This window comes from Hyaena hyaena, unplaced genomic scaffold (assembly GCF_003009895.1).
Source record: "Hyaena hyaena isolate Hyena2069 unplaced genomic scaffold, ASM300989v1 scaffold_1082, whole genome shotgun sequence".
Lineage (NCBI taxonomy): Eukaryota > Metazoa > Chordata > Mammalia > Carnivora > Hyaenidae > Hyaena > Hyaena hyaena.
The window spans coordinates 227693-299781 of NW_024081710.1; positions in this window are offsets into that span (position 1 = coordinate 227693).

Here is a 72089-nt window from a genome sequence, read left to right on the forward strand (position 1 = left end):
TTCTAAACAAACAGAAAAATGTTTATATCCCAATCATCATAGCCCTCCAGTGATTTCCCATTGCAACAGAACAAAATTCAAATTCATTTCCATGCCTTAGGTCATTACAGATCCTGACTCTAGTCTATCTTGTCCCCTCTGATCATTGTTGGCCATCCTCACTCCAGTCTACCCACACTGGCTTACTTTTGTCTCACTACCCTGAATTACTCTCCATTGGATCAATGAATACTTTCTGGTATTTTAATGTTAGTTGTCTCTTTTTGTTTTATTGTTTGACTTCCACAATTGAAAAACAAAAAGAAAGCGTATTTAAACATCATAAACTATGATGATTGCAAGAATGTAGTTGTCTCCAGACAGAAATTTGTCTTATGCTTACTATGTTCTTGCTGCCTAAAACCCCACCAGACATACAGAAGGAGCTCTATAAATATCTTCTAAATATATGAATAAATATTGATGACAATGATAATTATTTTAAAAGAAATCAAGCAGAAGATTATAATCAGCCTACCATTTTCCCCAAGATAATAGATAAAAGTGAAACCTTAAAACCCTAATCCAGAGGGACCTAATATTTATTGGTATATACTTTAAATTATTTATTTCTGTCAGCTATAGCTAATCATTATTGAAAGCTTCCAGTAAGTTCTGTAAACACTGCAATTTTTGCTATTGGCTTTCCTATATGGAAGTTTTTCATATAGGAATGAGCAATGGGGAAAAATGAACATTGGGGAAAAATAGATACTTAAACGTTTTCACTGCTATTATCATTTAAATCAATTAAAATGCTTAGAAAGGACAGTATCATAATTGTAAAGTATTATGATTGTGAATTGTCAAGAAGCCTTTATAAATTTAACAAGCAGCTTTTTATAATTAACTTGCAAATTCATCTACCATTTCTATGTTTTATTTTACAAATGAGTTAGAAATATAAAATACACTGTCTCATGTACATTGCTCTTAGAGTAGTCAAATTTATAACTTACCCATTGGAATGCATGAGTATAATAACAAGAAAAAATAATGGTTAACAAACAAATTTCTTAAGTAGAGCACACAGAAATATTGTTACAAGAAACCACATGCGGCAACTTGTTCTGGAAGGTTTCAGTATTAGTTCACATGTATTTACATTAAGTTTTAGCAGAGACAGAAGCACCACATAGCATGCCATTTCACCAATATAGAAGATGGTTCTTCAAGTATTATTATAGATGATGATTCTTGAAGTTTCATTATTTATTCTGTCTGAGAAGCTCCAAGTCTAGAAACTAGTATTATTGATCCATAATTAAGTGTCCCATCTTCTGGACGAGGTCTAAATACTAAATTTATTTACTGTAATTATAATTTTTATGAAATACCTGGTGCCCTTTCAGTTTAGATAGATTGATAAAGATATACAATAAGACAGCCATCTCTTTAGACTCTACCCCTTGGGATTAGAGGTGGGAGACTAAAAATGTAATTACATTAAATAATTAAGCTGCCATTATTTATTTTTCATTTAAATTAATGACCTCTTTAGCATCATCTTTGAGTTTTCCTTGTGTCTTACCCTTAAAAAATACATAGTGCTTAGTAATTAAAAGGAGTATATGCCAGTGGATTCTTAATAAATACTTGGATTAAATATAAAAGATAATATTGTAAGTTTTAAAATTCTCAGAACACTAAAATGGTGAATAATTTTTGGTCAGCAACTTAAAGGATACTCAAAGTCAGTTACCACATTTGGTCTAGGTTAGACTCTGAGGAAACTAGTAAAGGCAGATGACCTTTAAAGAGATAAAGCGAAATCAACAACAATAAACTCCTTTAAGTCGCAGCTGAACAGAATACTAGATTTCAATTACATAAATTCATATAAATTAAGGGTACCTCAGAAGGGAGGTTTTTAGTATCTCATGTGTAATTACCTTCAGTTCCATAATAGTTTTACATTTATTTTGTTTGTTTTATAGCTAGCCATCACTTCAGTTCAGAAATAATGCTACCAGTACTATGGTGTGTTCTCTTGCTCAGTTTTGTTTTGTTTTGTTTTGTTTTTTAATTTTTAATGCTTTATTTATTTCTGAGAGAGAAGGAGAGAAAGAGAGGCAGCGTGAGCAGGGGAGGGTCAGAGAGGGAGTTACAGAATCTGAAGCAGGCTTCAGGCTCTGAGCCAGCTGTCAGCACAGAGCCTGACGCGAGGCTCAAACCCACCAACCATGAGATCCTGACCCAAGCCAAAGTCGAACGCTTAAGCAACTGAGCCACTCAGGCGCCACTATTGTGGTATTTTTAAGAGTTATTTCTGAATAGTTAGGCTAGAGTTTATGTTTTACTTTTTAATTTATGCATATTGTTTGAAATTTTAACAGAACAGACCTGCATTGTATTTGTAAAATATAATGATTTCTTATCCAAAGCAAATTCTAAAACTAGTCATAAAGTCTACTCATAGTACTCATTTAACATTTAAGGCTTCTTAGGAAGTTATCCTTTGAAATCTTATGAAATCATGATCATTTATATTTAAAGATAATGTTTTAAAAATATAACTTATTTGTAGGAAATTTGAAAATGATAGAGCTATTGTGCTTTCTAGTAAAAATATTATGTGAGTCCACAAACATCATTTAAATTGGTTAATATTCACTTTAAAAGAACAAATAAACAGGTAAACTTATTTTTTAATGTATTCCATTTAACCCAGCATATGCCAAATATTATCATTTTAATATGTGTAAATATAATATTATTAACAAGAGATTTTATGCTTTATACAAAGTCTTCAAAATCTAGTGCATATTTCATACTTGAGAGACATCTTAGTTCACACCATCCACATAGCAACTGGTTAATAGCCACATGTGGCCAATGGCTACCTGTTGAACAACAGAGAACTAAGAAAGAGAATTAAGCTTTTGTGACAAGTACTTGTGTACTCCTACCAGTGCAGGTAGTGTTATTGACATAAAAATTTAAGAGTATTTTTTTTTTTAGTTTCAAAATTCTCAGGTAGAATTTTTCAAAATTATAATCTACTTTTTAAAATTAAAAAAAAATCTAGCCATGGATATAATGTTTTAATTAGCATTTAACTTTACTATAAAATAAAATAATTATTTAAAAGAAAATTATTAAGGAAGAGTTGCCTGCAAAGAATACTGGCCTAGATAATTTGAAGGACTTTCCTATGACAATAGGAACGTATACTAGACAAGTTACAAGAAATATATTTGCTGAAAATTATGAAGGACAATCTTCAAGGAAAGCAGAGAATAAATACGGAATCACAACCATACTGGGGGCAAAGGCCATACCAGTCATTGCTAGGAGACCCAACTAACCTTGGCACTACCTCAGTTTAAAAAATGGAATCCTGAGATTTATTGTTAAGCCAAGACCTTCAAAATACATCATTGTGGTCCTGATTCAGTAATATCCCTTGGCTCCCAGCAAAAGCAAACACTATGTCTCTTTAGAAAAAAAAGAATCCTCCATATAGGTTCTTAGGTTACCCATAGATAAAGCTTAACCAAATACAAGCTCAAAATGAAAAGGGGCAAATAACAAACACCATGATTTCATGACAGTTACAAAGATAAATAATTAATTTTAGTCCCAGGGACTTTAGATGATGGAATTATTAAATATACAACATAAGAAACATCAAGGAAAAAAAGCAGATAGTTTTTAAATAAACAAAGAATAAGAAAACACTACCCCCCCATAAAAAGAGCATAAGTATTCAATGTAAATTTCAAACAGCAGAGAGAGTTAATGGACTGAAAGGCATATCTGAAGAAATGATTCTATGCATAACAGAGAGAAATAAGGAGAAACATACTGTGGCTTAGGTTACTAGTTCTTTAGTACCATGCCAGGATCTGGCCCATGATAGAAACTTATCAAATATTTATTTAACCATTTACATAATAAAACTAATTGTTTTACATTCAGTATATTTAGGTAGTACATATTTAATATTCAAAAAATTCTCTTTCTCATAATAAACACTATGTGTCATTATTAAAACATGTTCTCAGCCATCTGGATTTTTTCCACCATGATATCTAGTGACTGCATTCTTCAAAACATTTGATTAATGAAATATTTCCTATACAATAGAATACCTTCTATTATGTAAATATCACCTCATGTTTTCAATAACTAAATAAAAATAAATATAATAATTTTTGTATAAACATTTGCAAAATCTCTGGAATTAAGCAATAAATATGTTAATGTACAAAAAAATTAAAGAAAATTCGTATAGACTTTTACTGTAAGAAGGGTAGCATCCAGCTTTTATCTTGCAGAGACAACCAGATGGTAGAAAAGAAACATGCCACCATTTGAGATTTAGATCTCTGCCTTTAAAGCAAATGCCAGAGTCAGAATTTTACTTTGCTGGTAAACTTTGTTGCAGCACATATTTAAATAAAATTGGACACTTTCTCAACATTGACACATTTAGTACTCAAGAGAAGAAAAATATGAAATTTCCAAGTTCTGAGGACAATCTTTTGAGTAACATTTTTACTTTTAAAAATATTGATAACAGAAAAGTCCAACCTGGCATCAGTCTCTTACCTCCCTGTGTTTTAATGTGTTTTTTTTTTATTTTTACTATTGAAATAGTGCATATTTGTAAAATGATAGGATCATTCTTCAGTACAGTGCTTACAGTAATATATAATTAACTACATATTTTTTAGATTCCCTAATGTTCAGATGGCTTACCAAAAGCCTGGATAGAGCTAGAATTAAACCCATTTGGGAGAACCTAGAAGAGGAGGGGATAAACACAAACAAAGAGCTCTAAAAAAATTCAGCCCTGGAGTTCTGCCTTTGCTTTGAAGCAAAGGTCTCTCAGAGTCAGTGAAATTGAAATCCTATGGTATGATCTGAAGCCCTATGCTCTTGTCTTGTGGCAAGTGTGAGTGTGAATTCATTCTGAGACTGCACCTCCAGAAGTGTGAAAAGCCCCAGAAATGGAAGCCAGGGCATTTGTATACAGAGTGCAGATTCAATTGTCTGAGTGAAAGCTGCTCTTGCTTCACTTCAGTCCTTGTAAGGATCAGTCCAGCCAACTGTTTACATGCTCTCTGTTATGTTGGTGTTGGCTAGGGAAGGGCTGTCACAGAGAGATTTTCTTTCAGTGTACACTCTAGGGAACTGTGGGTGTTCATCAGCTTGACTGACAGACTAGCCTGCTTTCTCTTTCCAAGAAATAAGATACATATGACAGTAAACAAGGACATGTAGCCTGAACACCTTCTCATGAAGTTCAACTCTCAAGTGAGGGAGAGAGCAAAGCAAAATAGCACAGGAGAAGAGAACAAAGTCAAGGCCATGGTATTTGATGGTGCAGTGCTGCCATTATTCCTTTGTAGATCCATGGGACCTCACTGATTACTCCAAAAACCTATCTAGACTCATTATCTTGTTATTAAAATCCACTTTTCTGACCTGTTGGGAGTGGGAATATCTGTAATTTTAAAAGCCAGAGGTCAGCAGCTTTAGAATATAACATGCTATGATTTCTATTGCCTAAAATATTAGCTTGAGTCGACAGCACTGTTGTCAGAGTCCAAAGATAGGACCTCCGGTTAACTCAACTGTTTATAACACAGATTTTTTTTTTATATTTTTACAATAATTTTCCCATTCTTATTATTTAAATCTTGTTCTATAAATAAAGATTTGTGTTTTTTCATACTATGCATATTTCTCATGGAAACTTTCCCCTTTTTTTTTTTTTTTACAAATAGTTTATTGTCAAATTAGTTTCCACATAACACTCAGTGCTCATCCCCACAAGTGTCCTCCTCCATGCCCATCCCCCCCTCGCCCCCACATCCATCAGTCCTCAGTTTTTGTCAGCATTCAAGAGTCTCTCATGGTTTGCCTCTCTCCCTTTCCCCCACCATTTCCGCCCTTCTTCTCCCCCTTGTTCCTCCGTCAAGTTCCTCCTAATCCTCCTATACATGCAAACACAGATTTTATATATCAGGATAAATCTCATTCTTCAAAATGCAAAAAAGATGTGCATGTAGCAACCATGAGGCTCTTCCTCTATTCCATGTATGTGGAATTTATTTGATTCTTTTTAAGGCTTGAGTTTGATACGGCCTGGCAGGAGGAAGGACCAACTGATAGCATAAATCAATCTCAGTAGGCCTAGGTATAATTAGCACTAATAATGAGTTTGATAGTACCACACCATGAAGTCTTAAGCTGTTTTGTGTGGTCTCATTTGAGGTCCTGCCTCCTCTCCCTGCCATCTAACCAGAGTTTCACAGTTTATAAACAAATAACTATTCTTAATTGGAAGGATTTTGTTAAAAAGAAAAAGTAAAAAACAGGAATTTGTTTTTTAGTTTGTGTAACTTACTTTCATGTTTTCTAGTTATAAAATTGGAAGTCAAGAGAAAACAGAAATGCAGAATAATTAAATCCATCAAATGTAAAAATAATTAAAACATTAAAATCAAGGACTGGGGGTGGGCACATTGACTTACAGAGTGTGTAAGAGGGTTCTAGGGTTCTGCTAATGATCTCTTTATATTGTGCTGGTTATCTGGTTGTCTAACTTTGTATTTAATTAATCGAGTCACACACATTTTTGCACTATTCTGTTACATATACTTCAATTAAATTATTTATAAAAATCAAACTCTACTCCATAAATATCCTTTTCTCTCCCCCAGAATCACCCATGTGGATTTCCATTATGAACATTATCATATAGGCTCAATATCTTCCCCTTTTCTCTTTCTGGAAATCATATCAAAGAGACAAGAAACAAAAATAAGCAAACAAAATTTCTACCACAACCTCCCTTCTAGTAACACTGTGAGACTGGCAGCTTGAATATTGTCAAAAATCAGACCTAAGGAAATACAAGCAAAAAGACATTGGAAGCTGAGGTGTTCACCCTAAAGTGTGAAAGTACATCCCTTTTTTTTTTTTTTTAAAGAAGGTTAGTAAGATCTTGGCATACAGGACTGATTTCTGGCTGAGAATGCACAGAGGGACATAGAAAGAGGAGTAGTGTAGTCTTAACAGTACCCAGGAGGGACAAAATTCAAATAGTGCCAGGAAATATATATGTCCTAAATAAATTGTCATGGTCTGGTGTGTTTGAGAAGCAACTGAGGCAAGACTACATACACATCCACTGGAACTTACAATCCCTGGTTCAGGAAAGTCAATCTCATGTGATTATGATTAATAAGCATATCACCAGCAGAGCATTCATGCAAGGTATATGAAAAAAAAATAGTGGAAAAGAAAAGCAATAAACAGATAAAGAATGCTTTCCAGAAAACAATGATGCCACAAATCAGAGAAAACCAGTTACTAAATGTTCTATCATAAATTGAAAAGTAATATAATGCAGTAGTCACCTCTCTGATGGAAGAGAACAAAGTATAAATGTGAGAAATCAGAAAAAAAGATGATAAGACACAGTAGACTATATCACCTAAGCTGGCAGATTTCAGGAAAAATAGAAGAAAACTATCACAGAAATAAGGATAAAATTGGAAAAAAGAAAAGGTGTATGGGCAATACAGAAAAGAGAGAAAGTCACATAGAATATTGAAATGAGAAAATAAAGCAAAATAAAATGGAAACAAGGAAAGAATTAAAAAGAATTGGTATAAAACAGTATATAGAAGCTTAGCTATAGACAATTAAGATAATATAGAAGATAAGCAAAAGAGATACAACATACTTTCCCTTAATGTTTCAGAGAAAGAGAGAGAAGAAAAGAAAAAGAAAGAAAAAATGGAAGAGTGGAAGAAATAAATATTTTAAAGTACAATTTAAGAAAACTTAATCTAAATGTAAGGATGGAACCTGTACCATATCCTGTAAATTTTATCCCCAAAATCAGTACTGAGGCACAAACTCGTAAACATATTGGACATTAAAAGTAGAGAACAAATCCTTTGGACAAGAAGGTAAAGAGATAGAGTATTTATGTGTGAGAATAATAAGGCTGCCCATAGTCTTTGCCACAATAACATTCACTGAAGAAGACAGAGGAGCAAAGCATCTACGAGATGCTCGTGGGAAGGAGACACAAAATTTGTATCTAATCAAACCCTCATCCCAGTACAAAGACTATTTTGAACATGCAATATCAGAGTAAATATTCCTGTGAATATTATGAAAGACACTTCTAAAGAATGAACTTCAGTCAAACAAAGCATTACTGGAAACACTGTGGCAGAAGAATTGGTCTCTTAAAAAAGAAATTCAGGAATGTTAAAATAATTGTTTTTTAAATGATAGGTAAATGTGTATCAATAAATGCAAATATACAAACAGAAAAATGTAGAGCTTGCAATCTGAATATCGGGCCAAAGTGTAATTCATAAGGATAATGGGAACAATTCTTATTGGAGACCTATGGTTCTGTATATTTATGTATCAAATATCAGTAGCAGAATCCATGAAACAGAAATTACAGAGCAGGAGACATAGAAACTATCAGGAGAAAATGTTGATTCACTACTCCAGCCCATCACAGCTTGAGTAAACAATAGATAGATACTGAAGACATTTAACATATTTCATGAAGTGACTTTCTAACATCTCTGGATCTATCCATTTATGTGAATCTCCATCTACACACCTCACAAACTCTACTAAGAAAATAGGTAACTCTCCTTACAGTAAAAATGGAACCTGTAAATGACCTTTAGAGCATTTATAAAAGTTCCCAAATATTAGTCCATTAAGTAACCAGCTGGAACTTTAAAAAATATACAAATAGGGGCGCCTGGGTGGCTTAGTCGGTTAAGCGTCCGACTTTCGCTTAGGTCATGATCTCGCGGTTCGTGGGTTTGAGCCCCGCGTCAGGCTCTGTGCTGACTGCCAGCTCAGAGCCTGGAGCCTGTTTCAGTCTGTGACTCCCTCTCTCTCTGACCCTTCCCTGCTCACGCTGTCTCTCTCTCTCTCTCTCTCCTAGAAATAAATAAAACATTAAAAATATATATACAAATATATGAAAAATTCAATTCAAAATATATACAATTTGTTTAAGGCCATAGGAGATCTCCTGTCTTCCTCTCTGCCCAACACCCTTCTGCCTTCCTCTCCAACCTACCCAGGCCACCAACATTCTGTCTATTCCTGATTACATCCGGTATGTTCTGCCTCAGGATTTACGTCTTATTCTTTTCTTGGAATGCCCTACCCCAGGGAACCATGTGACTTACTTAAACAATTCATTCTGATTTTTATCAAATGCCATTTCAGTGAAGTCTGTCTTGGCCATTCTATCTAAAATTTGAAAATTTCAAATTATGCCTTGATACTTGTTACCCTCCTCTGTTAATTTTTCTTTAGAAGTTCTTTTTATCTAGCACACTTAGGTACTAACATACATGTGTTATAAATATAGATTATTTTCTATATCCCCCACACAAACTTCATAGAAGTCAGAGATTGTCATCGACTCCATTCACTTTTGTATCCTTGCTTCCTAGAATAGTGATTAGAAATTAGCCAATGTTTAATGAGTATTTCTGAAATGAATTTCTCAAAGACAACCACTTGGAAGAAATGATCAACTAAAGATCACATTTAATATATCAAGAAAAAAGATAAAAATCTAGGAATAAACCAAATAAGCAATGGCAAGATCTACATTAGGTAAAAACATAGACAATAAAACTTGAAATGTTTACTGAAGAACACAAAGGAAGATTTGAACAGGTACTTTTGAGAAGCAAAATCACCTCTGTAACTATGCTAGTTCTCTGAAGGCAAAGTGATACCCTTCATCCATTTCACAATAAAAAGTACTAATAGTTTCATTTTTAAGACAATATCATTCTAGAGTTTATATAGAAAAAAGTAACATATCCAGGTATAATATGAAAAAGAAGAGTAATAAATACTGATAGCAATACCAGATGTTAAAATACAAAACATCAGTTATTTAAAAAGAGAAGTTCTGTACAAACTTTATTTGCCATTTAATTCTGCTTATGTATTAGCAATTACTTTGAATATATCTCTGTGACTTTTTGTGCTTGATTTGAGAAGAATTTGATCCGAATTTATTAGTTTTCCTCTAACATTTTGAGATTTTGTTTCTTACATCGGGAAATTTATTTCTTCTGGAATTTAGCATAAAGTACAAAAATAAGATATATGATTATTTTTTTCTCCAAAGTCTTCCCAATTTGTCTGCCACCATTTATCAGTTTACATACTGACTTATGCTCTTTTGTTGCACATAACCTATATTATATATAATTACAGACAGAGTTATATCTATAATATCTATCATCTATCGATCTATCTGTAATCTATCTATCATCTATATTTCATTATAAAGCCTACACATATCTTATTAAGCTTATCCTTAAGTGTTTTATGTTTTCGTTCCTACTGTAAGCTTGCAAAGTCTTTGTTTCAAATATATCATAATTATTTATTTTGCCACCAGGGTTTTAAGATATTTGGGCTTGTATCAAAATTATCAATGCTGATTTAATTCATTTTTAAACTTCACAACTGTTATTCTTCAAATTTCTGTTTTATACTTTATTTTAATGACCAAGAGACTTCAAAAAAATTTAAATAATGATGATGTAACTTTTCCTCTCCTGTCCTTAAATTTAAAGGAAATGTTGATGTTTCCATGTAGTTTGAAAGATATTTTTATATAAAATAAAAGTATTATAATCCTGTTACCAATCTGATCATTTTTTTTTAAATTAGGATTGGGGTTTAAATTTTATCATTAGCTTTTCTATAATCTATTCCTATGGAATGTGGTTTGCTTACTTGACTAACTGGTATTGACTGGAAATAATATTACAGTTTATGATACTATATTATCTTTGCATTCTTATGTAAACCTAGTTGAATGTGATAATTTTTAAATAGGACATTAATTTTAATCAAACACCCAATAAATATATATTTTTTAATATTTATTTAATCATTCAATAATTATTAACACTTATTTGGGATTTCACATATATCCATTAGTAAAATGGCTCTATAAAATGTTATTATGAAATGGTCTTGGTATAAAAATATTTCTAGTTTCATATTATAGAGAACTTTAAATTCTATTTTAGATTTTAATTTTAGAATTTAATATACTTTAAATTTCAGAATTTAAAGAGAGAGAGAGAGAGAGAGAAAACATTATGCAGGGAAAGGGCAGAGGAAGGAAAAAGAGAATTTCAAGCAGGCTCCTTGCTCAGCACAGAGCCTGATCCAAGGCTTGATCACACAGCTCATGTCATGACCTGAGCTGAAATCAAGAATCAGATGCTCAACCAACTGAGCCACCTAGGTGCCCCAACTATCTTTAAATTCTAAATGTAATAGACAAACAGTGCTCCATACATTTAGAACTTGAGAACAAACTATTACATAAAATAATCTATGACCACATCTCCTAGTGAAGACTATTCAATATCAAATGTCCATATCTTAAATGTTTTATCTTAGTATATCATTGATAATTAATGTTATGAAATAATAAAATAAAAAATAAAATGTCATGGCTACTATTTTTGTGATGTTTTATCCCATGTTTAAACAATGAAGCTTGCAACAATCTTTTAGAGTTCTACCGAAATCCTTACATATATATATAAGACTTCTGGAAGTCACTTTATCTTTCAATGAATACAGTTGACACATGACTTTCCCTGATAAAGAATACCTGAATCTATGAAAAGAATACAGAAAAACAAACAATATTTCAAATAGATTTTGGACCTCAGGCCAAATGATGATAAATTGAAATAAAACTGAGGGTATATTATATATTTTTCTTAATGAAAAATAAGATGAAATGAAAATTGTAACTCTTCACCTTCCCCTTTATACTGTCTGCTAAAAAGCTGTATTTAGCTGTTTATTGACACACATCTGATTTATGTTCCGTGAGAAAAAGCTATGGTGAATGAAGGTGTGGTAGATTATCTAGAATAGAGCAAACTCACTTAGTAGCCTACATGTGCATTAACAGTTATTATTCTGGGAAAGTTGCCAAATGTGGCATTTTGTGTAGTGAGTCTAGAGAAAGTGATTTTTTGTGTGTATAAATGGGCAAAATATAGGACTTCCTAAAGTAATAAAAGACAGAAAGGTAGGATTTTTATTTCACTGTTTAAAGAAACATATAAAGGGAGATATTCTCCCTTTAGTAGAATATCTTTATGCTCTAAATAAAACTTAAGTTTTTCACACCAACGGGACCACTAAATAAAAACAACTATATGCCTTTTATTTTGTTTGGTTTTCATTGAGTAAGATGTGAACACCTTCACGATAAAATTAAAAACAATTATTTCCACTGTGAAATGACTTCAATTTTTATTTGACATAATTTATAAAATGCTAGTGCATGCATTTTCTACTTCTGGAAACCATCAGTTTGTTCTTTGTGTTTATGGGTACGTTTCTGTTTTCTGTTAGTTTTGTTTTTTAGGTTCTACATAGAAGAGAAATCATATGGTATTTTTCTTTCTTTCTTTGACTTATTTCATTTAGCACAATACCCTCAGGGCCATCCATGTTGTCACAAATGGAAAGATCTCATTCTTCTTTATGACTGAGTAATATTCCACTGGTATTTTTGTGTTTGTGTGTGCGTGTGTGTGTGTCTATACACAAAAAGTGAAATATATATAATATATGGGATATATAAAATCATATATTCTTTAATCTGACTTATCTATTCATCTATCTATGGAAACTTGGGTTGCTTCCATGTCTTGGCTATTGTAAATAATGCTGCAATAAATATAGAGATGCATATATCTTTTTTAAATTAATGTTTTCATTTCTTTGGGTAAATACCCAATTGTGTAATTGCTGTATAATCTGGTAATTCTATTTTTAATTTTTTGAGGAAACTCCTTATTGTTTTCCACAGTGGATTCACCAATTAGCATTCCCATCAAGATGGCATGAGGGTTCTTTTTGTACATATTCTTGCTAATACTTGTTTATTCTTGTCTTTTTGATACTAGCTATTCTGAAAGGTAAAAGACGATTTCTTATTGTGGCTTTGGTTTGCATTTGCCTATGATAAGTGATGCTTAGCATCTTTTCATATCTCTTCTTTGGAAAAATATCTTTTCAGGTCCTCTACTGATTTTTTAATTGAATAATTTGGGATTTTTGTTCCTTTTTGTTATTGCGTTTTATGAGTTCCTTATATATAGTGGATACTAATCATTTATCTGATATATCATTTGTAAATATCTTCTCCCATTCAGTAGGTTACTTTTTCATTTTGTTAATAATCTTCACTATGTAAAAGTGTTTTATTTTGATGTAGTTTTAATAGGGTTTTTTTTTTTTTTTTGGCTTTTGTTTCCTTTACCTAAGAAAACATATCTAGAGAAATGTTGCTAAGGCTGATATATCAATATCCAAAAGATTACTGCCTATGTTTTCTTTTAGGTGTTTTATGGTTTTAGTTATCATGTTTAGATCTTTAATCCATTTTGAGTTTATTATTGTGTATAGTGTGAGAAGATAGTCTAGTTTCATTATTTTACATGTAGTTATAGACTCTACCTATTGATAGAAAGCCAAGTTACATGGCAAGGACCGGAAATAGGGGGTAGGAAGAATTATTATGTATCTTTGCAAAAAAACTATTACTGTAGTTAGTAATATGGGACCGACCACTAGTGAGGAAGTTCTCAAAAGTATCTAAAATTTTAACTATAAAACAAAATATGTAACAAAGTAGTAATGAGTATATTTATCATACCATTTAGTCAATTAAATGAGCTTCAAAATGAATAAACTTGATGATTTTCTGTCTGGTTGACCTGACCTATCCATTGCTGTAACTGGAGTATTAAAGTCCCCTGCTATTAGCACATTCTTATCTATAAGCTTGTTTCTGTTTGTGATTAATTGTTTTATATATTTAGGTGCTCCCATATTCGGTGCATAGACATTTATGATAGTTAGTTCCTCCTGATGGGTGGACCCTGTAATTATTATGTAGTGCCCTCTTCATCTCTTATTGTCTTTAATTTAAAGTCCAGTTTGTCTGATATAAGTATAGATACTCCAGCTTTCTTTTGATTTCCCGTAGCATGATATATATTTCTCTACCCCTTATTTTTAATCTGAAGGTATCTTCCAGTCTAAAATGAGTTTCTTATAGACAGCATATAGATGGATTTTGTTTTTTTATCCATTCTGCTACCCTATATCTTTTGATTGGAGCATTCAGCACATTTACATTCAGTGTTATTATTGAAATATGTGGGTTTAGAGTCTTTGTATCTTTTGTAGGGTTCATGTTTGTGGTGGTGTCTCTGGTATCTTTGTTCCTTACAACCTTTCCTTCAGAGCGTCGCCCTCAGGATTTCTTGTAGGGCTGGCTTCATGGTGACAAATTCTTTCAATTTCTGTTTATTTGGAAAGGTTTTTATCTCTCCTTCTATTTTGAATGACAGGCTTGCTGGATAGAGGATTCTTGGCTGCATATTTTTACTGTTCATCACATTGAAGATCTCCTGCTATTCCTTTCTGGCCTGCCACGTTTCAGTAGATAGGTCTGTCACCACTCTGATAGGCTTGCCTTTGTATGTTAGGGCCCTTTTCTCCCTAGCTGCTTTCAAAATTCTCTCTTTGTCCTTGTAGTTTGCCATTTTTACTATGATATGCCATGCAGAAGATCGATTCAAGTTACATCTGAGGGGAGTCCTCTGAGCCTCTTGTATTTCCACATTTACTTTCCTCCCCAGGTCGGGGAAGTTCTCTGCTATAATTCATTCCAGGACTCCTTCAGCACCTTTCCCTCTCTCTTCCTCTTCTGGGATTCCTATGATACAGATATTGTTGTGTTTGACCATATCGCTGAGCTCTCGAATTCTTCTTTCCTGTTCCTGGATCAGTTTGTCTCTTTTTTTGTCAGCTTCTTGTTTTTCTATAATGGTGTCTTCTAAATCACTTATACTCCTTTCTGCCTCTTCAATCCGTGCATTGGAGGCCTCTAATTTATTATGTATCTCATTTATCCCATTTTTTAATTCTTCATGCCTATTTTTATTTTCCATTCTGTCTGTAGCTGTAGTTTCTTTGATGTCACCTATGTTTTTTTCAAGCCCACCTATTAATTTTACCATTATTATTCTAAAATCTTGTTCAGTTATGCTGCTTATATCTGTTTTGAGTAGTTCATTAGCTGTCATTTTTTCTTGGAGTTTCTTTGGAGGAGAGCTCTTTCCTTTCGTCATTTTAGTTAGCTTTCTGGCTCTTGTTAGTTTTAAAGACTTGTTATGCTCTCTGCACCTATGAGCGCTGCTGTATCCAAGAAGACTCTTTGACTGTCCAGGCACTATCCTTTCAGAGAGTGTTTTTTGAATGGTATCTCTTGGTCTCTATTGTTGAGACCTTGGTTATTTTATTTTCCTATTCGTAGTGATATTTGGGACTCTCCACCTTGTGTACTCTAGCTTGTTTCTTGAGGTAGCCCTGGAAAAGAAAATAGACAGACAAACACACAGGGAGCTGAAGCACACAAACGCACAGGCTAATTCAACTAACATGCAAAGCAAGAGGGAAAATGAAAAAGTTAAGAGAAAAGACGGAGGAGGGAGGGCAAATGATAGGGAGTATAAAATACATAAAAGGGTCAAAAAGGAGAAAAGGAAAGGAAAAAAGAAAACCAATGGACAAAGAATGATTTAAAGCATATAAACGGATTTCCCAGCTACAGTTAAATAGCCGTGTGTATGCAGTGCTGGTTGAAGAGCATAGAGAAAGAGAGAGAAGACAGGGTGGGGCTGAGGCAAAATTGGAAATAGAATGAACAGGAAGAAGGGATAAGAAGCTTTTTTCAAAGAGCTAAAGGGTGGAATAGGGTTGAATAGGTGAGAGAGGACGCTGGTGTTATCCAGAGAAACTATATAGTCTAATTACTCCTGAGAGAAAGAGATGAAAATGTCAGTAGGTGTAGAATTTACATCTACAGAATGGACTAAATGTGATTGTTTAAGCAAGCCGGTGACCAGAGTTAATCAGGTCAGTGTTCTGGGGGAAAAAGAGAGAAAAGAGAAAGAAGAAGAAAAAAAGAAAGAAAAAAAGAGGGAGGCGGGCAGCTCTCAGGCAGGGATGGGCGTGGCGGGATCCAATGCCTCAGGCGGGAGCTCTGCCTCGGCCGTTGTGGGGAGGAGAGTGACGGTGCTCCAGTCCCTTCTTGAACCAAGCGCTGCACCTCGCTTTGTTGGGCGTGTAAACTCCCCGTACCAGGGGCGCAGCCGAAGTTGGTTGCACTCTTCACCTCAGGCCAGTCCCAGTCTCCAAATCCCAGTCCGTGCGCCCCGCTGAAATTGCCTTAGACACAGCTTCCTAGGCAACCCCCTCGGGGCAATTACAGGCCCCCTGCCGAGCTCTGGGGTCGGAGTCAGAACCGCTGCTTCCCTCTCTGGGTAGGGCTGGGGAACAGGGGCAGGGGCTTGCCTGCCGGGTGCGCTGAGCCCGCTGGAGTGAGGAAAACCAGGTCCCTCTATGTCTCATCACCCGAAACACGAACTCGTGGGCAAATCTCCCAGTTTTTAGCTCTCTGCCTTCCCTCTCGAGTCCCAGTCCGCCAGGGGCACGGACACCTGGTGTCCGCGCGGCTCTTTCTGGGGCCCCAGCCGCCCGGGAGCTACAATGGCAGCAGGCGCGCCACCACTCTGAAGTGCAGCCGCCAGGAGCAGCACAAAGAAGCAGTTTGTGTGCTCAGCCCCCTCCAGGACCAGCTGGCGCGAGGGGACCTGGTGTGCAGGTATTTGGCAAGTACGGTCTTTCTATGCCCCAGGCGGAGGTTTTTCTGTTTCGAACTCTCTCTTTTTCCCCTCTCACTCCCCACAGAGGGGGATTGCCTCCGACCCTGGAGTCTCTGATCCCGGCCCGATTTTATCTTCCCGTTTGCACTCACATTACAAGGCTTTCTCAGTGGATTCTGCGTCCTTTTTCTCCCAAACTCTCGGCTTTCGTAAGGTTTCCGATGGCTTCAGATCTTTTCCGTGTGATGTATGGGCGCGAGTGCAAGTACAGAGCTTCCTACTTCTCCGCCATCTTCAAAATAAATAAACTTGATGAATCATTTTCCCTGAATTTAGAATGTCACCTGGATCCTTTTCAAACACTTTCCACTTGTGTGTGTGTATGTAGTTGTGTGTGGGGAGTTTGTGATTTGGTTTAAAACCTGCTATAAGGTGAAAAACATAAGACTAAAGGTTTTGGTTAGTTTAAAAATGAACTTAGAACTTTTAAGTGTTGAGTCAGAGGGAAAGCAGTTTGTCCTCATGAGGTCAATTTCAGCCAGTGTTTCTATTAATTTGCCTGATAGTAATGAGTAGATTGGCCAAATAGTCTTTATAGGCAATTATTTTCCTTACTAATACCATTTCACTTCAATGTAGAATTGTGTAAAAGTTAGGCATGCTCTGGGGCACCTGGGTGGCTCAGCAGGTTGAGCACCTGACTCTTGGTTTTGGCTTTGGTCATGGATTCCAGTTCCACATTGGGCTCTGCACTGGTAGCACGGAGCCTGCTTGATATTCTCTCTCTCTCACTCTCTCTCTGCCCCTCCCTGATTTGTGCTGTCTTTGTCTCTCTTAAAATAAATAAACTTAAAAGAAAAAAAAAGCTGGGTGTGCTTCTCTTTAGCAATTATGTTATGTGCTGATCCAATGCCACGTGAGTGAAAAACAACTTCTTACAATAAGTTAAAATGTGATGATACCTAAGTGCTTAGTCCATCCTGACCAATTAAAATTATTTAAATATATGCAAATAATAGTAGAATTGTCTTTTACAATAAGAACAGGAAATGAGCATGGCTACAGGAAGTGAGTAGCACTTATCACAAAGCACCCCAAGACTCTGGGTTTAATAATATTACAACTAGTTGGGGACAATAATCAGAAATATTAAATCATGTCTTTATTAAATCAGTCTTTATACACCTTTCCTCCCCTCATATACACAATACATAATCTACCTTTTTTTCTCTTATCCTTTTACTTTATTGATGAAGAAATTGATACTCATTGAAGTTAAAAGTAACTTACTTAAGGCCATTTAATAGTTGGTAATAGAAGGGGGCTGAAAACCCAGATCGTCTAACTACCAAAGCAGTGTTGCACTTGGTTTGTTCAATTATTCAAAATGTTCATTGAATGTGTTAATAGGTAGCTGACAGTCCAACTCTTCCTTCTTCTTCTAGGCACTTAGCCAAATCCACACTTTTTTCTTCCATTTTTGTTTGATATATATAAACATTGAAGGTATCAACAGTAATGTAAAGAACTCTCTTCCATGATGACATTTTAATGATATAAAAATCAGTGTACTCTCATAGTATAAACACAAATAGCCCCTGATAGTAAACATTGTTTTATTAAAATTAAATGTTTAATTCAAATAAATTAGTTTTTGTAACATCATTAAAATATTATCAGGAGTGAGAATTCTTAAACTGTCATTGATACAAACTATGGTATACTAAACATTGGTTTATTAAAATAAAATGTTTTTTTCAATCCAAGTAGCCAATTTCATCATCTTAATTATTAATAATTTATATTTCATTATATTTATTTATTATTGAAGTATAGTTAACATACAAGTTATATTAGTTTTAGGTATATAACCTAATTATTTGATAATTCTGTACATTACTCAGTGCTCACATGATAAGTATAGTCACCATCTGTCACCATACAACATTATCACAATATTATTGACTGTATCCTCTATGCTGTATATTTCATCTCCTGGACTTATTTTATAACTGGAAGTTTGTTCCTCGTAGTCTCTTTCATCAGTTTTGCCCATCCTCAATCCCCTTCCTTCTGCTCTGTCTGGCAACCATCAGTTTATTCTTTTGTTTGTTTTGTTTTGAAGGGTTTGGTTTGTTTGTATTTTATATTACACATATAAGTGAAATCATATGGCATTGTTTTTATCTGCATGACTTATTTCACTAAGCATAATACCATCTAGGTCCATTAAAGGTGTCACAAATGGCAAGATTTCATTATATTTTCATGGCGGAGTAATATTCTAATGGATATATATACCACATATTTATCCATTTACTTATTGATGAAAACTTGGGTTGTTTCCATAGCTTGGTAATTGTAAACAGTACTGTAATAAACATAGGAGTGAATATATCCTTCTGAATAAATGTTTCCAGTATTTGGGAAGCTGACGTTTTAAAATAGTATTTAAGACATTATGGAAAATAATTTTCAAATAAAGCACACAAAGCAAACAACTCACTTGCAAGTTTGCCCTATTATTTTTTTTTGCACAAGTATTTAGTAGTCATTACATAAAAAGTCTTTTTCATACGGCATATACATATTTTTATATACCAATGTTGGCAATCTGACATGATTTAATCTAATATACTTGTTGATTGTATATTATTTATTATTATTTTATTTAAATTTTTTTTAATGTTTTATTTATTTCTGAGAGAGAGAGATAGAGAGAGACACCATGAGCAAGGGAGGGCCAGAGAGAGAGGGAGACACAGAATCAGAAGTAAGCTCCAGGCTCTGAGCTAGCTGACAGCACAAAGTTTGATGCGGGGCTCAAACCCACTAACCGTGAGATCATGACCTGGGCCGAAGTTGGAGGCTTAACTGACTGAGCCACTCAGGCTCCCCTATTCTTTATTATTTCAATAAGGTATTTTCTGTATATGTGAATTTCTATTTAACTAATTTTCTTCAATCTGTATAAACCATTAATTCAACAAATATAAAATGAAATAAAGTTTTAAGATGTCAGGATGCCTAGGTGGCTCAGTCGGTTAAGCATTGGACTCTTAATTTTGGCTCAGGTCATGATCTCACCATTCGTGAGCTTGAGCCCCTCATTGGGCTCTGTGATGGCAGCATAAAGCCTGCTTTGGGTTCTCTCTCCCTCCCTCTCTGTTCTTCCTCCACTTGCATGGTCTCCCTCTTAAAATAAACAAATAAATTTAAATTAATCCTTTAAAATGGAAAATCACTATACTATTGTGCTTTTAATAAAATCATGTAATTTTCAAATGATAAGAAATTTTTTTCTTAACAATAATACATAACATACATAATAATCTTTCCTGGATCATACAGCTTTGCCTTTTTTCCTAAGAGAAAAAGAATCATAAAAAGAATTTGGGCAAAAAAATGTAAAGAAATAAATGAAAGAAGACTGAAACACAAAGGAGAAGCTGTGAGTAGAAAAGGAAAAATGTGTTTTTGCCAAAAGGTTCATAAGTATTAATGGACATATCTATGCCTGAATATTACATAGAGTTTTCTGAGATTAAATTAGAATCAGGAATCAATGTAATATCATATTTCTTCTGTTCACAAATATATGCCAATTAAAAGACTGACTCTGAAGAAGTTCTTTTTTAAACAATAGTTAAACCAAAATAACCTCTGAAATTTTCAAAGAAATTTGAAAGTGCAAGACTTCTATTTAAATTTAATATTTTATCTTAACATTAGGATGCTATTTTCCACTCGAAGAAAACCCATTTGTGTTCAGTGCAGCAATAAAATATGAGGATCGAAGTTATTACATTATTTAGAGAAGATTTTAAAGCTCTAAATTCAGTATGAATAGTCTATATGTATAACCAGAGGTGTCTTCCTTGGAGTTTCTATACTTTGTAGAAAGTATAGAAAGTGACTTGGGGCAGTTAACCCCAGATGTTTGTTTGTTTTTAGCAATGATTGAAGTATGATTTGTAGATGTACTGTTGTCCCTTGTGTGGACATTATTACCAAATACACTATTCTTTTTTTTCCTAAGCCCTCAAAGCTCAATAAGTGTTCACAACCCAGTGGGTTAGATGGTGATCTTCTTAGATGGAAACTCAGAGAAATGTAGAGGACAAGGCAGCATAAACAAGTAGAGAGACCTTCTCTGAGCTACCATGTTAGATGGGGCTCCCAGCTGTCACTTTGTAACTTGATGAGCCAGAGGTCAAAGGTCTTAACTTCCTTGACCTACTATGGCTTATGTTGCAAAGACTCTTCATTCAACATAGGAGCATCTTAACTTTCTATTCAATAAATCTTAGCTACTCTTAATATCTTATTATTATTACTATTATTATTATTATTATCATTATCATTATCATTATCATTATTATTATTAACCAAGCAGTCGATTGGGTCCAGGGGATATAATGGTAAATAAAAAGACATAGTTTCTGCCATTATTGAAGAGAAAAAGAGAGAGAGGAATGTAATTTGGCATATATGAGATCAAATTCATATATCTTCAGTCAATTTTTAACTACCACATCCTAGTGTGTTTAATTTCATCATAAAGGGATAGTTTTGCACAGATTCTCAAATGGTCTTTTGGTGTTGAGACCATAGTCATGTAAAATAAGCTTCCCCATTCTCCCTTCTAGGTAACGTTAGTTTAGTAGCATATGCTAAGCAACGCTCTATATTAATTTATGTTAGGTTTTTAAAATCTTCACCTTAGTCCTATGAAGCACATGTTCTTATGCCTGATTCCTGATGAGGAAACTGAGGCATTGTGTGGTACACTGACTGGCGTACAACCAGAGAGCAAGCATTCTAAACACAGGCAATGTACATATAGGGGAAAAGAAAGTAATCCAACAGCTTCTCACCATCATACATAGGTAGTAAAATCAGTTGAATTGATTCAGACAATATCATGAGACAGGATTATAGTTATTCTGTTATTTATAAGAGTCAAAATTTGGGAATAACTCAAATCCTCAAAACTAGGGGATAGTTAGTGAAAATGTAGTCTAAATATAAAATGAAATAAAATACAGCTATTAAAAATAATTAAGTGAACATATGCTTAATGATCTGTAAAGAAACCCCATGACTACAGTGGAGAGAAGAAAAAACAGACTACACAACAGTAAGTAAAATGTTATCACATTTTGTGTAAACCTGCATATACATGTTTAGATGCAGAGAGAAATACTCGAAAACATGTATGAAAACAAATAATGCTTACTTGGAGATATTGAGATCTCATCTAAGCTTCACATTTTTATTTGAACCTTTGTATAATATGTGAGCTTCTATTTACTATAATCATGCACCAGTTCTATAAAATCAAATCTATATAATAAATAACCTAGAAAAGCGGAATAGAAAGTGGACTTGGAGGGTGAGTATCTAGGTCCTGGTCCTGGCTTTGCATCTAGATATTGGTGTGACTTGGGTAAGTCTCTTGAATTAATTCCTTTTTTTAAAGTTTATTTATTTGTTTATGTATTTACTTATTTAGAGAGTAAGGGACTGATAGAGAAGGAGAAAGAGAATCTCAAGCAGACTCCATGCTGCATGCTGTCAGAGCAGAGCCTGACATGGGACTCAGTCCCACAAACCATGAGATCATGACTTGAGTCGAAATCAAGAGTTAGGCACTTAACCAACTGAACCACCCATGTGCCCCTTGAATTATTTCTATCTCTTTTATCAAAGCTTAAAAAGTAAGCTTAATAGTCTTATTTTCTGGTGACTATGATTCATTCATTCAGAAGGTGCTTGGTTACCTGTGTTCAGCATGGGGCTGGACCACCAGCATGGATTGACCTAGAAAACTGGGTAAAGAACCAAAGATGTGTCTCCTAAACAACTTCTTCTCTCTTTTCCTCTTTTCTTTTTTCTTCTCTCTAAACTGCTATATTGACAGATAAATAGAATTCAACCACTATGGCCATTGTTATCACATGTGGTGTCCTTGTGAAGAACCAGGAAGAACTGCATAGAATGACCTGGCCTATGTTCTATGGGATTCAGAAGTATTATTAGACTGTGCCGTCAAATCTTAAAAAAAGAAAAGCTCCTATCATCCATTCATTAATTTATTTAGTCATCAACCACTTATTGAACACTTAGTTGTTGTCAGACATTGTGCTAATTGCAAAAATTAATACATTCTAGACCTCAGAGTTGGTGGTAAAATAAGGAATATACAAATATTGCAATACAATGTAATGCGTACAAAGATGGTAGACCAAGAGTACTACAGTAACCCATAACTGAGAGGACCTCCACATCTTAAAATCCTGGTAAGAGCAGAAAATAAGGTCCTTTGTCTTACCAAAGATTAAACAATCTTCCAAAGTATTAGGAAGATTAAAGAGCCCTACAGGATAGAAGCCTTCCCTGTGCATTTCTCTTTACTAGAGAAGCTTTACAATCTATAATTCATTTACATTCAGTTGCAAAAGGTATAACTCATTACTCACCTTCTCAAAATCCCCGTCAATTCCTTGAATCCTGGGATTCTCTGAATCCCAGGTAAAGACCCACAGTTGAAATTCTCAGTTCTCTCCAAATAGAAACACTCAGTGGGCCCTGTAAGAAAAAATTCCCTCTGGCCACTGTGGTTCAGCGGCACATGTTCCCACCTGTATTAGTTTCCTAGACTTGCCATAGCAAATTACCACAAACCAGTGGCTTGAAACAACAGAAATTTACTCTTCACAGTTCTGGAGACCAGATGTTTGAAACCAAGGACTTGGCAACACCACAATCCCTCCAAAGGCTATTGGGGAAGTTCCATTACCCTATTCCAAACATTTTTTGTAGAAACCAGAGTTCAGTTGATACATTTAAAGCACATCTTTGCAGGGCTCTAAAATAATCTTACACGCAACCATTCTTCACTGTTTATAATTAACACCTTTCTAATCCACTGACAAACACCACTAAGTATGTGACAATCCAAACTTGATAGTAATTACAATTTTTAAAATGTATGTATTGACTGAGAAATGTTATACATTATTTCTCATTGCACTCTGAAAACTAATTAAGATTTAGTAGCCTTTCATAATATTAGGTTATGTGCAGTCACATATAGACTTTAAATTTGCTCAAGCATTTCTAAGAGCAAGAAGATAAAATCACATCAAGGAATTATTTTAATATGGCATTAGAAATTAAAGTCACAGCTGAATTTAGTTTGACTAGTGTTTAAGTCACTCAGTGGGTAGTGGCAATGGACTATAGAATCCCTAATATTTTTAGGACATATTTTTGGCATGTATAGCCACCCTTATTTGCTAATATAAAACTGGTTTGCATCATTTATCTTTTCTAAAATAGATAATGCTTTGATCTACTGGAAACCCAATTACATTTAATCTGTTTTTTTTTTTTGTAATTGAAAAACTACCTATTTCTAGAAGATTTCAAAAATGATTTATAGTATTGAAAAATACTTGTATAGAATATAAGCATATATTCTATATATAAAATTCTATTATTATAGAGGAGCTATTTACTTAGTTTTAAGCTTCTTGGGAAAAAGACACATGTCAGTTTATAACAATGACATGTGGTAGCTATTGCTTTTTTCAGCTTTCCTTCTTTTTGAAGACCCTGTCCTTTGGCCACTTATGACCTAGCTTTGGCTCATCAAACTTATCTTACATACATATTGGCAGCTGACACGTTAATATCAAAATTGTGACTTAACTGATTACTAATATTTCTGCTCTCCTAGGATCATGGACTGCACATTGGATGTTAAAAGAATATAAAATAGTATTCTTGTCATTTCTTAAATGCTTGGTTGTGAGAAAAATTCACCTTATCCACCGTGAGTTATATTTTTCCACAAAAATACAATTATTTCCTGAGTGATTAAAGAACATGTGATTGCATGGTTAGTTCCTATTTTTAAAATATTCTGTGTCAAGGCCATCAGATACAAATTATTCATTAGTATTCTACTTAAAAGAAAATGACAATATCATGTTACTTAGATTTTCTTATAGATATATGTGTCAATATATCTCACCAGGACATGGAAAAAATCTTTTTGTGGTTTATATTTGATCAGAAAAATCAAGATTTCTGCCCCTCTGTGAGAAAATAGTCACATTAATAAAAGTTAACAATTATAGTCTCAAATGGACACTAAGTGGACATTTAAATTCTGACATCTATTTAGTTTGAGTGCCTAACAAAGTACTATATCATAAGTAAGCTTTAACTAAACTATGTAGTCAATCAATGAATGATGTTATTCTTACGTAGACTTTTTCCATTTATGTAAAATATTTTGTTTTTTTGTTTTGCAGTTTGGACTTGGTATAGATTTGATTACATGCTATTCTTTATGGCCATGTCATCATACCTTGGTACAATTATAGTGTTTGGAATCAGTTGTCATAAAGTTAATAAGAACTGATTTTTATCTGACACAGTTTCTATCCAGGACATAAATTAGCTATTAGTTTTAAGTTGTCTAGTCAAAAAGACAGCAGTCCCTAAAGCTCCTCTTGAAAGCCTCTGACAAATACAATGGAATTTATGTTGTAATACAAAAGACCTGGAAAAATATATTCATGACAGTCTCTTACCTCAGTGTCTCATCATTATAATGTTGGTCTCCATGGTTTCGGTTAAAATCATTTTTAAGGTTACTTTAAAAATCAATATGTTTCAGCAAAATCTTTTTTACCTCATGATTGCTGAATCCCTTCTGACAAAAATTAAATCTTTGACTAAAAGACCTACGTTTTTTACTTTTTCCCCCTCCCTCTCCTTTCACTTCCCCCCCCCTGTGTGTGTGTGTGTGTGTGTGTGTGTGTGTGTAACTACTGATATATATGGAATATAATAATAAAGAGGAAGCTAGGAATGAGTTAAGCATAAAATTTCACCTTTAGGATCTGAAAACAAGGCAGGGAAATGAAGAGTTTGCATAAATTACATGCAATAACATAATGGGAATAATAGGGTATGAGTAGAGGAATAATGGGAGATATCCATTAAGCAACCTCAAAACAAGAAAATTAAGAAAAACAACAATGTCAGCCTCTTTCATATAAATTAAAGAATGAGAATTGAGCCAAAATTTGAGAGGGAAGAATAGTACTATAATTTCTTTTGAAAGCAGTGGCAATCGGCCATTTATCTTGTTGGTTTTACCTTGGGTTCGTGCCCAGCATGGACCTGTTATGGCATTGGCAACTTTATATTGCTAACTGTTAACAAAGTGTCAGTAACAACTATGTGCACATACTCTAGGTTTTATATGAAGTGAAAACAGTCAATAAAGAAACTCAGTGTAAAGAAACCAATCAGCAAAGGAGACCAATATCCACTTTTTCTTCGGGTAAACATGTAGAGTAGAAGCACAAATCAACCTGAATAATTTCATGAAAAGGCTCATGTTTCCAATGAAATATTCAGGTGATATCTGAGTATTTAAGTGAGTCAGCAGGATAGATTATTTGTAGGATTCCAAACAACTATGTATTTGGAAGCCCATATACATTAGTCTTCATAAACACCCAGGTAAAATAACTATAGATAAATGTGTTTCCTTTTTCAATAACAACAAAATATATAGTGTATTTTTCCTTGCCCCAATGATATTTCTAAACTAGAACCAGAACTTGATGTTCTCTCTATTTCTCTAAGTATTTTGAAGAGCAAATGACCACAAATACATTAGTCTTTAAATTACAAAGAAATTCTGCAGTACTTTAGCTTCTCTATAGTTTTATCTCAATTTATTTTTATTTCCTAAAATAGTTTTTACTAGTAGTAACATTATAATTATAAACAATGTATTTTATAATAAAATTCAGATAATTAAATGGTTTAATATATTATTTGATCAAATTTTCTTTTTCCTTTTTTAAGACACAACTAGTCAACTTAATGTCTTTCAAAATCCGGATCCTATCCAAGAACAATAAATCACTCTCATTATTTTAATCACACTACATAAACATTAGAGAAATGTTGAAAATTCAGCTGCTGTCTTTCAGAGCTCTTTCAGTTACCAAAAATAAATAAACACACAGAATGGAGTCTAAACAATATGATTTGAAAAATCCTGATAAAGACACATTTATTTTCATTATCCCAAACCTTAGAGTTTTCATATACCATGATGATTCACTGAAAAGCAAATTTGGTGTGTTGAATTTTAGTAAAAATCTGTTTTCTATATTGTTTTGTATTAGAAAATAAAAACTTCAAATGTGAACTTTACAAATAATATATTTTGTTGCTTTTTCTTCTAATGGAAAATTGAGATACATTACCTTGAAATATATGTAATTTTTATAATGCTGGAAAAGATGTTTTATTTGATGTGCATACCTAGCATGAAAATGAGAATACAAAATTTTGAAGATTTTAGCTTATTACCATAACAGATTAGACTACTCGGAATATTTTGCTATGTTAAAAGGGCAAGAAACATGCACATACCCCATAAATAGAGAGATAACAATTAACCATTGAAGCATAACCCCATAATTTAATGATTTGGTGAACTATGTATGCTTTAAGATAGCTTAGATAGTACAGATAGTATCGTTCATCCAAGTGGTGTGTCTTACTTAAGTACCAACATGGCATTATCATTTCAAAGTAAATTTTTAAAATAAAGGTTATTCAAAACTCTGTAATTCATCTCAAGGACATGAAGATAAACTTCAATATCATATGAGAAAGACAAATGCCATATGATTTCACTTATATGTGTAATCTAAACAACAAAACAAATTAAAACACAAAAATAGACTCATAAATAGAAAACAAGATGGTGATTGCCAGAGAGGGTGGGGGGTGGAGTGAGTGAAATATGTGAAGGAGATTAAAAGGAACAAACTTGCAGTTATAAAATAAATAAGTCATGGAGATGAAAAATACAGCGTAAGGAATATAGTTAATGATACCGTAATAACATTGTATGGTGACAGATGGTGAGCACTGAGTAATGTACAAAATTGTCGAATCACTATGATATACACCTGAAACTAATATAACATCATATGTCAAGTACACTTCAATTAAAAAAAAAAAAACAATGAGACTTTGCATAAAAGTAACACTACTGATAATGCACAACAATAGTAAATCTTCAGAATAGCTGAGGCTGTTTTTCTTGGCTTCACTACATTATTTTGATGACTATTTTATGCACAGTTTATTTTAACCAGAGGTTTTTAATGGTTATTGGAGTTGTTTGGAATCATGAAAACATCTCTGACGATTTAAATAGGTAAATTCCTATATACCATCTGATTAGCAGTAGTTCTTTTCGCAATTGTGTGATGAAACAAAAGACATTTCCTCTACATACAAAAGTTGCATTTTAATCCACACAAGTGTTGCTGACTTCCAAGAAATTAGGTACAAATATTTAGCTTATCCTCATAAAATATTCCCACTGAAATTAGGTGGAGTTCTGATTGGTTTAGAACTGAAGAGCGTGGCTTACTGTAATACAGGCTGTTGAAAAATTATGTGAAATAATTGAAACTGGAATGGTACACACCCATACTGCTCCCTAGAAAACAATATAATTAAAACCACACTGATATATCATATGACCTTGACCTAAATGGAATCAGTCTTGGACAATTCATCAAGGCCTGTTTATCTTTGCTTTTTAATATATTTGTTCATCTTTTTTTTTTTTCAGTACTGAGAAGAAAAGAAAATGGCTTATTTTTGTTGGAAAATATCCAAACATCTGTATGTGGGTTTCTATTCTCCATCATCTGCAGTGTAGGTCACTTCCTTATTGTGTATGTGGAACTCTGTACAAAGTGAGGCAGAATCTCGCTGAATTTAGAGTATGGGCATATGACAAAAAAGGTCATTTCCAAATTTTGTATATTTGAGTTTAAACTATCTTCTCAAAATTTATAACATTTTAATGATTGTATTTTTTAATAAAAAAATATGTATTTTGTACCTGATATTCATAAAGATAGTTCAACTACTCATATTAAATATTTCCTTACTTTCTCATTCCATCCCAGTTTGTACTATATCACAAGAGATTCTTACGCACATGCATATGGACAGCCCAGCCCGCATATCCAAACTCTATGCACATCCCTGTAAACAGCTGCCCTGTGGTCACCCTTGGCATCCAGATGCTTCCATTCTAGAGTATGATCTACCCTCAGAAGGCGGATCTAGTGAGGAGGCTGCAAGCCTTCTGGAAGTGGGTTCAGCACCTGTTCCTAGAGTATGGTTCAGAAATGCTGACAGAAGGCTAGCATCTGGATGAGCAGCCTTTCTATCAGTTTTCTCACCCCACACGAAGAGGTACCTGAAGGAGGGTCAGAAGAGGAACCTCTAAAATATGGAGGCCCAGGGAAGAGGCATTCTTACCTGAGAATATAGACATATAGGAAATGAGAGTTTCAGACACAAATGGCCAGCCATGTTGGCCCTTTAGAGCTTAAGTAGAGGCAGCTCTAGCAAGAGGTTGAGGGAGGAGTAGAGGTTGTGCCCTCAGCAGGAGCCTAAAGTGAGCAGGATTGTATATTTGTATTTTATGAATTGGATTCCTGACGCTTTATATGTGCTTTGTGTTTATTCTTTGGGGCATCTGTTCTGTCTTGTGTTTAGCAATATATTGTGTATTTTCAGCTTATCGTAGCTTTGCTATAGAGAGCTACTATCTATATTTGGTTCATTTAGAGCCTTTAGAGGAGATAGCAACTACAAATGTAAGCAAGGCATGAGAGGAGTAATCAAAGGGAGGAGGAAGTTTAGGAGAGAAAATGTAACTGAAAAAAACGAGGCTCAGATCACTCAACCTCTGTACAAAGGTAACCTTGAAAATCCTGAGTTTTATTTAATTAAAAGACATAATTTCATTTCTCTCACTTAACTTTTATTTTTTTGTCACTAAAGTAATCTGTCTAAATTAGTGACACAGCATATGATTTCCTAGCTCAAAAGCTTCATGTAACTCCCTATTCCCCACTATCTTATATCTAAAGTTTTATTCACTCATTTATTTTTTATTGATCATCTACTATGTATCAAGCACTATGTGCTAGGCACAGGGCATATAAAGGCAGAACAAAGTTGGTCTGGACCCCACACACAATGTAGGAGAGATGATAAACCATGAAGGAAGACAATAGAGCATGGAGAGAAAGAAGTGAAGGTGAGGGACTACTTTAGGTTAAGTGGTTACAGAAGATTACATTGAAGCTAGTACCTAAGAAAGAGAATGACTCAGACATTCACAAATGAAGAAAAAGAGTGTTCCATGAGAAGTAGCTAGGTGGCTCAGTTTATTAAGCATCTGATTTCAGCTCACATCGTGGCCTCATGGTTCGTGAGTCTGAGCCCTGAGTCAGGTTCTATGCTGACAGCTTGGAGCCCAGAGCCTGCTTTGGATTGTGTCTCCCTTTCTCTCTGCCCCTTCCCTGTTCTCTCTCTCTCTCTCTCTCTCTCAAAAATAAACAAACATTTAATTTTTTTTTTAAAAAGAGTGTTCCATGAAGAGGGGGCAGCATGTGCAAAGGTCCTCACAGGTCCTCAAGTGGAAACATTTGCCTTTTACCAAATTGATAAAAGGGTAGTGTACCCACTGTGTAGCAAGGAAGAGAGAAATTATGTTAAGCAGCAATTTTCAGGAGTTTGATATGTTTTTTCCTTACAAAAGATTGCCATTGAATAATTTTACAGAACTTTGACTGTTTTGTGAAGAGTGAATTGGAATGGATCAAAAGCTGATCCTAAAATATTATGAGAGGTGACGATAGACCAGTGATAAGCTATAGGGTTTAGTTTTTGTCCACAGTCGAAATAGTGTTGGGCAAATTTGAAACACATTTTAGTGGCAGAATCTGACCAGTTAAGTGAAATTTCTCCAGCAAGTCACAGTGTCATGGATCTAAACCTGGTACAAGTAAATGGGGTTTTGCTGGAGAGCTGGCAAAGGCAATGAAGATATTTACTGGACAATGGTTATGAAACGGTTTGTGGAATCTAGATTGGAAAAGAAGAGCTGGTAAGAGAGGAGGAGATTAATGGATGGAAGGAGTATGACAGAGTGAATAGAATTGAGATTTGAAATTTGTGCAATAAGAGTTTCAGGGTTGATAGAAATCTCTTGGTTTTGTGTTTCCTTTTGTTTTTGTTGTTGTTGTTGTTGTTGTTTGTTTATTTGCTTGTGGGTGGATTTTTCTGTTCGCAAACCAAGAACTAACCCTGAGTCCCACAAACATTAAACAAAAACAAAATTTAAAAAATCTTATGATCAAGTCCTTGCAAATTCAGGACTGAAATTCATGGAAATTCCTAGGTCAATAAAATGACTCAGTGAAACCATAATTCATTCCAATTTACCTTTGATCACTTTTATTTTCTAAATTTTTTAATGTCTTATTTTTTTTGAGAGAAAGAGAGACAGCATGAACAACGGAGGGCCAGAGAGGGAGACACAGAATTCGAAGACAGGCCCCAGGCTCTGAGCTAGCTGTTAGCACAGAGCTCGATGTGGGACCCGAACCCACAAACTGTGAGATCATGACCTGAGCTGAAGTTGGACGCTTAACTGACTGAGCTACTCAGGTGCCCCACAATCACTTGTATTTTCTAAATTTCCCAAAGAAATACTTTTTGAGTGACTTTTAAGTGTTTTTATAAATTTATACTCATTGAGTATCCATTTGCATTCAGAAGACAGGCCTGGTACACTAACTCCATAACCAGAGAAGTAAGCATCACCTACTAAAGCCCTATCAGCTTAAGCAAGAGGGCTAGAAAGCACAGGAGGTGATATCCAAAGGGTGGAAAGTTAGAAAGTGTGATTTCAGAAATGGTGCCATTTCTGGTGATAATAAGGAGTCATAAGAGGTGATGGCTAAGTGCTTCAGGAAAAGTCCTAGTCAAGAAATCAAGATCACCCATGACATATTCAACAAAGAAAGAAACAAAGAATATTTCTGGGCTGAGGTGTGAGAAGAATTGAAGCAGCTATAATCAAAATAAAGATCATGCATTGTAAGAGCTCATTGGAGGGCATGGAAAGAATGGATAGGGAATTGTGTGGGTTGAAAATGTTAAACAAGGAACAGTACATATGGAGTAATGGGAATAAATAAGGGAAAATGAAACACACAGGTCTCAACCCTGCACTGACTCCAGTAACCTATTTCTCCGTATGTGACTCCAGGTCTCTGCACTATCTCTTGTAGTGCTCCTCTACTCCCCTATACCTTAGTTATAAGCCCTCAGGTAAATGAACCTTCTCAAATGGTTCCGATTTGACTGTATAAGTGATTTCCTATTAGGAGCCTAAATGATACATCAGCTAATCTAAAACATCTTGTCTCAATATTTCTCTTTTATGTCTTATGGTTAGTAATGGTGGCCAAATTTTCAATAGTTGCTAATAATCAAGCATCATATCTATATTACATGATAATAAATATTGTATTATTTAAAATTTTAACAACTCTGTGAGATAGGTTTTGTTATCTCCATGTTATAAGTGAGAAAATTAAGACTCAGAGATATTATATAGTTGGTAAGTTGCAGAGCCAGTCTGTTCCAGTATTTATCATTTTAAATACAAGTATGTGGGATACCAAGATGGGTAAGCCTTTTCTCTGCACTTAGGACAGCATCTGCACACACACACACACACACACACACACACACTAAGGCAATGAGTGGTAGGTTTCTTGGACAGACATACATGCTATAATTTTGCAATATTTACTATAGTCTGAGGAAGACAAAAGAAGAAATGGTATATACTCTAAATAAAGGGTGTTATTGTCCATATCTGCGTACAGTATGATATTAATTCTTTATACATGTAAATTTCTACAATTTTTGAAACATTTAGTCATAAAAAAGTGTGTGTATGAGCGGTCTTCAAACTATAAACTGATAAGTTGGTATGGAAGAAATACACTTGAAAACTTCCCTGAAATCCATCAAAGTGAGTCCTAACTAACTTGAGAAGTTAGCTGGATGAAAACAACATTTATTCCAGTAAGTGTGTATAATGGGGAGTTTAAGCCGTTCTCTGCACACACACAGCCACAGTGAAAAACAGCTCAGTAAATTCAAAGCATGAAGATCAAAGGTGTTATAATTACATTCTATTTCCATTTTACCCTCCTTACTGTGCATGCTTATTATTTTATGCTGTTTATCCAGCCCCATTAACTATTCCCTCTAGTTCTGAGGTCAATGGAATGGCATTTCCCCTCTAGAGCATTACTACCTCACACCCTGTAATTGGCTGGTGGAATTAGAGAGGTTGAGGTTATGGGAACAGAAGATTCCCCTTTAATAAAAATGCAGAAGTGCCCTGGTGTGATTTACTTTCACCCATTCAAACAGTATTCAGATTTACAGAGGGATTTTTCTTTTATTTTTTTTTACAAAAATGAGATGTTTGGCATTAAATTGGACTGGCTAAAAACCATTAGACAGAGATATTTACAACTTGGAGGAATTCCAGACAGTATCAATCCAGGCACTTTTGTTTAAAAAAAAAAATCCTTTGACATCATTTACAATTCATAGGACAGTTGTTTTCACATAGGGAAAGGTGTTATCTGCCAAAATTATATCAAAGATAAACACAATATTTCACAGAACAGAATATTAGAGAAAAAATGTTCTTTAGGTCTTAAATCTTCATTTTATTTTTAAAAACGCAAATACGTTTTTGCAAAATACTTCATTTATGATTTGGCATTTCTGTTGTCAATAATTTATAGAAAGTGAGAAAAGCAGTTGGCTTATTTATTTCATGGAAAATTTTGAGTCTTTTTTTGAGACAACAGAACTTGAAAACTAAATTGAAAATCTTACCATCCCCAAAGTGCATCTCTTAGAAACAGAAGCACAGCCAGTCTTGGTAATGTTAATAGTAACTCTTAACCACTGGCAACAAGGGCATTTTTCCATTCAGTACCATCAAAGACAGTTGAAATTAAAGAAATGGAAAATGAAGGAGGTGGGTTGGGTGGAGGGGAACCACTGGTATAATCTAATCCACGTTAAACCAGACCCTGATTAAAAAAAAAAATGTTTCGGTATTCATATTAATTAGATAGTTCACATAGGCTTTTTTTCTGTTGTATGTTTTACTTTTCCTGGTTATTGTGATACAACACAATGGAAAAAGAGATTCTAAGGCTTTGTGAGGTTAGTTTGCAAGCCTGTGGGTGCTGCACAGATCGGAGGAGAAGGGAAAAGAGAGAGAGAAAGAGCGCGCGCGCGAGAGAGAGAGAGGTTGAGAGAGAGACTGCACAATGTTAGATGGAGCTGGTGTTCTTGTAGGCTATTTGGCACCTTTCACAATACATCCCAAACACCAAACTGACTATGTGAAAACTAACTCTTCTGTGGCTACCTTCATGGATTTAGGTTATTCCAAATACAACCTTCATTTCATTCTGAGACCTTTTTAATTTGACCTCTTTCTAGGACAATAGCATCCATGAAAGCCATAAACACAAAAGGGTGGAACTGTTCATCGATCAAGCCCACTGAGTTTGGTTGGCATATATTCTCTTCACTGTAGATAATGTGGAGGAAATAAGATTTGTATGAAGCCAAAAGAACTGAGACTTGAGACATCAAGAATGGTAAGAGCACATAGGGCAACGTGGGATAAGCTAGGGCACAAAGAGTTTAATAATCAAGACAGGTGAACTCTAAAAATTCAGTCTTTGAGGAAGTTGGAAGAGACTGGATTAAAATTTTCCCCCATTTTTACCAACATGAAGGAGCTCCTTTCCACAAGTTTCATCCAGATAGGTCTCAGTTTTTCCAATGGATAATGTGGAGTATCTTCTAGATCAGAAATAAAAAAGATAATAATTAGCATGCATGGTAAGTCTTCCCTATTCCTCTACCATGTGGCCAAGAGGCTTGGATGGTTGCACCTTTTCTTGCTAAAACCAGGTCCTCCGAATCCTTCTCAAAGGGTTATTCTAGAAATAACTATCAGTTGATTAGGAGTGGTGTGCGAGGTGAAACCAATCCACCACTCAGGGTCAGAATGATCCTTGACACTTGAATTTATGAATTCAAAATGTATGGTATATGCTCTGTATGGCAGAAAAATAATCAAAAGAGATGGGGGAAAGGTCTTAAATAATACCCTTTATAAGTAACTTTGGGTTAAACCTATCCTAAACCAAGTGGTTTCTCAATTTTCACTATGCAACAAAATCACTTGGGAAGATTTTTTTAACCAAATGCTCAGGGTTGTCTGGGTGACTCAATCTGTTAAACCTCCAGCTTCGGCTCAGGTCAGAATCTCATGGCTGGTGAGTTCAAACCCTGCATCAAAGCCTGTTTCAGATTCTGTGTCTCCCTCTCTATCTCTGCCTTCCCTTCCTTGTTCACACTCTGTCTCTCTCTCTCAAAAATAAATAAACATTAAAAAATGTAAATTAGCAATGCTCAGGTTTAATCCTCAAAGATTCTGATTCAGTTATTCTGGAGTGAGACCAAAGTATCACTTTTTTAAGTATCTCTAATGATTCTAATGTACAGACAGGGTTGGTAACCATTGAATGGATGGAAACAAAACAGTAGCATTGAATACCACTCCTCTCAGATAAAGCCTAACAAGCAACAGAGAGGGAGGCGGTGGGGGGGGGGGAGTTTGTCGAGCTTTGAAGATTGAGCAGGATCTGAATAAAGGGAAGAAAATTTCAGGTTGAGGAAGCAAAACAGTTAAAAATAATAGTATAAAACACTCCTGTAAGTAGAGAAGATGGAGAAGACTGTCATGTTGAGACTAGGGGAAATTAAATTGACCAAGTGTATGGAGATACCGAAATTGGCCAGCTTTTGTCTTTCCAATGCTTGCTAGACTGTTCTATCCACTTCCAATACCAAGTGTCACAAAAGCATTCAATCTAAGTGTTAGTAACTGAATAAATAACCACTTTACTACTTTTGAAAACAAAATAATTCAAGTTTTTGACCTGACCAGCAAAGTAGAGAAACACTTAATCAGGTAAGAAGAGCTGGTCATGAGAAAGTCTGCCTGTTCTTGTTTCGATACTGGAAAGAGGTGTAAATGGTTTCTGAAAATGTTTTTTTATAAAAACAGTGTAAGATCTCCACAACCCCTGGAAAATAATTTAACTTGGCATTAATATCGGAGGAAATGCCTATCATAAGGGTCACTTTTCTTCTCTATAACAATATTGAACTCACTGGGGCATAAAACAAAATGGTTTGGTACATCATGCCATCATTAACTGCCTAAAATAGAGCTTTGTCCAAGATGGGTGCAGTAGTTCCCAACTTATCTTCCATTTCAATTTTCATGGTTTCAGTTACTACCAGTCAACTGTGCTCTGGAAGCAGATATTCTTCTTTATGAAATATGGTCAGAAGTAGCTTAATGCTAAGTCACAATGTCTAAGCCACTCACCTCTAGCTCATCACATAGGCATTTTATGTCTCCCATCTTCACAAGAAGGACGCTGATTACAGTACAATACAATATTTTGAGAGACAGAGAGAAACTACACACAATTTGTATTAAGTATATTGTTATAGTTGTTCTGTTTATTCATTATTGTTGCTAACCTCTTAATGTGACTATTTATAGATTAAACTTTATCCGAGGCATGCATGTATATGAAAAATATGGTAGATATATGGTTTGGTACTATAGTTTTGGCATCTACTGAGGGTCCCACAAATAAGGGGAACTACTGTATTCAGTGCATATCTGAAATTAACAAACACAACAATTTATGGTCCTTTTTTGTGTTTTTCTATTATTGCCCTTTTTTCTTGCATTTGGATTCGTATAGTCTTTCCATAATTAAAGTCCTTTCTGCTTTCTTCACGTTTTTGCAACACAACCCACCCATGCAGCTAGTCCCTTGGTTCATGATACATTTCTAAAGTTATGTGCAAGGTAATGGGAGCTTTCAAATAGCTTGAGAACAAATTCACTTAACATGAGGGAAAGGGTAATAGATATAACCAGACCATGAAAATAGAGCTATACATGCAATTTCTTTGCTATTTAACTTTGTGTTTTGTAGGTAGCTAAAAATAAACTAGGCACACCTGTGCCATTAAGTGATACTTTATACTATAGACTTTAAGTTATACCGTCTTTCCACTTAGGTGTTGATGGCTAAGTAGTTGCTTTAATTTATCTGGTACATTTGAATGATTTCAAGTAGGCATCTTTTTTTCCATGAGTTTCAGAAATAATAACAAAAAGGTAAGGCTTTTCCATTGATACTATTTTTAGTCCTGGCCTCTCTGCTTCTATTAACTGGTAAACAAAAATAAACTACCTTTGGTAATAACATTTTAATAATAATAGTAATAATAATGATAACAATGATACTCAACAAAATATCAGCAATATACATAATCATAGAGGAATTATTTCTCAAGCATTTTTCTCCCTTCTATAGATAAGCTGACAATCAGATATTTTCCTAAAGGCTGTAAAAATTCATAAAAAAAATCTCTGTGTCAGTGTTCAATGTCTTCAATTATATATTTTTGAAAATTACATGCCCAGAAACCATAAAGAAGACATGAACAGTTTCAGATTGGTTAATGATCAAGACTAGGATAGGCTCTGACAGCTGGTGTTAGGTTTGAGTCTCTCTCAAAGGAGGCACATTCCAAAGAAGGGGTTTTGTTGGGGGCATCTGGATGGCTCAGTTGACTGAGCGTCTGACTTTGGCTCAGGTCATGATCTCGCGGTTGACGAGTTAGAGCCCTGTGTCAGGCTCTGTGCTGACAGCTCAGAGCGTGGAGCCTGCTTCAGATTCTGTGTCTCCCTCTCTCTCTGCCCCACCTCCACTCATGCTCTGTCTCTCTCTGTCTCAAAAGTAAATATAAACATTTAAATATTTTGAATAAAAAAAAACAATCGGTTTTGTTGGAGTTTCATGGTGAATGACCCACTCAGATCAGAGACTCCCAGTATTAAAGTAAGCTGACATTTTCCACTTCTCATCTAGATTTCCATTAGATTTTGTTTTTAAGTCATCCATAATCTTACTGCCTTATATAACATGTTTTTATTTTATTAAATATCCCCATCTAGACTTTCAATCAGTAAAATCTTTTTTAGTTATAAGGTATATGTATATATATAGCTTGTATACATAGATATAGGTATACATATAGCTTGTATATATATAGAGAGAGACTATCTTGTTTAGTCTCTCAAAATCACAGATACATATGTATTTCCCTGTGTACTTAAGAAAAAATGTAGCATATCAATATTGCAAAGAATCTTAGAATGTCCAGTTCAATGATCCATCTGTATTAGAACCATCTTCTACTACATTCCTATAGGCATTGTCTAGGTCAGCTTTGAATATTCTCAGTGGTAATTTACCACCAAATCTTTGGATAACTCTAATCGTATTTGAAATTTCTCCCCTACATCGCACCACACTTTCTGCTTGTGGTTCTTTCCTTACTCTTTGACAACATACAAATTTGATCTAATGTGTCTTCCACATTCTAGTACACATACCAGTTCTATTTCTTGCAGTAATTCCTTAAATAACATAGTTTCCCAATCAACCTGTCATCAAGCAACTTTCTCAAGAGTATTACATTGAGGGGTATTACATTTCCAATTATAGAAAAATGCATCTATTACTAAGTGCAAGTATTAGAGTATAAAAGTAAGTATGCAAGTAAGGCCAAGTATTAGCTTGACCACTTTGTATTTTGTTTTATCTCATTGCTGTTGACCTGTATCAAAGTTTATCATTTAATAAAATCACAAGGTTTCTTACCAATACCTGGTTGCTAGTAAACACTATTTGATGTCCATCACTACTAGTTATGTTCACCACAACTACAGTTTATCCTTAACAGGTGAATTTCTAATGTATTGAGGTGTCTAGACTCAGTAAAGGTGTCTTTATCTCAAACTTAAGCTTATAATTCTAAATCCATGTTAATTATGATTAATTAGTGTTCCTTGCCAGAACTGAGTAAGGAATGGAAGGACATGTGACTCAGTTATAGTCCATGAGATTTTGAGGGGGTAGGGAGACAGGTTTCTGAAAAATAATTTCCTACGAGAAAAAAAAGAACATGTAAAGGGATAGCTTCCCTTCTGCTGGACATTATCTGATCTGCCTGTAATGCCTGGGAATAGTGCAACTTTCTTGCAAACCTGATGTGAATTAACTATCTACAGAAAGATCAGGCAGATGCACAGAAGTTGAGAAAATAGGTCTTTTTTGTTTATTTTAAAAGTTTCAAGGTAAACTTAAATGCAGTGAAAATAGAGGTTAAAAAGTTCAATGAATTTTGACAAATAAGCATAGTCATGTAACAACCCCACAGTCAAGGTACAGAATAGTTTCATTACCCTAGAGAGGTCTCCTGCATCTTCACAGTCAGTCACCTTCCTCCATGTCTGCCCTTTGGCAACCACTGGTTTCTTCTCTGTCATAGTTTTGCCTTTCCCAGAATGCCGTATAAATAGAATCATGCAGTATACAGCCTTTGACTCTGGCTTTTATCACTAAGCATAATGGGTTTGAGGTTCATCTATGTTATTACATAAGACAGTACCTTATTTCTTTTTATTGCTGAGTACTACGCCATTTTATGCATGTGACATTGGACCATTGGTTCTTGATGATTTTGAACCACAGAATGAATTAGATTGAAAGTCATCCTACTCTGGGACTTATAGATAGGTGGGACAATTTTCCCCTTTTAAGCTACTTTGGTATTTGTTGTCCAACTCATTTTAGCTGATGTACCAGATCAATCCATCCTACTGTTAATGGCAGCAAACATCAAGTTCAGATGTAAGAGGATATATTTATTCCTGCTAGGCATTTCACCTAAAGTAAGTTCATTCAAAATAAGTTTGCCTAAAATTCCATTCTATAGCCCATTAATTTAAATTCTATCTTGTTAGATTGGGTACCCCAAAGTGACTGTCAAGCTATCTTTTGCCCTAATTTTATCATTTAATATGTGTGATATTCTGTTTTATTTATGTTACAAATTGGATGAAACTTCCTTCTATAAGCTAGTCAAACGTAACAACATAACACAAGTTATATATATTGAAATCTAGTCATATTGTCTTTTATTAAACTTTTCCTTTCCTCTTTATGCAGTTTATCTAATCTTCCCAATAGAGATGAACATGTTATTCCAATTTTTTCTAGATTTTCTCTAAATCTTCTTTCCAGTTTGAAATGGTTGTCTTTAATAATGTGGAGACCTAGTATAATTAATTATTGTCCAACTGATATTTAATTATTTCAGGAAAATTTATTAATGATGGCATCTTTCTATAAAAGAGTCACATTAATCTAGAAACATAATAGGTAACATTTATTCAGCATGTATAAAGTTACATCTCCTAAAAATTTTACTTATATTCTCTCATTTATTCTTCACAACTATTATCTCAACTTTACAGAACTAAGCTTAAATCTTGTATCACCCACAGTAACATGTCCCAAATTAAATTTTCTACACCTAATTTTGTGGAATGTCATAAAAAGTATGCTCATCAATGTGTTTCCTTTTTGAAGTGTATTTCTTTTGGCTATAAGGCTAAAGTTTCATTTTACTTCATTAATTTCTCATTGCTGTTAAAAACAAATATGCCAGTCTGCTACACTCAAATCCAGTGGTTGCATACAGATAAATATATCCACATGGTTCCTATCTCTGGTTATATTTTGAGAATTGCTCCAGCTGAAAAATTAGTAGCAACAATATAACCTGTTGTCAACACATATGGGGGCCCCTTAGAACCTAGCAACTAAGTCTGTATCCCTTATCACTCACCTGATATACAATTAATATATTTCACTAGGTATGATAGTTACATTCATGTACCCTGTCATGTGTTTGTCTTCATCTCAAAAAGGATAAATCAAGTCATTAGATCACATACTAAAAGTACACAGAAAAAACTAAGAGTCTTCTGCAAGTACTTAGTAGAACTTCATTTCCAACATGATAAAACTACCATGAGGTGATTCCGTACATCATTTGTGAGTATTTGAGGGAAGACGTCAGTGTCTTTCCTAGCCAGGCATAAAGCAGGTTGCCCTGGAGTTTGCTGGTATCCCTGCCCAATGGCTTCTTTTTTTCATAATTTGCTTTTATAGTCAGTGAGCATATTTGGTCATGTCTCCATTAATCATCTCCAGGGGAATCAGCCGACAAAGGTTATGATGTTCTGCTTGAGGATGTCAGTCCTGGTGTTTGCTTGAATACAAAAATCTCCTAGACAATTAGCCATGGCAATTCCACAGCTAATGCTTGGAGGCCTTCCTTCAATTTAGGAAAGAACCCCGGGAAGCTACAAAAAAGGCCACAAAGTAGGAGAATGTCCCTGTTTGAGAGAGTCTGAGACTAATGTATAAATGTGTGTAATGAATATACAAGGAGGACTCTGACTTCATGAAGCAATTGTTTCTGCCCCAGGCATCAGTGTCATTACAGTAATCATGATAGATGCCCTGCTACAGCTTCCCAAGCCAGAGCTGCAATGAACAAAGGGGACGCATCAGTCGTAAAGGCTACCAGTCTATCACGTCTTATGATAGATTGTTTGATTTCTCTCCATCAACTTAAACAGGCACGGCATTCAAGGAAGAAGTATGCGTAAGTTTATGGAACACTACTTGGGGAGGATTGGGAAAAGCATGCTTGGGGAATTTCACCCTATTTCACATCCTCCCTCTGTCACATTCATGTTACCTTGACCAATTTCCTAGTTTCTCTGTGCCAAAGTTTCCTTACCTTATAGAATAAAAATAGTATCTATCTCATAGGGGTCTTAAGAAGACTAAATAAACTGTTTCATGTTAAGGGCAAAGAACAGTGTCATGCATATTATAGGCCCTCAATTAATGGTAGCTGTCATCACCATTGTTGTTGCATATAAATTGCAGTTCTACTTTAGGACTTCATTTCAACTTGTCATACCTTTTACGTACTGGCATTCTTCAAATATTTAAATATTTGGGTTCCTTAAGTACCAAAACATTTGAATATCGAAACCCTGTTAATATCTTTATGAACTAACTAGAACTCACCAAGAAGGCTTAATCATAAAATGGGTTCAGATACTTAAAGATACATAAATGCCATTATTCTACTCTGTATGTTATTTTCAGTTGTTTTCAAAACAATTATTTGTTCTCACTTACAAAGTGCTAATTAAGAAAGAAAAGAAATTTTGAGACTCAAACTAATTCTTACTGTTGGTATATTTTACTTGACGTCGCTCATGAAAAATCATCTCTGATGCATGATGTTTCAACTCTTTTTTATTTCTACTATCTCTTACATCTCTTTGCCCTTGAACTAAGAACAAATAACCAATTATTCATGTATAATAGCAATCGTACAGTAGGTAATATGTGTAGAGAACATATGAATAGACTGTTGTGAGTGCTTCACATATATTATATCATGAGGTCTTCATAACTCTATTAGGTCTTATTACTATTATCTCCACTTTACAGATGGAGAAACTAAGGCACAGTGAATGTGAGGGACTTGTTACAGATCACATAGCTAGTAAGCCAAACGGCTGGGACTGAAACCCTACAAAACATGCCTTTCACTACCTTAAAGCAAGCCATTCAGAGTAATCACAAGCATCCATGTGGCTTGACTGGTCATCCAACAATAATCTTCCTGGGTGATTATTTTACAGACTTCTGTTTTTATTTGTCTGAATATCTTTCTAAATATGGTATTTTCTTATCATTAAAAAATGACAACTATAATAAACACAAAACAAGAGGGTTACTTGTGTGTCTGATTTTCTTCTTGCCGACAGGTGTAGTGAGCAGAACTTCCATGATCAAATGATCAGACAAAAGAAAGATTGAGTCCTTGATCTCTAGATTTATGAGACTGGACTATAAAGTAATTGAAGCAAGTTTTTAACACAGCTCCAAATGAGTTCTGTTCTCTTTGGTGTTATAACAGCTTGGTGGGGATGTGATTATCATTATAAGTTCCCACAACTCTTACAGATTTCCTTTTATGTCTGAAGCACATTTCTTTGTTTTTATTTTTAATTCTCTTTAGTGGCAAATGGCCATGTGTTGAAGAAAGAGGAGGATTAATTTTTGGAAGGAGCCAAAATTCATTTAAACAAAAGTATAGATGACAGACTACTTCACTGTTATAGCAAAGAGAGAAAGTGTATGTGGGGGAGGAGGGTAAAAAAAGAGTTTTTCTAATGTTGTTATAATGGGTGCAGGATGAAATTCTGTAAAGTAGTCTCCAAAAGTATTTTGAGTAGTATTGAGTTGTATGCATTGGAATATAGGGGTAACCTCCACATTTGAAAGTTGTAAAGGCAACATTCATTCTGTTAAAACATTGAGGAAGAAGTTTTTAGCTTGTATTTTATTATTTTTTCAATGAGTACTGAGTCAAAAATCCTAAATTTAATGGATCACCACAGAGGATAGCAGGATGATAAAGAAAAGAAGTTGGTTAGAATGTGTAATTTCATATAAACTTATGCTTGTGTCCTTCTTTATTGTCTTTTGAAGCAGCCAATGCTTCATTTCTACATATGAGTTCTCCTAGAACGCACTGCTCTGGAATTTCGGGCTCTAATCCAATTACAACTGTGGAAAGAGAATAGTTTTAATACTAATGGAATCTGGCTACTATTATTCAAACTTAATATCATCCTGGAACCAAAACATCTTGTTTGTAAGATAAGACCTTCCATAAGCCTGCATCATGTATCACACTATTCCTTGGTTCAAAGAGCAAAAGTACCCAGTTTTCTTTCAAGTATATTTCTCACCTGGCTCAGCTAGATCACCCTCTGAATTACATTCCACCATCTTCCCCTTCTCCTTGCCCAACAATTTTTTTAAAAATTCAGGAAAGGACTCTGGATTGTGTTGTTCATGGCAGAGACAGCATTGCTAACTCTTCCTGAGTGTTCTCAGATTGTGGCTTATGTCCAAATCCAGAAATGCAAAACAAAGTGATTTCTGTAGTTTCCTACATGATCCAATTTAAGGCATTTGGGGTACTCACAGTTTAGATCATTAAGAGGGCTTTTTAATATCTTTTTATTGAAATGGTCCCTAAAAATTATTTGCATGGTCAGTAATAGATAAGTTATGTGGTCAATTAATGATATTATAAACATATGGTTATGCAACCTCTAAACCCAAAGATCTATCATAAATAAGTAAGACAGAATTCAAATCCTGTGAGAACAAATTACATGCCTCCAGTTTCCCTTAGGAAACAGCTGTACTGAATCAGGTGGATTGATGAAGGCCAACTACATTTGGCCTTAAGAGTTGGTCTTAATTAGCAGCCATGACTCTCACTAAAATTTATGAGGATAAACTTTTCTTGGACATAAAGGTACCTGCTCTTTTGTTATCTTGCGTCATGCTCATTGACATCCACAGAACACTTTAATATGTGCAGACCTGCATGCAGAACTTGATAGCATCTTATTCCTAAGGCTCCTTAGGGTTGACTGATATTTTCTCTAGATACATTGGACAACAAGTTTCCATGAAGCTTACAGATTATTAAATGAGTTTTCCTGCTAGCTAGATGTAATGTGAGTAAAACCCAACATTAGAAAATTGTTATGTATGTTTTTACAGACATTTATAGCAGATGCCAGTTGCTAAAGGCTAAGTCATTTTATGTAGCAAAAATACTAAACAAGATAAGGTTTTTCAGATAGTCACCACTATCTGAAATTTGATAAGCTTCGAAGCTTTATGAGTTTATATAGACACAATATCTTTGCAGACGGTTTCAAGAGATGCATGCGGGATCCATGAACCACAATAAGTGTTTACTTTCCATCAATTATCCCCACCTAGATATTGCCAGATGGTGCTTAAGAGATTCGCTAGATCTCTTAATAATCTATAGATGGAAGTGAGACCAATTTTTATAGGAACAAGTGGACATTACTCAGTTATTTAAAAATACTAGGACTGACATTGACTTGGTCAGATAATCTAATATTTAATCATTATTAAATTAATTTCTGTAAGGCAGTTAGAGATTTTCTGATTTGAGAGGGCATAAGAAAGAGAATAACTCAAAACCTGTGAAATAGGTCAACATTTAATTAGTCAACTGCATCTTATTTAATACTCTGATCCCATTTCCTTATGCATTTAGGACCACTTTTGACTCCTATTTAATGTGAGTAAGTGAAATGAATGGGGATATTTAATAAAGCCAGTACTTAATGAGAAGCTTTTACAATATTTTTCCACAAAGAACCTTGCAAGACTCTTCCTCTGCCTCAGAGAAAAGACCAAAATTGTCTTCCTCTGAGAAATAAAAGTTCATCTGCGCACTTTTGATTGAGAGTTCAATATTTTACCAATTTGTTATGAAGATCAGGAATAAGCATACATCTTATTCTGACTAGCTGTGAACATAGCTGTTAATTTTGTTAAAGTCATATTACAAAAAAAACATAGAAAATTTTAAAAAATACACTTAAGTGAAAAATTATCCATAACCACCAAGGCATAATCAGTCTTAGTATTCTTTTTTTTTATTTATTATTGCTTTACTTTTTTATAAGGGAAAGTTATGGCTTGCTGTCATTTAATATTGATCTCTTATAATCATCTTTCATGTATTGTTCTCAGAAAAGTATACACAGGATAAAATCTCTACTATAAAGCAATTTGCTAAGCTAACAATAGTTATTCTTTACCTCAACCAACCTGAAAAAAGTGATATTTTTAAGAAAGTGTACATTTTATGTTATAATCCTTAAAATTCACTAGCATAATTTTCTAGTTAAGGAACAATATAAGAACAGCTGTTTTTTTTCTGTTTTATTTCTATTTTATGTGATAAAATCTTATATAGTTATTTACTTATTTTTTATTTATTTTTACAAATCAGTCTTAGTATTCTATTACATTATCACTTAGGCATTTTACTGTGCACACAGATTACATATATAACTACATACACATTACAATATATAAAATATAAGCTTATAAAAACAATAGGTAATTAAATATATAATGCAAAATATGGCACAATAATAAAACTTTTGAGACTAAAAAATCCTAATTTCACAACAATAGTTATTTTGATAAGAATATATTATAACCACATTTCTATTGTTTTAAGGCAAGACTTTTAACACACATTCATTTCAAATTCTTCCAAGAAGTGAAAAACCATGACATTTACATCTGAGGTGTTTTAGCCTTTTTTGGGTGACAAGTCAGCAGACATTAAAAAAAAAAGCAATAACATAAAAAATTCCAAGCATCTTATTACCATATGGGAAGCAGCTGTTCTTTTTCATGCTGGCAAAGGGAGATTTGTATGCTCTTTGCTCTATCTAGCCTACTGGGGCCCTGATCACTAAAATCTCGCTCCTGCTCAGATGCATCTCTGAGGGCTGGTGGTGATACAGATAACATTCACTGGAATGTATTCTAAGACAAGCACTGTGCTATGAATTTTATAGTCATTACCTCATTTGATTCTCCAACCACTATTTTAAAGATGAAGGAACTGAGGCTTAGGAAGGTCACATATCTTGCCCAAGTTCATACAAACCATAAGTGGCAGAGGCAGGATTTTAATCTGCATGTTGCCAGAGCCCTTGATCACAGTACAGTGTTATCCTGTATGCTTCCGAGTAGCTACATTCCACTGTTGACTAGGAGATTAGTAATTGGATGTCTTTTGCTGGAACCTTCCATGCCCTATCAGTTGTCTTCACATCTTTAAGTAAATACTCTGGCTTTCAGAAGATAGCCTGGCTTTGGAAAATCTATCATCCTACTCCTGGGAAAGCTCCTGATACACTTTTCCTCTTCTAGCAATTTTTTTTTTGCTCATTTCTTGGCTCAGTACCTTGAATTAATTCCCTATGCATACTCAATCATTAGCTATTTCTATTTTATTCCTCTCGCCCAGACCTGAAAGCTTTATGCCTCCCCCTAAAATCGGCTTGCATATATTTCTCTCGTCTGCAGATTTTAGCCATTTGAGACATTTGAGGGATCTCCTGACATTTCCAAAGTAATTTAGTTCCTCAAAAGTCTTCCACCTAGTTTCCCAGTTGCTCAGACCAAAACTTTTGGAGTCAACCCAGAATCCTCTTTAAATCATGACCACATCCTATGGGTTCTACTTTCAAAATAATTTCAAGATACAACCACTTTTACTTGTTTTCATTGCCCCAATCCTGTTCCACGCCTTCCTCCCTTCTACCTGTGGTTCCTGTCTTCTACCTTTGCCTCCCTATTCTATTAGGCACACAGAGGACAGAGAGGTCCTACTGAAACTTCTGTTAAATCGGGCCACTCTTCTTCTTTTTTTTTTTTTTAATATTTATTCATTTCTAGGAGAGAGAGAGAGACAGCATGAGCAGGGGAGGGTCAGAGAGAGAGGGAGTCACAGACTGAAACAGGCTCCAGGCTCTGAGCTGGCAGTCAGCACATAGCCCGACACGGGGCTCGAACCCACGAACCGCGAGATCATGACCTAAGCGAAAGTCGGACGCTTAACCCACTAAGCCACCCAGGCGCCCCTCGGGCCACTCTTCTGCTCAAAGCTCTCCAGATGCTTTCATCTCAGACCGAAAGCTAGCTGCCAGCAGGCCCTCTTTGCTCTCATCCCCACTACCCACAGCTCTACTAGTCTCTTCTTTCTCTTTGTCTGGCCAAACTGGGCACCTGCACTTTCTCAAATAAGTCAAGCATCTGTATACACTTTGCCCTTGTTTTACTCTTTGTCTGAGACTTTTTTCTGACCAATAGATGCATGACATGATTAGCTATCTTATTTTCTATCTTTGCTTATACGTAACTGTTTTTTTAGAGAAGCTATTCCTGAGTACCTTATATAAAATAGCAGCTGCCAACCTCATTGTGACTTATTCAACCTTTCCTTACTTTATTTTTCACCATAGCAGTTATCAAAACCTGATCTATAATATATGTATTCCCTTAATAACATATTGCATCCCTACTAGAATATAATCTCCATTAGAAAAGGAGTCTGCTGTGTTTACTGATATATTGTCAGTCTCGTATAGTGCCCATGTGGAACAAGTATTTGTTGAACACATGAATAGAATTCACCTTATGTTTGAGATATCATTGTTCTAGAATGATACTAGTTACTTTATAAGTAGGGCACTCCATAACGCAAGTCCCCTTAAAATCATACCTAAAATTTATCATTTATTTTTAATAATTTATGTTATATGTTGAAACTTGAGCCCAGAATTCAATTTCTCACATTATCAAATTTAAACAATTAAATAGGTATCTAAACAAGTAGACTAATTTTTTGATGATGTGTATTTTTAAATAGCACTCGTTTTTGTCCAGTCAGATGCCTTACTGTCAACATTGCATACTTTGGCTGTGTGCCATTTTAATACATTGAGAACGTTCCAAAGTGCAATAATTCTATCTTGGCTTCTCTTTCCCCCTTAGTTGTTCCTATTTCTGAGATTTCTTGCCTGCTTTACCCATAGCTCTTCATTAGAAGACCATGCCAGTTTTTAAAGCTGTGATCGCAAGGGAAGAAATTTACTTTTCCCAGATTGAATAAAATCTATTTGTTGTTTCATGTAATATTTTCTATTTCCTCCTTAAAAACATTTAACAAAAGCCACCAGGAAACAACAGTAAGAGGAAAATAAAATCTCGACAAAAAGAATTATGGCTATGCCTACAAATTGAAAACTTATTAAAATTAAAAGTTCACTAGGCAAGTTGGCCTTTACTGCTATTCTGAATACTATCCAGTTTCACCTAGAAGATGAACCTAAGATCAAATGGGTCCTTACCAAAAAACAAAATCCTTATAAAAAATAAGCCAAATACTCATTAATATACAAAGAAAGGAGGAGACGTGAGCTAATTTAGGGAAAAGAGCGGTTTTGTTTTGTTTGTTTTGTTTAGTTTTGTTTTGTTTTTTTCCTTTTTGGTGGTTTATTATGACCAGTTCTGAACCCATCTATTTACAGTTTTCAGGGAAAGAAAGTATTTTTTTCTGACCTCAGCTGAAAAGAGACCCTGACAGAGCTTTCCTGCTCCCCATCTCCCATGTCATCAGTGTTTTCTGGGAGAGGAATCTGACGTGGTTTTCCAGCTAAGTGGTTACAGCTGTTTCCACAGCATCAGTCAGATGGAGTTTCTGCTCATGTTGACTTTGGCTTCAATCTTCCCCTGGAGCCCAGCAGCGTAAGAGCATTTGCTCTGAGGCCTGGGGCTCTGGACAAACATTCCAGTTTCTGAGTTCTTAACATTAGCATTTGATGAATTCTTCTCTTAATTTCTCCTGGAGAAAAGTCAAAGATACTGGAGAGTCCCCTTTGCCCTGTGACAATGATGGTATTTCCCCCACACAGAACCTTTCCTATTTTCTGTGTAGCTGAAATCCTGGAAAATGGCATGTATAAACTATGCCAATCTATAAAAATATGCATTCTTTTAAATAAGTTTCAACACATTTTGACAGTTTTCTGAAATTCCAGACTGCTTTGAAGACTTTAAAAGTAAGAGAGAAAAATAGTCTTTAAAGCAGACCCTGAAATATTTGTGTCAAAGGCTGTATGAGAAAATATGAAATGTAGTTACAGAGTTAATAAGGGGGTCAGCTGTCATAATTGCACTGAGGTAGAATAGTGCTTCTTAATGTTATTTTGATAACCTTTCAAAAATAGTAAGTCTAATGCTTACTTTTAGTTAAAATAATTTCTATGTGGATCCTCACACTAATCATAAGAGGCAAAATTAATGATTGATTCTTCAACATCTGAAGGATTGCACACAAAATATTATAACAAAATGGCATTAGGAAATGGTCCATTTTTGTAAACCGGCCAGCATAGAATGGGTCCAAATATGTAATGGATGAAGCCTGCATGCATTTGGGATCGCAGGAGAGGAATATGGCTGTGGTTTCCATAGAAAGATTCCAATTATAAATAAGGGAGAACATTCTGACAAAGGTTATAAAAATAATCATTTGGATAACAAAACGAACTTTAGAATCTTTTGCCTGGCAAGTTCCGAAAGCATGTTTTTTAAAATTATTGTAATAAATCTGCCAGTATACTCAAAGTAGGCATTAAAGCGATATTTAATGACATTTCACAGTTCTATCAAGTCCACTATTATGATATTTATATCATGCTACACAAAGACATAAAACTGCTACATGCTTGGTCAATTTATTTTATACAGACACACACACACACACACACACACACAGGTAAATTTGACTTATCATTATAGTATTATGTATCTCCTTGTATGCCTGTTATTTAGAAAATAAATTCTATCAGAGCATACCCCTTGATTCTTATTTTTTTTAATGTTTTATTTATTTCTGAGAGAGAGAAAGAGTGAGCAGGGGAGGGTCAGAGAGAGGGAGACACAGAATCTGAAGCAGGGTCTGAAAGCAAGCCCTGACACAGAGCTTGAACCCAGGAACCATGAGATCATGACCTGAGCCGAAGTTGGCCGCTTAACCGACTAAGCTACACGGGCACCCCAGATTCATATACTGATTCATTAGATAAAGCACATAACAAATAACCTGGAATCCATGACTATATTAGTTTATGTTATTTGCAGTATTATCCTGATGGTAAATAAATAAAATATGCATCGTTCATATGGTTGTGCATTGTTTATACCCCACCTATTTCCGGACAATTTAAAAGCTTGACATAAAAAAAAATCTTGAAAAAAAATTTTCACGTTGACAGTATAGTGAGATGTGTCAGAGTGTGGTTTCTGGAGATGGGCTGCCTGAGATTAAGTCCTTTTTCAGTTTCTGGCTACCTGTTTGACCCTAAGCCAATTATTTATGCTACGTGCCTCAGTTTTCTCATTTGTAAGGTGATAATAATGAAGGCATTTACACTTATAAGGATTAAATGAATATTTTAAAAAGGTCCTTATGGAGCACCAGACATGTAATTCACTCTCAATAAAGAAATGGCTATTTTTGTTGTTGCTTTTCTATTTTAATGCAACTCACGTCTTAATGGAAAAAGAAATGTTGTGTATAACATTGTGCCTGTGGTCATCTAACATAAGCTTGTATATTAAGAGACTTGCTTTCTGGAAGAGCTTAGGGCTTTTTGGATAGCTCTGTGGGCCAGAAGTTTCAGTGTTCAGTTTAACCAAAATCTGTATTCCTGAATATTCTGGATGTACAGATCAAGTCATATCATTTCTACATCTTCCCTACTACAACCTTCAAATAAAGCTTTCTTTAATTCCACGCCTAACCTCTACCTATAATTACTACTACAGGCAGACCAAACATCCTCCATGCACTCAGATATTTCTTCTCCTATATAATTTTATTAGTCTCTTACCATCTTAGTGAGGTTTGAAACCTTTTAGTTTTTTAGTCTCTGAGCCTAACAGGTATATTTTTTCCCCTGACTTTGACATATATGGATATTAAAACTGAGAAAACATTTTGGTTATATTGTTTGCGGTCTCATAAAACCCCTTGATATATTTCGTATACATTTCGTAAGCCAGGCTTCCGTAATTCTTTGTTGTTCTTCTTAGCATAAATATTGGCACTAGGATTTCTGATTTTAGCAATGACAGAGTGGCTTGTATCAAACCAATCCACTGGCCAAGAAAACCGTTAAATGCCAGGTAAAACAAAAGAAAAACAGCAACACAAATATATCGGCTAGGTGCAGACATTAGCGATCAAACAAGACAGCCATAACTTGAAGGGCCAACGTCGCTATGGGAAGGAAAATATATTGAGATGCATGCAGGCATGCTCGTTACCACTTCTTCCTCTCCAAGAAAGTCATAGTCTGGAGCTTTTAGGAGTCCCACAAAGTTGTGGAAACAAAAAATACAATTCAGAGCTACCAAAGCAGGCAAATCCCACACAAGGGAACCACAGAGACGAAAGCTTTGTAACGGGTATTTTTTTTTTTTCTCTTCAAGATATTTGCCTAAACCAGAGTTTCAAAGGGAAGATACCAAGGAGAAAATGACTACTGAGGCCAGAAAGCCAAGCAGAGTTTTTGGCATTTTATAGGACTGTGGAGGGAAGGGGGGTTGTTGTTTGGGTGTGCTAAGGAGAAGAAGCTTTGGTAAATACTCCAGGCTTTCAGTTTAGACCCCTGAAAGATTATGATGTGGTGGAAAAAAGCACAAGCTAGAAATACATCAATCTTCACAGAGCTTGCAACCCACCATTAGTCATCTCAATCTGGGATGATTCAAGTGATCTATACCCTAACTGTTGCTGTCAGGGAAAAAAAATGATCTCTGAAGGAATATAATTCAAAGCCAGCACTCGTACATTTTTTTAAACAAAATATCTGAAATTCAGTGTAAGTATATATATACATATAAATATACATATGTATATTTATTTACACACACACATATATACATATGTTTGCCTTTTAAAGAAATTAGCAGGAAAGCATAGTCTTTAATATTTATAGAGTTACCTGAGTCTTTCCTGTGTCACTTCCATTCTGCTCTTGAGCCTGTCTATGGGACATTTTGTTTATTTTTATAATATTGTATTTTTCTGTTCTAAAATTTCCATTTTTACAAATGTTCTATTTCTTTAATGAGACTTTCTACGGTTTCATTTATTTGAAGCATGATCATAATCAGTCATGGAAGCAATTTGATAATGGCTGCTTTAAAATCTTATCAGTTAATTCCACTTCTCTTTCATCTTGGTGTTGGCATCTATTGCTTATCTTTTGCAATTCATTCATTCATGGTAGGACAAATGATCTTCAACTGAAGTCTAGACAGTTTGTGACTCTGCAGGTTATGGAAATCTTGTTTCAGGTGGTATCCTCTGACAACACGCTGCAGGGAATGGGTAATGGCACCAATTTCTTACTGCCAGGTGGGGATAGAAGTCAAGATTTCCTGGTTGACATCCTCATGTTTGCTGGGCAAGAACGAGAGTTCCATCTCCCCATGTGGCCTCCACGGACAGTACTGAGGTGAGTTGCCTCTCTATCACTGGGTGGTGAAAGTCCAGCCTCTCACTAACCCTCTTGTACACCCCCTCAGCTAGAAATGTGAGCCCTCATTATTTCCAGCTGCCCCATGTAGTCTTTATTGATACCTGGTGGGGGGGGGGTGGATTGCCCATTACTGTTAAGCAGATAAAAATCCTGGTTCCCTACTTGGCCTTTTCTGATATTATACAAGGAGATGGGGAAGGGATAAGGCAATTCTTCATAGCCAGGAAAGAATGGAAGTCCATCTCTGTTCTTCGGCTTTTCTGCTGTGGTTAATAGTGCGGCCACAGTCTTTTGGTGGTGTTTGGCTGGAAAGGAGAAGTTAACATCTACCAGTTCTCTGTCTTGTTAGGTTGTCCCTTCTCTGGTCCTTTAGATAGAGAAAGCAAGCTTTTATTAGGATTTTCTAATCCACTTCCCTTGACGCTTTTGAGTTTCCAGGTTCTTCAGCTCCATATCTGGGATATATGAAGCAAAAGAAAACCCAGGGAACCCACCACAGAGCACCACTGGGCTCTGAGTTTCCATGGAGTCTGGTTTTCCCCTCTTCATCTTTCAGGGATGAAATCACCGATTGATTATGTCCAGAGTTTTCAGTTGTACTAAGTGGAAGAAATAGGGGAAAATGTGTCTCCTTCAATCTCCTGGAAGCAGGAGTTCCCTCTTTGTTTTCATTTATGTGAAAATGCCTTTATGTAGTTTTCATTCTTAAAGGATATTTTTGTAATCTTTTTTAAAAAATGCTTATTTTTTTATTTAGAGACAGAGAGAGATCACTAGTGGAGGAGGGACAGAGAGAGAGGGAGAGAGAAAGAACCCCAAGCAGGCTGGACCCATACAGTCAGCACAGAGCCCACTGTGGGGTTCAAACACATGAACTGTGAGATCGTGACCTGAGCTGAAATCCAGTGTGGTTGCTTAACTAGCTGAGCCACCCAGGTGCCCCCTGAAGAATATTTTTGATGGCATAATACAATATTCTGTGTTTTCAGGATTTTTTTTTCTCTTCTGTACTTTAAAGATGTTACACAGACTTCTGGATTCATAGTTGTTTTTTACAAGACTTTAGACACCGCTTGAACTTTCCCACTGTATGTTAATATGTCATTTTTTCTATGACTGCTATTAAAATGTAATGTTTACCACTGGTCTTCACAATTCTACTGTGACATGCTGAGTTGTGGTTTTATTTTTATTTATTTTCTTTGTGATTTCCTGGCCTCCTGAATCTCTAAATCTATGAGTTTGCAGTTTCGGAAATTGTTGGCCATTTTTCTCTGAATTATCTTTACTGATTTCTCCTTCATCTGTCTTTCTGAGATTTCAGTTAGACATGTGCTAGACCATTTACAGTTGTCCCACACATGCTCAAAACTTTATATTTTTCAATTATCTTTTCTCATTCAGATAGATAATTTCTACTGTCTATCTTCAAAGGAATTAATTTTCTTCTGTAAACTCTCTTCTACTATGAAACCCACCCAGTTAATTTGTTATTTTACATATTATACTTACAGTCCTAAAATTTTGATTGTTTAAAACTTATATTTATGCACTGAAGTTTCCTATATTTTGATTCATTGTACACATAGTTGCCTTTAGGTACTTGAGTAGAGTCATAATAGCTGCTTTTTAAAAAATGCTTATGTATTTATTTTGGTGGAATGGAAGAAGGGAGAAGCAGCAGGAGAGGGAGAGAGAGAATCCCAAGCAGACTTTGCAGTGCAGAGCCTAATGTGAGGCTCAATCTCATGAACGGTGAGATCATGACCTGAGCCAAAATCAAGAGTAGGACACTTAACCAACTGAACTACCCAGACACCCCATATAATAACTGTTTTCAAATCGTTACTAATAATTTCAGTTTGTCATCCCAAGAGTAGTCTTTGGTATTTATCTTTTTTCATGAGAATTTGTCACATTTTCCTGTGTCTTCATTTGTAGAGAAATTATAAATGCTATGTTGCAGAACCTCTGGCTTTTGTTTTATTCCTCTGAAGAATGATACTTTTTTAAAAGCAGGCTATTAACTTGATTAAAATTCAGACCTTAAACTCTGTCTTCTGGCAACACTTGAAATCTCAATTCAGTTCTTTACTTTTTTATATGGGCTGTTTGCGACTTCCCTGAATGTGTGCCTCAAAGATGAGCCAAATATTTGACAGAATTTTAAGCAGAATTTGGATCGCTCTCCTTATGTCTCTCTTTTCTAATATTCCTTTCTTCTTTTCCATTATCTGTAGTTGCCCTGAATTCTGTCCTCTGATTTTTCAGGCTAGAGAAAATGCAGATGGATCTTTGTAGTTGTAATTGCCCTTTGCAGAGCTAACTTTCCCTTGCCCTGAAGCTAAAAGTCATAAAAATGGGCAATTCCCTAATGTATAACTACTTCTAAGTGTTTACTCTGCTCCAGAATCTCAATTTCACTTATCATCTACTGCTTCCATAGTTGTCATTTGGATTTACTATTGCATTTATACTTGCCATCTATAGGATGGTTGGGTTTGACAGAATCTTACTTCATCAGTCCAGAAGTAGAACTTTCTTAGTTAACTTAGAGTTTTTGTCTATCAGTGGTGATTGTATCATTAAGAAAATCTTACTGTGCTGTTTAATAAATAAAATAAATACTCTTTTTAGTTATCCTTTCCTAATTTCAATCTACTGACTCTATCATCTCTTCTTCCTAAGGTTACATCTGAAGGGGTCCTAAAGTAAATATATTGCAAAATTCTACATAAAATCATTTTTTAGTTATCTCTAAATTATCTCTAAATAAAATTTCTATATAGAAAGATATAATTAAAATAAAAAGGTAAGCCACAAATTGGAAGAAAATATTTGCAAACAAAACTAACAGTGTATAAAATAGTTCATGAAGTCTTCCAAATCAGTAAGGAAAAAAAATTTAACTGAAAAAAATGGAATATTAAGATGCAATTCAGAAATGTGGAAACCTAAAGGACAATAAGTATATAGAAAAAAAATTCTTAAATTATCTGATAAAGAATGAAAGCTAAAATAAGTTGTCCCTTCCCATGTATCACATTGAGCAAAACATAAAATGCCTGGCCATACTATGTGTTGGTGAGAATGTGGAGCCACAGAAGCTTTCATACATTACTGGTAGGAAAAAAAATGGCATGATTACATTGGAAAAATTTAACAAAAATTGGTAAAGAGAAGATGAGCCTAAGTTATGAATAACAATCCAACTTCTATATGTATACCCTAAGGAAAGCTGTGACCATAATGAAACCTTCACAAAGATTTTATTGCAATATGATTTTTAAAAAAGAAAACTTTGGAAAGAATATAACCACTTATTAGTAGGATGTTATAGGCTAAATTGTATCTACCCGAAATTGCATTTTGAATTCCTAACTCCCACCACCTCAGAATGGGACTGTATTTGGAAACAGAGCTATAAAGAGGTAATTAAGTTAAAATGATGTCAGTGGGAGTGGCATCTAATTCACTATGACTAGTCCTTGTGAAAAACAGACAGCATCAGTTACAGACAGAAGACCAGGTGATACACCTTCTGCTAAGCCATCTTCAGTTGGGTCTTCTTCAGAAGAACCCAACTATACGAATACCTTGATCTCCGACTTCAAGTCTACAGAACTGTAGAAAATAAACATCCGTTGTTGAAGCCACCTTGTTATGGTACTTTGTCACAGCTGCCCTGGTAAATTAATACATGCAATAAATGAAACACTGTGGTTTATTCACTTAAGTTATTACAATATAACAATCATAATTAATGAATTAAAGCTAAATGCATATGAATACATGAATAAACTTGAAGGAAGTAAATAAGTTGCAAAACAATACATATATAGAATAATTAAAACCTTAAGCACAAAAAACTTGATTTATGGTTAATGTATACATATGCATGTAGGTAAAGAAAAAAGACACTAATGGAAAAATTAAACACCAACTTCAGAGTTCTTATTTCTGGGTAGAGAAGAAATGAAATTGAGGTAGTGAATACAGAGATCTTCAAATGTACTTGGGAGGGAAGTGGTCTGTAGTAAATATTAACATGTCCTTTAAGTAATAAACACGTGAATTTTTTAAAACAAATTAACATGTCCTTTATATGATGAACACGTGAATTTTTTTAAACAAAATTATCTAAATGTGTATTTAAATATGTAACAATCAAAAAGGAGAGGTGGAGCATCATTATCGTATGTTGGTTAATTTTATAGAATTCAATTGTTATTTATTTCCAAGTCTTTCCCTGGCAATTTCATTCTAAAATTATTTCTTGAGGTTTCTTTTACAATAAGAATTATATGACTAAAAGTGGTGTTTATTATTATTTATCATGTCAAAGTCAAGGGTAACTACAGTACCCATAAAATACCTGCAACTATTTCTAAAAATGTTAGAATTAGAGATGCCTGAAAATTCCAATAAATAATAAATTTAAGTAACAGAAAATTTAGATAAAAAATCCTTTCCTCGTCTCCATTTTCTGAACAATGTTGGTTTGCATATAATTGAGATTTTATTAATCTTATATTCCCCTGCTGTTTCAGTAATATCTATTTCCTTTTAGAGGTCTTAAATATTCATTTTTGAAAAAGCAGAAAAATAATTCTTAATTTAATTTTATCATTGTCAGCCTATCAAAACATCCAGGTCAGAAAACTCAATCAGTAATGTGGAAGGAAAAAGAGAAATTGAGACAAATATTTTAAAATATCCCATACTATCTTTTACTTTAGTAATTATAATATAATCAACTTGACAAACTGAGTGTTAGAGAAAAAGCACATTAAAATTAAAAAAAGGAAAACGGAAATATCTTCAAGTCTCTCTTGACACTAGAGAGGTCTATTTTAAAAGGTATTTTCTGATGAGGTCAGACTAGATCATCTAACATAAGAAGACTCAGAGGGTAATTTTTACACTGCACAGCTGTGGAGGCATAGAGAGTATTTTTATTCTCTAGAAGAAACCAGTCTATTAGAAGCTTTTAAACCTGATTTTTAAAATGAATCATGCAATGGAAATGGAAGGAAACCTGAAAAGTAATTTAATTTCATCACCTGGCTTTAGTGATGAGGAAACTGAGGCACCCATGAATTAAGAGTCTCGATCAAAGTGATAAAGGGCCCAAGGACAGGGCCAGGAGCAAAATACATTTGTAATCTATAAATCAATCTTCTTAAAAGCCTATCCATTTAATAGACATCTCCACTAAAATACTCAGCTCTTCCTTGCCTAAAAAATGCTTCTGGGAATTCTCAGTCGGGATTTCTATGCAACTTCTTTCTGGGTTCTGAATGCAACCTGAGTCTAATGCTAACCACTGACTCTGTGTATGAGATCACTGACATTTTTTCAGTGCAGGTGCCTTTGCAGCTTCTCAGATTTCAGGCCACCACCACACGGCCTGGCCAAGCAGAGACACTGGAAACTACCCTATTGATTCTGAAGACCTGTCCAAATTTGTGCCCTTTTATTTCTAAAAAAGCCACTAGACCATCTCATGTCTGAAGAATTTAGTTAAGTATGGTGAAGAGCCAACATCTTTCCTAGGCTGATCACTATTTCTATCTTTTGTTCTCCTTCCTTTTCCTCCATTCTTAAAAAATATTAAGAACTGCCAATTTGTTGCTTTGATAAGCAAAGCAAGTCATACAAATAGGTTTCTAAATCAGTCTAGAGACATTTTTTGAATGACTACCATATTCCAGCCAAGGTGCTAAATATATCTGAAAGTATCGTGAATACAGGAGAATCTGGACAGCCCAGGTCGTCCCCCAGGCTATTTGGATTCAGGAACTACTGTTTGTGATTCTCATCAGATGTACACAATCATCATCATCTTTCATTCCCCCATAATTAGTCATAGTTGAAGACAGTGATCCAGTGCAGTGCGAGCTATTGCAAATTTTTGGAAATAAGCCCGGCTCATATTGACAAAGGGAGATCCTGTCTAGTCTCTATCCATAGTCTTTCTTGGGATCTAATCCAGAGCCCTGACAAATTTCAGGCCTCTTCTGCCACCATCAACATCACTGGAATAACCCCTGCTGGTCTTTGATGATATGTCCTCTGCTCCAAGCTGAGATCAAAGTAAAATTAGTTGGGCCTCAGAAGAGAGAAGCCAAAGTGGGGTGGAGGGTAAGAAGTGAAAACAGTTACCATTTATGTATGACTAGCACAGGGAATAAACGAAATTATTTTTTGGTCAAATTTGTTGTTTAAAGAAAACAATACAGATTTTTTTCACTCTTGTTAAAAGAGTCATTTAAGCAACTGTTATAAAATTTGACCTATATATATTTTAAAATTATCATTTTAGCAGAAGCAATGATACCTATTATGCCTCTATTTAAACAAGATGGAGTGTGAGAATTGCTGGTGTTGGATAAAGAGAGGACTTCTGTCTACACTTTATTAAATCAGGGAAATCAAGAGCTCAGGACTATTATTATTTGTGTCTTCCTTCAGCAAATATTTAGGACCAATTGGTGAAACTATTTAAAAATAAATGAAACATGAACTATATCTTATTTAAATTTTTGCATCTAAAATATTACTAATAAGAACTATTAAGCTACTTAATGCATATTTTATTTAATAAATATTAAATGGAAGGAATAAATATTTTAGCAAACCATTTTGTTTCCATATGGACCTGAGACTTAATTAATAGAACATGAAAATAGTTCTGAGAAATACTCTACCAAGTGTTCTGATCTCAAGTGGGTATAGTAATTAACTTTAAGACATTAAATACAGTAAATTTTAGGATACTAAATAAGGTAAAAAAAAAATCCCAGAAACTATGGATTTAGAATTTGAATAAGAATGATTCTTCAAGAATTAAGAATGGAGTTACACTATGGTAGTTCTAAGCAAAATTAAGCAGTTTATTATTCATATTTATTCTCAAAAATTTTCTCCAAAGCTTGTAGGATAGGATTAGCTTTCTAATGGATTTACAGTAGGATCAGATCACATATAGTTCAAGACTCTGAGCCTTTCAGAATTGGGTGTCAATTTGCTCCCTCTAATTTTTTTGTGCTGGGAGTAGGTCAGAATGGAAGTATGCTGTGTTGGCTCTGGGGAGTCAGAGTGGAGTGGGCAAAAAACAATCTCCTTGCTAAAGGATATACTACTCAAACTTAAAATATTATTTTGAAGGGCTAAGACTAAGCATTCACTTTTGACAATGATCTCTCTTAATCAGATGACAAGACAAGACACCTTCCTTCCAGATAAACCAGAGACTTAAAGAAATTAACCAGATTGAGGAACAGATAGGGTGATGAGGAAGGAGTGCAAACAGCACAGTATGTAGTGGAGCAGTAAGGGATGAATATTTGCTCTGCCACCTGATAGTTTTGTGACCACAGGTCAGTTACCGTACCAGTCCAAGCTTTGGTTTCTCATCTGTAATATGATAATTATAGTAGTACTAATGTTGGAATAATTGTGAAAATCAAATCGAAAACAAGTAAAGCACTTAACACAGTGCTGGAAGAAAAAACAGGCCCTGGGTAGGGCTCAGTCAGTTAAGCATCCATCTCTTGAATTTTGGCACAAGTCATGATCTCACAGATCCTGAAATCGAACTCCACATCTGTCTCTGTGCTAAGAGCACAGATCCTGCTTGGGATTCTCTCTCTCTCCCTCTCTCTCTCTGCACCCCCTCTCAAAAGAAAAGCTAAATATTAAAAAAAAGGACAGGTTCCGTGTAATGGGTAATTATAAGATTTTAAGAGTCTCAAGTCAGAGGAGAGGCTACAGAGAACAGAAGTACACTACTTTAGCAAACAGGAGAAAGTTAGCTTCCTGCTCCTAAAACAAGAGGCAGAGAAATGTCCAAGAAGAAAAAAAAGCAAAAGGGTGAAATAGAAAGCTGCCCAATGCAAAAATAAACACATCGACAAATAAAGGAAGGAAGTAGATAATTGCAAAGAGAAAAGTGCTCTGAGAAAAATATAGTGTGCTAGAACGAATAAAGGTGGACACTTTATCCTGGATGCCTGGGAAAGTTGTGCAAGACCCTAAATACAAGATGAACTTAATAATTCAAATACATAAGGGAATAATGTTGCAAGCAAAGGGAGCACAGTGTGTATAAAATGAGCTCAAAAGTTGAAGCAGAAATAAGTTGATAATCCTAGAATCTAGAGATTGAAAGCAATAATAGATGAGGTTGGAGAAGTAGGCTGCAGTCAGTAGAAGGCTGCAGAGTTTTTAGGATCTACATAGACACAGTAAAACTTTCCATTTTATTTTTTAAGACTGAGAGCAAATCACTGGAATCTGCAACAAAAGGTGATATAATCTATATATTAAGATGTATTTTAATATATACTATATATTTAAATAAATATATTAATGTATTTAATATATATTTATATTATATTTAAATATTAATATATATTTTAAGATAAATATGGCAGCTCTGTGGCATATTTTTTAAAAAGCAAGAATAGAACAATACCATTTATGTGGCTTCAGGTGGCATGAGTACATGCAACAGTTCATGATCACTCTAGGATGGAGGTGTAGAAATGATTAGAGTTTGTCAATAAGATTCAGAGTCGATGTTGAAGGTGGACCTGACACTATATGAAGATGAGAAAAAATGAGAAATCAACCATAACTCTTAAGTTTTGGGCTTGCAAAACAGAATGAGTAAGGGTGACATTAACTGATGGAGTATTTGGAAATAAGCACTGTGGGGAAAAATGGATTGATGTATGCAAACTGGTAAAAAATTAGAGTTTTAGTCATAATTCTAATTTAATAGACATTAAATCTGAGATGCCAATTTGTCACTTAAGGGGAAATATTATTGAGAAATTGGATGAATAAGATTGGAGTGCAGGGGAGGGATTCAATCTGGAAATATAAGTCTGGGAGTTATCAATGTATCAAATTAAATGCCATGAGAGTCTATCAGATTCCCCAGGAAAAGCATAGATAGAGAACAGGCCCTAAGAGTGAGCTTGGGGTGCTATCATGGTTCAATGCAGGAAGAAGAAAGGAAGCCAAAGGCTTACACTGACAAATCAATGTGTGGTATCCCAGAACTCAAACAAAGAAGCCAAGTTTCAAGTCAAGCTTTAAGGAGAAAGTGTTTGTCTGAAAAATGATCTATACAAAGGCAGTTACAATGAAGGCAGAAAATTGAGTATTGGATTTACAATGCTGGAGTTGTTAGTGACCTTAACTTGAGTAAGTTCAGTGGTGCAATAGTTATGAGGGCTTGAGTATGGTGGATTAAGGGAAAAGTGGGTAATAAGTGTGTAGACATAGATTTTAATAGCTTTGTTTATTTAAACAAAAATATAATCCGTTTTTCCGAACATAAAATGAAGTGCATCCACATGCAGTACTCTGTCTCCAGGAGACATGGTTTGAAAACCACATTTTAAAAAGACACCTGCCAAATCTTTATGATTAATTTTCAAAAGTGATTCCGTGGCTTCCTCAATAGTGCACATTCTCTTAATGGTGCTGAAGCTTAATGGCAACAGAGAAGATAATGTTCCTGTCCTCAGATTTTTCAGAACTTTAACGGCATCAGAGTAAAAAATAATGATTTGGCTCTTTGTGCAAGGTGAATAGACCTTGAAATAGCAATAAACTTATTCAAATCATTCTACAGGACTAACTCAAGAAACTGTTTCCTAAAATGTATATAAACATTCAATATGAATTTTTGACCAGAGGTTCTCAAGCTTTTCCATGGCCAAGTCAGATGCTTTTGGCCAACAATGCCAAGTAAAAGGACTCAAAATACTCTACTTTTAATTCTTGTCAGTATCAGAATACACTCCTGACACAGCTGCTCGTTAATAATTCCATGTGAAGAGTTCCCAGATGTGCTACCTGTACCAAGGCCAAGACAATGGGATATCTAACTTATTAAATAGCAAAAATATTCTTTTATACATGGGATTGGCTCATGTGAACTAATTGTGAATCCTCCATCACATTCTCCTGGATGTTTGCTCCACATCTAGTTTTCAATAAGTAGGATCCATTGCAATTGGTCTCATCATCCAGCCTCAAGACACACTGCTATAAAAATGTATTTATTGAAAATGGTATGCAGCAGCACACAACGTAATTCAGAATCTACAATAGGAGACACCCTGAGCCTTCAGAATCCAACAGTATTCTTCAATAGTTTTAGGCACTCTGGCTGTTGGCACTATGCAAAAGTTTCCCAAACAAGGTTTGTGACCCAGTATGTGATCTATCTTGGACAATGTTCCATGTGCACTTGAGAAGAATACATATTCTGCTCGTTTTCGTTCAAAAGTTCTGAATATATGTGTCAAGTCCATCTGGTGCAGTGTATCATTCAGGGTCATTGTTCGTTTATTGATTTTATGCCTAGATGATCTGTCCATTGCTGTAAGTGGAGTATTAAAGTCCCCTGCAATTACTGAATTCTTATCAATAAGATTGTTTATGTTTGTGATTACTAGATTTATATATTTGTTTTTACTAAGTTGGGAGCATAAACCTTTACAATTGTTAGACCCTGTAATTATGATATAATGCCCTTCTTCATCTCTTGTTACAGCCTTTAGTTTAAAATCTAGTTTTTCTGATATAAATATGCCTACTCCAGCTTTCTTTTGACCTCTAGTAGCATGATAGATGGTTCTCCATCCCCTCAATTTTAATCTGAAAGTGTCCTCAGCTCTAAGAGCTGATCTATAGATCTTGTGGGTTTTTTTAATCCATTCTAATACCTTATATCTTTTGAATGGAGTATTTAGTCCATTTATGTTCAGAGTTATTATCGAAAGATATGGATTTAGTGTCATTGTGTTATCTGTAGGTTTCATGCTTGTGGTGATATCTCTGGTGCTTTGTAGTCTTTGCGGCATTCCACTCACAGATTTCCCCTCAGGATCTCTTGCAGGGCTCGTTGAGTGGTCATGAACTCCTTCAGTTTTTGTTTATCTGGGAAAGCCTTTATCTCTCCTTCTATTTTGAATGACAACTTTGCTGGATAAAGGATTCTTCCCTGTATATTTTTCCTATTCAGCACACTGAATATTTCCTGCCACTCCCTTGTAGCCTGCCAAGTTTCAGTGGACAGGTCTGCCACTACACTTAAGTGTCTATCCTTGTAAGTTAAGGCCCGTTTGTCCCTAGCTGATTTCAGAATTCTCTCTTTATCTTTTTATTTTGCCATTTTCAATATGCTATGCATGGAGAAGACCTACTCTTGTTAAATCTGGAGGCAGTTCTCTGTGCCTCCTGAACTTGGATGTCTGCTTCCTTTCCAAGATGAGGGAAGTTCTCAGCTATAATTTGTTCAAGTATACTTTCTGCCCCTGTCTCTTTCTCTTCTTCTGGGACTCCTATGATACGGATATTATGATGTTTCATTGAATCATTTAGATCTCTAATTCTCTCCTCATAGTCTACTATTTTCTTATCCCTCTTTTTCTCAGCTTCATCATTTTCCATAATTTTATCTTTAATTTCACTTCTTCTCCCCTCTCCTTCCTCAATCCTTTCTGTCACTGCATTTATTTTATTTTGCACTGAATTTACAGCATTTCTTAATTCATCGTGTCTATTTCTTAGTTCCTTGATCTCTGCAGCAATAGATTCTCTGCTGACTTCTATGTTTTTTTCAAGCCCAGTGATTAATCTTATGACTATTTTTCTAAATTCTTGATCAGATATATTGTTTACTTCTGTTTTGAGCACTTCTATAGCTGTCATTTCTTCCTGGAATTTCTTTTGAGGAGAATTCTTCTGTCTTGTCACATTGGCTAGTTTTCTGTCCCTTGTGTGTTCTAATACTTGTTATGTGTCCTGTACCTGCGAGCACTACTGTATTAAAAGGGGTCATATGCTGTCCAGGTCCTGGCCCTTCAAGAGGTGGTTTAGAGTGTGTTGCATGCTCTCTATTGTGACTCTGCTTGCTTTATCTCCCTACTCATTGAGGTGGTTTGAACCTTCCACCAGGTGTGCTTTGCTTTGCTCATTGAAGTAACCCTGGAAAAAATCTTAAAAGGCAGGGGGATGGTGGATGGTGGAAAAAGCCTTATCCCAAACAAAGAGAGAAATGACAGGGGCAGGGGAAAATAAAAGAAAAAAAATTACCAAACAGAGAATCAGAGAAACTATATGGCTTAATCCAGAGAGAGAGGAAAATAAAGAAGGAGATACAGAAGAGGGCTAAAAAGAATAGACTAAAATTTCTGTTTAAACAAACCAATAACCAGAATAGAGAAGGGAAGGAATAAGAGGAAGAAAAGGAAGAAAAAATTATGTATATATCTAATATATATTAATATATAAAATATATAATTATAATATAATAATTTTATTTTTATTTTAATATTTTAAAATTATTATATTACATATAATTTTATATATACTTATATATATATACATATAGTGTGTGTGTGTGTGTGTGTATGTGTGTGTGTGTATTTGACAAAGAATCAAATAAAAAAATGCAAAGCCACTAGACTGATATCTGATGGTGCCCTGGATGAGGGGCCATATGGTTCTGTCAGAGTCAGTCTTCCTCCGCGAGATACACAGTTACCAGGAGGCACCACTGGTCATGATTTGGTGTAGGCAGGTCCCACCTCCACTGTGTGCCTGCTGTCCCTTCCCTGAAGCCCCACCTTGTTGGTGATGGGGAGAAAAATGGCAACACCCCAGTCTCTCCTCCTTGAACCTGGTGTCCCAGACCACTCTGTTCAGGCTGTCTTCACAATACTGTGCAGACGGAAGCAAGTGGTGTGTCCCATTCCACAGTCTCCTGTGCCTCCCAGGACCTTGGCTGGGATTTAAACCCTGATGTCTTAAAGGAGCCCTCTCCGCAAGCCCCAGTTCTGGAGTAGTGACACTCTGCCCAGCCAACATACTTGGCTGGTATGGTCCTGCAGGGTCTTTTGTCCTTGGAGTGACTATATACCTTTTTCCTACAGCACCCAAAGGAGGGGACTGCTCTCGTGGACTGCGTCGCTGAGCTCCCTACTGAGCCTGGGGCTGGCTCCCACTCCCCGCCCCAAGCACATGTATAGGGTCGCCGGCCCCAGTCTGAAGAAAGCCTTGCAACCTTGGATCATGTTAGAAATTGTTTTGTTTTGTTTTTCTCTCCATTTTTTCTGTTCCCTGGTCCGTGATTTTGCTTTTGTCCGAATACAATCTTAGCTTCCAAAGCTGCTCTTTCTCTTCCTTTTGTCTCTCCACAGAAGGGGATCCTTTCCCCTCAGTGCCTACACTACCCATTTTATCTCTCCCAATTTGCAATCATGCACCTATGGCCTGCCAAATTGTGTCCATGAGCCCTTTGAGATGTTTCTATCACTCTGTAGTCTTCTGGACTTAATACTGCTGTGTTTGAGGGATGAGAGAACTTCAGGTCCCATGTTGACCCACTCTCTGATACCTCTTTCTTGGTAGATGATCAATTTTTTTTTTCCAACTAGAAAGTTCAACAATCTTCTCCTTATATTTTATGGAGTTTTGTGAGAATGCATCTAGATGAGGGATCTGTCTTCATTTATCCTGTTGGTACTTAGTAGAATGAAGATAAATATTCTATCTTTTTCCAGTTTTGCTAACTATTCATCTATTTCTTTTTGATTTTGACATGCTATTCCCTTCCAATATCTCTTTTTTTCCCCCTGAATTTCCAATTTGTTGAACTTTGCACCTCCTGTATTGATCCTTTACGTCTTTTAAATGTATAACCATTTTTCTCTGTCTTTACCTATTTGTCATAACTGTCTTCTCAGTTTTATTTTCCAGATCTTTGAAACTTTTAGGTCAATCATCACATTTTTTTTTAATTCTAAAAACTCCTGCTCTCATGGAATTTTATGGAGCTTTGATTACTATCATATGAATACAATATCATCTCACATATTTCTATGAATATTAAACCTTAAATTTTTTCTCAATTTTCTCTCTAATAAACACTCACTGAATGTTACTCAGAGCTTTGTGCATAACTCCAGTAGAGCAGTTCATCAAGCTTCCCTTCTTCCCAAGTGACTGGATGAGGAGAGTTTTTGAATCAGATCACTGGCATCTCCAGTGGAAACCCACCCATCCTAAAGATCAGCTTTTCAGTTAGATCATCTCAAAATGACATAGTTGTTAAATCCAAGCCAGCACCATATCCCAGTGATCCTCATCTCAAATGCGGTATTCTTCCCTGTATACTTTTGTCTGAGTGACCCAGCAGATATGATTGTGACCAATTAATTTTATGTGATAAAATTTTAAATGTTTCACAGAAGGTACTGGCCCTTTATAGTTACTATGATCTTTGGTATGTAACATATAAATCATAGAAAATTATATCATTTTTGAAAGTATGAGTCATTTACAATAATATATTTCTTCACATTTATAGAAGTTCTCATGTGTGCAAATAGTTTATATAAGACATTTTGGTTGAGTAAGCTCTACTATGCCAAGAATGCTGGGTTTTCTTTGAAATGTCATGGCGTTGAAGTCTAAGGAAAATATTCTACAGCTCCGTGGCAGCTGTTTTCAGAGAGAGTTATAGTTACTTGTTTATGATTGCTGTAGTATCCTGGTTAATACCACAGCAATGAGGCTTAAGTCCTGTCCAGAACACAAAGTCACTATATTTACATGGATTCAGACGGTATTTCTGCTCAGAGGGTACAAGGCTGAGTCATAATTTTCAACTAGTGAAATTCAGATCTTTTGCCCCTTCAAAGCACCTCTCTAAAAGGGAAAGACTATAACATCTGACCCAGCCACAGGAGCATTTAACTTAAATGTGTTAAGTAAGAGAGGAACCAGAAGGATGTCTGTTATCTGGAATCCTTGGAGATTTCTATAGTTTCAAGGCCTTCCTGAAGAGCCACGGAATTTTAGGAGGAAATTTGAAATAACTGATTTTTCATTTAAGTAACACGACAAAGGGGGCTCCTTGGTGGCTCAGTCAGTTAAGCTTTCAACTTCAACTCCGTTTATGATCTCACAATTCAGTTCATGAGTTTGAGCCCCACAGTGGGCTCTATGCTGACAGCTCAGAGCCTGGGGCCTGCTTCAGATTCTTTGTCTCCCTTCTGCCCCTCCCCTGCATGCACTCTGCCTCTCTCTGTCCCTCAAAAATAAATAAAGGTTAATTTTTTTTACAACAAACGGTTAAAAACAATTTGCTTTTTTTTTTTTTGAAAGAGTTGATTTTTTCAGGAAAGGTGATATTTACCTCCTACATCAGCCACACTGTTCATTCTCCAAGAGAACACAGGAATTTCCTCAAAGAGTAATCAAATATCTGCTTCCTAAGAGACAGAAGTGCCATAATGCTTCTGGAAAATTTACCCACTGGGCACTTGTCACACATATGCGGAGGCCATCAATTCTTGCCATCAGGTGGTGAGCAGAAAGACCAACAACAAAAGTGACTTAGAATGTCATGGCATTCTTGGGGCACCTGGGTGGCTCAGTTGGTTAAACATTAGACTCTTGATTTTGTCTCAGGTCATGATCTCACGGTTTGTGAGATCAAGCCCCACACTGTTAGCGGGGAGCCTGTTTGGGATTCTCTCTCTGCCCCTCCCCTGCTTGTATGCTTGCTTTCTCTCTCTCTCTCTCTCTCTCTCTCTCTGTCTCTCTCTCTCTCTCTCTCACACACACACACACACACACACTTTCTTTCTCTCAAAATTACTAAAATAAACTTTAAAAGAAAATAAAATATCATGGCATTCTGTTGTCTCTTGAGGTGAACAAAGTTTTAGCCTCCCTCTATTTATTCGTGTGTTTCCAGGGAAACTTTTACATTGTAAGAACAGAGAATACATTCTAGTAAAGTAGTATTCTGGAAGGTAGACTTATGTTGAACGTCTCTGTGGATTTTATTTTAAGAAATACAAAATAAAGAGCAAGAACACAGACATTTTTAGAAGAATAGTGCACAAGAGAAAGCAGAGAATTCAACAGGGGACACATTTTTTAATGACTCACAAGCTTCAGAAAGGTCACAAAAAACATCCAATAAATGTGTGGTTGTTCAGGCAGGAAATTAAAGGCCTGAAAGGGTTCATCTACAATTGGACAACACCAGTATGGCTGTATTGACCATGCTGGAGGGAGGAATGTGCCCTAACTGCTGGTTGTGGGTATGCTCTAATACATGTGAAGGTGCCACCTGCCCTTAGATTAGTTTCACCGAAAGGGCAATGATTTGCCTAATACATTGGATTTATTCCAGCAAGAATACTGACATGGATATGGGTAAAATGACAGAGGCGTGGGTGGTGAAGTAGACTCAAAATTTAGGTAGAAGTTAGGTGACAACAATTTCATAAACTTCCAAATAGAGATAATGTGTGCGTTCTTTTCTGTTTTCTGTAATCTCACACATTGTATTGTTGCCCAGTAAAGTTCAACAATATTTTCCCAAGAGTGACTTAGTCCTTAGGTTCAAGGTAATTTTAATTTGAATGCAACTTCTGACATAGTACCCAGTCTCTCAAGAAACCAAATTCCATTTGCTTGATAAAATAAAAACATATCGCTCTATTTTGAGAAAAAAGTAATGTCACTGTGCTGAGTGGCAAAGTGTTATAATTATTAAAATGGTAACTAACAAGGGGTGCCCACATGGCTCAGTCAGTTAAATGTCTAAATTCAGCTCAGATCACAATCTCGTGGTCTGTGAGTTCGAGCCCCATGTTGGGCTGGTCTCTGTGTCTCCTTCTCTCTCTCTCTCTCTTTCTGTCTCAAAAATAAATAAACATTAAAACAAATTTTGAATCATTTTTGAATAATCAAATGAAAATAATAAACTGCTAAAAATCCTATTTTCTAAAGTGAATAAAAACTATGGGCCAAAAAATAAACAATGTTAATTTATTTGTTTTTCTGGTGGAGAAACGGGCACCCTCCTACACTATTGGTGGGAATGCAAACTGGTGCAGCCACTCTGGAAAACAGCGTGGAAGTTCCTCAAAAAATTAAAAATAGAATTATCCTATGACCCAGCAATAGCACTATAAGGGGTTTACCCAAGGGATACAGGAGTGCTGATGCATAGGGGCACATGCATCCCAATGTTTACAGCAGCACTTTCAACAATAGCCAAATTATGGGAAGAGCCTAAATGTCCATCAACTGACCAATGGATCAAGAAAATGTGGTTTATATATACAATGGAAGACTACTTGGCAATGAGAAAGAATGAAACCATGACATTTGCAGCAATGTGGATGGAACTGGAAGGTCTTGTGCTGAATGAAATAAGTCAGTCAGAGAAGGACAGATGTCATATGTTTTCACTCATATGTGGATCTTGAGAAAGTTAACAGAAGATCTTGGGGGAAGGAAGGGGAAAAAATAGTTACAAACAGAGAGAGAGGGAGGCAAACAACAAGAGAATCTTAAATACAGAGAACAAACTGAGGATGGATGGGGGAGTGAGGGAAAGGAGAAAATGGATTATGGGCATTGAGGTCACTTGCTGGGATGAGCACTGGGTGTTGTATGTTAGCGATGAACCACGGAAATCTACCCCAAAACCCAAGAGCACACTTTACACACTGTAAGTTAGCCAATTTGACAATAAATTATACTTTAAAAAAAAAAACAATGTTAATTTACCTTTTCAATGGAAACTTTGAATGGCATTTTGGTATTTTAAAGAGCAGAGTTTATCTTATCCAGCACTTGAATGCCAATAAGAAAACCTGGAACTGGCTCTCTGTCCTTTCCAATTTTTACCTTTCCCCCTGCCAGGTGTACTCATGCCTTTGCTCTCTATAGTAATTTGCTGGGGCTTCCATAGCAGAACCCCACAGATGAGGGGACTTAAACAACAGAAGTTTATTTTCTCATAATTCTAGAAGGCAAAAATTAAGATCAAGGTGTCAACAAGTTCGATTTCTTCTAAGACCTTTCCCTTTATCATCCAGATGGCCATGTTCTCTCTGTGTCCTCACATGATTGTCCCTGTTGGTGTTGTCAGTGCTCCAATCTCCTCCTCTTATGAAGACACCAAATATACTGGATTAAGACTCTCCCGCAAAATTTCATTTGAATTCAATTACCTTTTAAAAGGCGCTGTCTTTGAAGATAGTCATATTCTGAGGTACTGGAGGGACATGACTTCAACATTTGAATTTTGGGTGGTGGGGATACAATTCGACCAATAGCAATCTCCAATAACATTCTCCTGTTTATTATCTTTGATCATAATGTCCTCATTTTTATTTCATGGTAAATATTGTTGCTGCTTTATTGCTTACAATAAAGCACAAACTTTTACAATAAAATGCGATTTGGTTTGGTAATGGACAGTTTGTTTGATAACTATTAGAAATGTTTCCTTTCTGTCTCTAAATTATTATTTAATTCTTCTCCTTGATGAACATCCCTTTTAATAATATAATAAAAGGAAGGGCACCTGGGTGGCTCAGTTGGTTATGCAACCAACTTTGGCTCAGGTCATGATCTCATGGTTCGTGGGTTCAAGCCCCATATCGGGCTCTGTGCTGACAGCTTGGAGCTGGAGCCTGCTTCAGATTCTGTGTCTCCCTCTCTCTCTACCCCTCTTCTGCTCATTCTCTGTCTCTCTCTGTCTCTCTAAAATAAATAAATGTTAAAAAATTTTTAAAAATAATAAGTTTTAAGGTATTACTTCTTGTATTAAGCATCTAATATTTTCAAATGACCTACCTTTTTAATTTTGTAGACTATCTTCCAAGATTTTTGTTATTTTATATAAAATATTTGTTTTTGATATGTATAAAATAGAAAATCATTAGAAAGCATAAAATGGGGGTAAAGAAAATAGTAGTTTCCAATCAAAGTGGGATAAAGAGGAAGAGAGATGAAGAAATAGCCAGAAATGATGAAAGGAAATGCAGTTGGTGGAGATGTCCAGTTCTCCTGAGGCTTGCTGGAATATGGCAGAATGACAGCCTACAGCTCTGTGTGACACAGCTGGCACTGCTAACTTAGAAGCAGAGTGGTGATTTTGACCCTTCAGCATAATGGCAGTGAAGTTAATTTAAAAAAAAATCAACGACACATTAAACATTCATTTCATCTAAGGTGGCTTTCTGGTGTGCAGCTATTTCTAAAAACTACAGTCTCATATTCTCTTGCTCACATCCATAGATCAGATATTCATAAGTTAAAACCATGTCTAATCTGAGAAATAAGTGTGATTTTTCTCTTTTCTGAGAAAAAAAATAAAAATACATGTG